General features: G+C 37.9%; 3 protein-coding genes and 1 pseudogene across 4 annotated transcripts; all 4 read left to right on the top strand.

The window, feature by feature from the left end:
- Nucleotides 1-29,929: 29,929 nt before the first annotated feature.
- On the top strand, nucleotides 29,930-30,493 carry LOC308642271 (interferon beta-like; the record flags this gene model as incomplete). The annotated part of the gene is made up of 1 exon (XM_081281116.1): nucleotides 29,930-30,493. The coding sequence occupies one exon, from the start codon at nucleotides 29,930-29,932 to the stop codon at nucleotides 30,491-30,493; it is 564 nt and encodes a 187-aa protein (XP_081137242.1).
- Nucleotides 30,494-36,000: 5,507 nt separating this feature from the next.
- LOC308642270 (interferon alpha-2-like) lies at nucleotides 36,001-36,573 on the top strand (annotated as a pseudogene). Its single transcript has one exon. The product of its transcript is annotated as an interferon alpha-2-like (transcript).
- Nucleotides 36,574-41,582: 5,009 nt separating this feature from the next.
- LOC308641511 (uncharacterized protein) lies at nucleotides 41,583-53,466 on the top strand (the record flags this gene model as incomplete). The annotated part of the gene is made up of 3 exons (XM_081280198.1): nucleotides 41,583-42,144; nucleotides 47,786-47,850; nucleotides 52,807-53,466. The coding sequence occupies 3 exons, from the start codon at nucleotides 41,583-41,585 to the stop codon at nucleotides 53,464-53,466; spliced, it is 1,287 nt and encodes a 428-aa protein (XP_081136324.1).
- A 6,078-nt stretch (nucleotides 53,467-59,544) lies between these two features.
- Nucleotides 59,545-60,105, top strand: LOC308642914 (interferon alpha-5-like; the record flags this gene model as incomplete). The annotated part of the gene is made up of 1 exon (XM_081282298.1): nucleotides 59,545-60,105. The coding sequence occupies one exon, from the start codon at nucleotides 59,545-59,547 to the stop codon at nucleotides 60,103-60,105; it is 561 nt and encodes a 186-aa protein (XP_081138424.1).
- Between the last annotated feature and the right edge of the window lie 11,984 nt (nucleotides 60,106-72,089).

Genomic DNA, 72,089 nt, shown 5'->3' with positions numbered 1-72,089 from the left:
TGCACAGCAAAACCTCAGCGGAAGCTTTGGTGAACTGGCACAATGGGCTTTGGGGTACAGATCTTTTATAGGGAAAAAGGAGTTGTTTCCCACCTAGCACAATAACAGGTGTCTCATTGGTCCCTTTGAATTCAGCGTACAAGTCACTTAAAGGGTAAACTTGTTTTTCACTATGATAAACTTGTTTTTCACTATGATAAACTTGTTTTTCACTATGATAAACTTGTTTTTCACTATAGGTTCCCGAAAAACTCATAAATCTCACAGGTTTACATTTTGTTTCCTCCCTGTTCCCGCTTATGATCCCAGTTTGCTCAAGCATGTCCTGTGATGTGGGCAGGGTGCACTTTCTAACAGGTTATGTGGTGAGCTCACCCTGTTTACTGCATACTTTCTACTTTTCATAATCGGGCCTTAGGTTATGGGGCTGGGGTCCTTCAATATGATATAAATATATGTATTAAATGAGTGTTATATATATATATGAATAACATATACTATACATATTTTATATACAATACTATATGTTCTTATAACATAAAAATATAATATACATGTTATTTCATATATGTAATATACGACATACATTCAATTGTATAAATTTATGTTATTTAAGCTCATACTGTATATTATAGGGCTATATTAATATATTTTATTTTTATTTTTTTAAACAAATTACAACTTCTTTTATTCCCCGTTTCTCTTTGCATTTTGCAAACATTTCCAGTACATCTCACGCAATAGGATTAAGACACTAACATTTGTCAAAGAAAAGAGACACATTTTGTGGAAGGTTTGAAACATATCTCAAGTGCCAATTTTCCAAAGTAGCTGCAGACATAACATTATGCTATACAAACAGTCATGATTAAGTGAGAGAACAACATAACTATTACCCTTCTTTGCTATCTTCTTGCTCACTCCTAGAAAACTTCAGTAAATAAAAATAAAACAGATTAATTACTATAATGTGGTCTAATTCAGAGTTCCAGCATTAAAAAAGCCTAAGAAATTCAAAATAAAATACTCTTACCCCCCTTCCCACTCCACAACAAAAGGTTTGCAGGAAATTGGCCCAGCAGGTGAGATGATTCTAAACACTTAACTCTGTTAACACAAAACAGCTTTAACTTATGTATAAAAATTAGAAAGTGAAACCAACCAGGCTAGTTTTATTATCCAAGTTTAGTCAATGGAAGAACAAACACATGGAAACAGAAAATAGGAAGAAAAAAAAGTGTAAAAAGTTTTCTATTGTTTTGAACTGTTGCAAAGGTTTTTAAAATGTTAGTAAAAATAAAGAGATGGTGTTCATGATTTTTTCTATTCCCACTCCCCCATTATCATTAAACCTAAATTTGATCTAATGATTAAACTACTATTCCATGGCTAATATAAACTGGTACCCCAGAATAAAGTAACACACCAAGTGTTCTAAATGACATCATCTTTTATCAAAATGGCTGCTTCTAGCAAACAGCTCAAAAATGCCAACTGCAGTTAAATTTCTCCCATGTATTTTTTTAGTTGAGTACAAGAGGACCTCTGAATTCAGTCACTGTTGGTTTAGCAGGGAATAAAAACAAATGAAAAAGCATTTAGTTTTGCTCTTCCAAAACATAGGTGCAATCTAAAAAACAAAACAAAAAAAATGTTACAAGTGATTCAGTTTGATTTTTACTGAAACTTCTTTATCTCCCTGACTTTTGCTCTTCAGATCTGCTACATGAGACAATCAGCTCCTTAAATTGGAAAGAGCTTCTGGAAAACTCACTTGCTGGGTGAAATGGAAGAGTAAAGCTAGCAGGGAGTAGCACCACAGGGGGAGAACTCAGATTTAACAGCGTTCTTTCCACTTTATTCAGCACTGTGATGGAATCTTAAAAGTGAGTCTGGCTTGCATACCTCACAAGTTCCTATTGTTCCTTTCCCATAGTATCTTAAGGCTTCCACTTTTAGAGCTCACTGCAATAGGAACATTCCTTCCAAGCAGAGCAGGGGCAAATTAGCTCTCCCTTAGCTTTATCACTAAACTAACTGCTTTGGAAAGGCAGCTTGACTGCTTCTAGTCAGCAGAGGGGTGGAGTTTGAGGCGCCTGGCTTTCTTAAAGGGACCATGTTATGATAAGCTTAAGAATGTATTGGTCTTCAATGGGATTTGGAGGAAATCTGCACTTTGACATGGTACTTGTAGGCAATAATCGTGTTTGGAAGACTTTAGGAAAAAAGTCATCTTCTAAAGCTTCCCTGCTGATATAGATGGGAATAAACTGGAGAATATTTTTTTCTTTTTTTTTTTATTGGTTGTTCAAAACATTACATAGTTCTTGATATATCATATTTCACACTTTGATTCAAGTGGGTTATGAACTCCCATTTTTACCCCGCATACAGATTGCAGAGTCACATCAGTTACACTTCCACTGATTTACATATTGACATACTCATGTCTGTTGTATTCTGCTGCCTTTCCTATCCTCTACTATCCCCCCTCCCCTCCCCTCCCCTCCCCTCTTCTCTCTCTACCCCCTCTACTGTAATTCATTTCTCCCCCTTGTATTATTTTTCCCTTTCCCCTCACTTCCTCTTGTATGTAATTTTGTATAACCCTGAGGGTCTCCTTCCATTTCCAAGCAATTTCCCTTCTCTCTCCCTGTCCCTCCCACCTCTCATCCCTGTTTAATGTTAGTCATCTTCTCATGCTCTTCTTCCCTACTCTGTTCTTAGTTACTCTCCATATATTAATATATTTTAATAATAAACAAAATATAATATCAAATGTATGATATACCCTTCTATCATATATTAAACTTCATTATCTCAATGGAAAAAATGATCATCTTGAAATATCATTGACTTTGCCTCTTATAACTTTAGGAAAGTAAAATTATATGAAATTCTTATATAGTATAAATAAAAATCTTTTAACTCAAAATAATGTTGTGAGTTATAACATGCCTCACTTTTCCAACTTCTTCAGTGCCATCATATTGAAAACTTAACTGCCGGAAAATACTAAAAACATCCATAGAGGGGCACTGAACACTCCCTGCTCTGGCTCCAAAGAAGACCATGTCTCCAACTCTCCTAAAAGGGTCTCAACTCTGGTCACTTCCGGTACCCCTTGACTGTCTACACTTTTCTGCTTTTCCCCGTAGTGCCCACACGGTACCCTAAACACACAATCTGTGTGATTACAACCTATACCATCTCGAGTCCTCCACTCGTTGAATAAATGAATTCTTCACCAAAAAAAGTAGTTTAGATTGTGTAGTGGCTAACCAAGAAAAGCTCAGGCAGTTTCTACCTCACCAAGGATAAGGAGGTTCACTGTTGTTCAAAGTTGACATAACCAGCTAGGATGTTTGTCTCCAACTGCAGAGCTCAACTGCGGGGTTCTTGGCTTAAATTCTTTTTGTCAAAGACTTTCTACTTAAATGATTATGCAAAAGGTCAAAGTTTTGGTCTTTGCTTTTTTAAACTTTAGTGATTTCTTTCATCTTCTGAAGAGCCTGAGGCCACCTCTTGAGCAGACTCACAGTGTGGCAGTGTCCGCTGGCCCCTCAGATGCAGACTGAATCACTGAATCTCAGAGTGGTCCAGATCTTTCAGCTAATAGCAGAAGTGATGATGCGCTGCCTCCACACTGCCTGCTCTCTTGGCTGGGGCATGTCTTTGAACCGTGACCTGGAAAACAAGGAAATCTTTCTGATTAAGACGGATGAAAAGCACTCCCTCTCATAAATGCCTGACCAACAGAGCTGACTTTCATTTTCCTTGGAAAACAGGGAAGATTACCCAAATCCAGAAGACAGAAGCCACCTGTCTCTACCATATGATGCTCTAGCAGATGTTCCTTCTCTTCAGCAGGATGGTCAACCGTGCTGCCGTGCTGCCAGAGATAAGGTCCTTCTGGATCAGCTACTCTCTAGGCTTCATCTCAGTCTGGATTAACTGAAGGTGGCACACATAGAAAAAGCTTTGTGTCTCCATTAGGGATTTGCAGTCTGAAAGTATTTCCAGAGAATCACTTGCTATTCAAAGGGAAAGAAATACAACTCCTGTGCCTAGGAGGTTGTCTGAGGGGAAACTGAATTGTCCTTTACCCTCATTAGCAAATATCAAAGTCAAATCAACAAATAAAAAGAAAATTTATACTTACTGCTCCCTCTAAACAATTACACAAGTGTTTTATGAGCCCCTAAACACTATCTCACCTCAATTTTGCAACAGATGAAAAATATATAATGCCAAAATAATGAGATTATTTTAAAAATCTGTTGTGCGTGAGGCATTTAAAATTGACCAATAACTGTTAGAAAGAAACATATGGTTTATTTTCTTAAATAAATAATGTTATGATTTTAAATTTGTGTTTTTCTGTTGAAATTCTTGAGGACCATTTGCAGTTTCCAAAGTTTGAAGTTTGTTTTTTTTTTTTTTTTCCAAAGGAAAGATTCCTCGAGATGGTATTTTTGAACTACATTCCTCAGTTAAGCTGATTCTAGTTTCTTAACAGATAAGCAAGAACTGTCAGTAACTAGATCATAATACAAAGTTACCTTGCTTTCATAAAAGAGCTGGGTGTAGGAATTCCAGTCAGGTGACAATGTGATTGGACCATTTCTAACAGTGATTCAAGGACTTGAGTGTCATCCCATTGGTGGCTTTGCCCAAGATCAACATGTAACTCCAAAATGTTACTGGGGTGCTGGAATATATTCCACTGCACTAGAAAGGGGGAAAGTGTGGTGAATCACATGAGGATGATTTTACAGACCAAATACAAGCAGAAAAAGATCATTTCCATCCATATGTACTTGGTGTGAGTTTATGCATATGTGATACCTACTTGCAAAGATGGTGGATAGCTGGATAACTTGTGGAAAAAGAAGACAAGTTCTTTGAAAGTCTGGTCTTCATTTCTACACTGTGTGTACTAAACTAATTTAAGTAGGAAAAAAAACATTTCCTTGAAGTATGCACTTTAGAAAAATAATTCTGTTCCAAAGTGTCATTCCACAAAATTGAACATCATGAGAAAAGATGACATTCCTTAAGGTTCCTACTATCAATGACTCTGTGAAAGAAGTTGCTTCTCAAAGTCAGGTTAATTTTCAAAACTGGCCAAGTTTTCATCAAACATGAATTTGATACATATGATATAAGTAAGTTAGTTTCATTAAAGTCACTAAGTAAATTTATTTGGACAGTTAAGTTCAATGCCAATAGCTTTTCAGCCTAATTTTTAACTGAGTTTGTTTTAGACATTTTAAACTCTGTATTGAATACAATGTTTAAATTTAACACTTTTACTTACAAAGTAGACATATCCATTGTGTATATAAATACATACACAGTATGCCTGTTATTAAAATTTAATAGGCTGAGCATGAATGTGCACACCTTTAATCCCAGTGATTTCCCCAGGCAGAGACAAGAAGATCTCAAGTTTGAGGACAGCCTCAGAAACTAAAGGAAGCCATAGCAACTTAAAAGGTCCTGTCTCAAAATAAAAATAAAAAGGGCTGGGGATGTGACTCAGTGTAAAAGTGCCTCAGGGTTCAATCCCCAGTAACCCCTACCCCCAATAAAAAAATAGAGTTTCATCTGAGAAAATAATTCTAAAAATGGGTCTGGGAACAGGGAAGAGGAATCAATAATGAAAAAATGATCGGGAAACTTTGCTCTAAGCATAGGTAGTGAATGCATAAAGGAAAGCAAAAACAGAAGTAGAAAGTACTGGTGACATTCAGAAAACTGAAAGCATATTAGTTACTATTTAAGACACAGGAACAAGTCAAGGGCTTCAGAGAACCTAGAGGCAAAGGTGCAATATCACTCATCTCAAGCAGCCCAGCAGCATCTGCAAGATCCCCAGTGGCCTTGCCCTTGGCTTTCCTGATGGCCCTGGTGGTGCTCAGCTGCAAGAACACCTGCTCTCTGGGCTGTGACCTGACTCAGATACACAACCTGGGTCTTGAAACTCCTGAGAAAAATGAGACACTCCTACAAAAAAATGAGGAGAATTCCCACTTTCTCCTACATGAACTACAGAAAGGACTTTGCCTTCCCCCAGAAGCTGTTGGAGGGTGAGCAGGTGCCTAGGGCTCAAGCTGTTGCTGTTCTCCACCAGATGATGCAGCAGATCTTCAACCTCCTCAGCACCCAGGAGGCCTTTGCTGCTTGGGACAAGACCCTCCTGGATACCTTTCTCATTGGTCTCTATCAGCATCTGGATGACCTGAAAGCCTGTGGGTCCAAGCAGGCACAAGTAGAAGAGGCTCCCCTGAGGGATAAGAGGAAATACTTCCACAGGATCACCGTCTACCTGAAGGAGAAGAAATACCTGCCTTGTGCCTGGGAGGTGGTCAGAGCAGAAATCATGAAATCCTTCTCTTCATCAGCCAACTTGTATGCAAGACTAAGGAGCATGGAATGAGACCTGTTCCAGCAGGGAAATGCTTCTCACTGATGAACACACCTTACCACACTACCACAAGTTCTGCCACTTCAAAGACTCTCATTCTTGCTGTAACTGTGACAAGAATTCAAGCAATCTGTCAGATGTTTTCAGCAGTTTAGGCAATATTGCTTTCAAATCTACAGGCACTAGTCCCTTACATCACTGCAGATGTTATCTATTTATTTATTTAAATATTTATTTATTTAACTATTTATAAAATTTAATTTATTTTGTTTATGTATTATTATGTATACCTTGAAAGTATGATTAATAAAACATTTTCTGTATATTTAATCAATTTAATTTGCATTCTTCATTTGTAACTTCTTCAATTTTTAAATTAAATTCTTGCAGGTGGATGAGGGGTTGGGTAAATGTTTCTTTTTTTTCTTTTTCTTTCTTTTTTTTTTTGGTACTGGGTGTTTAAATCAGGGGCACTCAGTCACTGAGCAACATCCTCAGCCTTATTTGTTTAGAGACAGAGTCTCACTGAGTTGCTTAGTACCTTGCTTTTGCTGAGGATGGCTTTGAACTTGTGATCCTCCTGCTTCAGCCTCCTGAGTGCCTGAGATTACAGGCATGCATCAGTGTGCCTGGTAGTTGTGTAAATATTTATTTTCACTTTCTTCCCTTTAATTGTAAATAGCAATGAAAATTTTAGTTCTAAATGCTGTTTTCTATGTTGATTTCCTTTCATTCACATCATTATCTTTGCATTTTCCCATCAGCTTAGCCATGATATTTTTAGGCAAGTTGAGGTTAACAGAAAATCAACAAAATGTGGATATTATTAAAGAGAAGCATGAAAATCATACCCCAGTTGAGGGAAAAAGTAACAGGATTTCTCTTACTCATCTCTCCACCTACTCCAATGGGGTTCCTGTTTAGATATTCTTCATCTCTCACTAATTATGCCAGTCCCACCTATTTTCCCCTGTAGTGATGCTTTTAATACAACAGGTAGTACATAAAAATACAAAAGTTGTGCATTTTAGTGGGATACCATATTATGTCTGGTGCAATGTTTTAATCAGGTTAAACACACTCATCTTCTTGAATATTTGTCATGTCTCTGTTGTGAACATCTCAAGATCCCTCCCTCCAGCTTTTTCAAATGCCCAGGAAGGTTCATGCTCTGTACAGTCACCATGGCCTGCATTTGCCCACCAGCTCCTTGCCCCTTTCCACTTGTATTGTGGCAAGTGTTGATCAGCCTTTTTCATCTTCCCCCACCTTCCACTCTCTCAGGCCTCAGGTAAGCACCATTCCACTCTCAGCTCCTATGACATCAGCTTCTCTCTATTTCACATGTGAGTAATATCCTGTGGCACTTGTCTTCCTGTCCTGAGGCATTGCACTTTACATGATGATCTCCAGTTCCATCCATGCTGCAGATCACAGCATTTCATTCATGTGTGTGTGTGTGTGTGTGTGTGTGTTTATGAATAATAAACAGTACATAGTATACAATTATTTTAAAATATCATCATAACATACATATATGTACATGTGTTTATAAACATTTCATTTGTGGATTGTGAGTACTGTGACACACTCCCTTTCTCCTTACTTCCATGGATCCTATCCAGTCACTGTCATATCATAATTGTTTCTTCCCTCTCTGATTCAGAAATCTCCAGTGTGGCCTGGTGTGGTGGTGCATGCCTGTAATCCCGGAGGCTCTCCAGCCTGAGGCAGGAGGATGGCAAATTCAAAGCCATCCTCAGCAACCTAGCGAGGCCCTAAGCAACTTAGTGATACACTGCCTCAAAATCAAAAAGTAAAAGAGCTGGGATGTGGCTCAGTGGTTAAGTGTCCCTGGGTTGAATTCCTAGTATAAAACAAAAAGGAAGCAAAACCACAAAAACAAAACAAAGACAAAAACCTACTGTGATATCTTCCTTCATTTTTCATTAAGCTGCCCCAGTATATATACATCAGCTTCCTGTTCTATTATGGTTTCTGACTATAAATTTTCTCTACAATTGTATGCAGCCATCAACTGAAAGCAATGATTGTATGAAAGCTTTAGGTTTGCCAGAAACTTCCAAGAGAAGTTTTAGCTCCTCCTGGGTAATACTTTTAGAATTAAAGGAGAGTAGTCATTATAATGATGTAACAGTAACTGTGACAAAAAAGAAAGAGACAGTTTGATTCATTTCACTTTGGAAGCTATTAAAATAATGACAGAAGAAGACAGCACCTACTTGGCCAAGATGGATGGAGAGAGTTCAAGTCTGGCAATCAAACTTCTGTTCTATGCACAATTCTGTGTCCTGGCAAGAAGATTTTCTCCCAGGGCTAAAATAGGCTGTTCTCCTGCGAGGAAGTGACCCCAATACTGGAAGAGTCCATTTCCTTAATTTTCCATCTCAGAGAGTGAAAAGACTCCTGTCCCCATGCAGATAGTGTCTTTTTGGCAAATAAGAAGTGTGTGGGAGAAAGGGTCAGAGTGCTACCCTTCCCTCTAGCCTTCTCAGCCTTCCAGAGTCTCCTGGCCCTTCAGTCCCATTGGTGTGTGATGTTAGGAGGCAGGAGAGCATACCTATTGGATACGGAACTATAGGAAAAACAAGAAAAATCTAAGTGGCTAGTTTTGCAATTTATTCATAGTAGATCATCTAGCATGACTTTATAGTGAAGAGAACATTCTGTTTTTGGAAGGAGGGATTGAACCCAGGGTGCTTTACCATGGAGCCCCAACTCGAGTCCTTTTAATTTTTTTATTTTGAGACAACTTATAACTTACCAAGTTCCTTAGGGCCTCACTAAGTTGCTGAGACTGGTCTTGAACTTGTCATCTCCTCCTTCCTTACCCTCCTGAGTCACTGGGATTGAAGTTATGCACCACCAAGCCTAGACAAGACAAAATTCTTACTGTCTCTTTGAATAATGACTTGGAAGATTGACTCTGCCTTGATTTAGGAGTAAGACACAACAAGACAAATGTAAAGAGATTTCAAAAAATGCAGAAATGGCCAACTGACAGCCTGCGGAAGAATCCATTGGGGAAGACTTTGGGAAGTTTAAAGAAGTTTGAATAATGTGGTTACCTAAGAGGATGATCAGGAATTGCCTGTGAATTGCTCTTCTTGCAGAAAGGGGCTTGGAGTGAGGGAGGGATCACTCAAACCATATCTCAGATGACAGACCCAAAATTTAGATTCTTCTCCAGATGAGGGGGGGGGGCCTGGGAAACTCAAAATTATATTTTAAAATGATTTTTGTCTTTGTCTTCTTTCTTTCTGTACCACTTGTTGTAGACTCAGTTTAGGAGAGGCAAAAAAGATTTGCAATTTCTTTATTCACCTGTCGGCTTCCTTTCTCCTCATTTCTCTGTTTCTCTCTCTCTCTCTCTCTCTCTCTCTCTCTCTCTCTCTCTCTCTCTCATAGCACTCTGACTTGAAAAATCTTTTAACATTATTTCCCTGTTCATTCTTTAATTATTTTTTAATGTTGTTCACCTATTTAATGTTACTTTACTTTTAATTCTTTCCCATGTCATGCTCCTTGTACAAAAATTGCAATATTTGGCTCTGTATTTTCAACTTAAACTGAAACATCTCTGGAACCATCTTCTGATCATATCCAGATGTTAATTTATTATACAGTGGAAAGTCTTGGAAACCGGGTAAGGAAGTGGTGAAGCTGGCAGCCGGGGGGCTCTATCTCAGTATGGAAACAGGAATAGAGGAGGATAAAGGGAGATCCCTGGTACTACCCTGAGTGACTTGGAAAACACCAGCTGGAGAAAGCTTGGCTCAGTGTTATAAGAAGCAAGAGGTGAAGGTAGCTGCAACTCAACCCTCCCTGCCTTCCAAGCCTCACACTGCACAGGCCAAGGTTGGCCTACTGAACACAGAAGGATAGTCCATAGACAAACACTTGCTCCTGATAACCTGGTAAAGATTCCAATAGCTCCTCTGTGCTGTCATTAGAAGCCTCCAGGTAGGACCTGCACAGAGGTAGGGTTTCATTTGCTTAGAAAACCAATGTACACATCAAGACATGAAAAGTTGAAAGGGTCAACAGTAGCTGGAGAGTGCAGAGAGAGAACACAGATGCTTAAATAATTGACGGAGGCAGCAGCAGGTCCCCAGGAGATGCCGCAGTATGAATGGGCAGCATTAAGGAGTGGCTCAAATAATTCCAGTTCAAAGGGAGAGAATACTGAAGTACATGTTGCAGAGCTCTCCCATGGAGATGTGGGCAACATCAGTGCTCTCAGCACAGGTGACATGGAGACCACTGCCACATGCAGGGTATGAGAGGGGACAAGAGTGATACCCATGGAGATCAGCAAATGAACACAGCATGGGGAAAATCATTCATGGAACCATGAAATCTCTTACATTTTGGTCACCATGTAGACTCCTTTAAAAACAAAACAAAATGAAGTAGTACTTGGGCAGAAAGGATGTACGCAGATAAGTGAGCAGCACATTTAGCAAAACATGGAGTAGGGCCTTCCCACGAGGATAAGCATTGGCAATACACTTATGGGAAGGTCACAGTTTCCAATGGCAGCAAAGATATTTATGAGGGTTCCTTTACTTAATGGGATTGATTGAAAAGAAGAAACTGGTGGATCAGTTCTTTTGTTTTCTTTCCAATGGGTGCATCTGCATTAAGTAGGTACAAACATAATGTTAAGAGTTCAGACCCCTTCCTGAGGATTAGAGTTCACTTCCCCAGCCAAAAAAGGTAAAATAATGTCCTTCATGAGTAAGCTTTTAGCATTTTCTCATTTAATATTAGTTTTAATGGATGATCAAATCTGGATTAAATGGGAGAACAGTCAGGCAGTCCATTGACTGGTCTTTGAGCCTCTGAAAGAAGCAGGCATTTCCCTGCCTTGGGCACCTGAGCATTGGCCCTCAGTCTTCCCCTCTGCCATGACCCTGGGGCTCAATTTGGCTGCATTGCATGTGGCTAACTTACACTCTGCCAATAGTCAAGGGAGAGTAACTTCCTCCTTTCACTTTCATGAAATTATGACATCTGTTTCTTTTCCCTGTTACTCACAAACTGTCTAGTTTTGCTTTTTAGGAAAGTTGAAATGAGAAATGAAATCTGATACAGAAAAGCAGTGCAGCCTTTCACCTTTCTTCTACTTTCCATTATTTGTCTGACTTCATTATAAAAGCCTAATGCATTTCCTGGTAAACCACCATTAAAAAGAATATACAAAAAAATTAAAGTGACAAAAATCACAAAGAGAAGGAGAGGAAAGAAGTCTTTTCCTCCCTGGCATGATAGCCTGGGTCTCACCACCCTGCACTGTCAGAATGAGACAGGGACCAAGGAGCAATGATCCCCAATGGAACCACACTGACTATGACCAGCTGAAGGCCATGTGTTTCTGTACGTTTAGCTTCACACGAGGGACAGAATCTTCCATGAGTGCCTTGTGCCCAGCTAAGAAAATCTGAGGAAGACAAAAATTCTAAAAAGTGGAAGAATTTAACAATAAAATTGTAATTAGAAAATACATCTTATTTGGCTATTGAAGGCAAATGATTCTTATTAGACAAGTCCTCTAGCTCCCTAATCATAACAAACCTTTAATCTCAGAATTAGAAGACTGTTGAAACTTTTTTTTTATCCCATTTGTCTATTTATGCGTTCATTGCTGGTGCCTTTGGGATATTACCAAAAAATGATCATTTTATATACTAACTAAACATTGGTACATATAAAGTATGTACTTTATTACATTTATATAACATAATTTGATCATGTTCACTCCTTACCCTCCTCTTCTCCTTACAGTTGTATCCTATTGGTCTTACTTCTGCTTTCATGATGTCTTTTTTTCCCCAAATTTGCTTCCACATATGAGAGAAAGCATGGCATTTGTCTTTCTGAGTCTGACTTATTACATTTAACAGATACCATCCATTTTCTTGCAAAGGACAATTTAGTTCTTTATATGGTTAAATAAAACTCTAGTGTGTGTGTGTGTGTGTGTGTGTATAACTTTCTCTATGAAGATACAGATGTCCCAGCATCATTTCTTAAAGATTCTTTTTCCCTACTATCTTTTTTGTACCTTTGTTTAAAAAAAAGTGTACATCACATTTTCTTTATACACTAATCTGTTGGTGAACACCTAGGCTGATTCTATAACTTGACTATTGTGATTTGTTGTAATAAACTTGGGTATGAATACATCTCTAAAGTAGGCTGACTTTAATTCTTTTGGATAAGTACCAAGGAGTGGTATAGATGGATCATATGGTAGCTCTACTTTTAGTTTTTTAAGAACTTCCATACTGATTTCCATAGTGGTTGTATTAATTTACATTTTCAACCACATATAAGAGCTCTTTCTACCCACATCCTCAACACCATTTATTGCTATTTGTATTCTTGACCATTGTCATTCTGACTGGAGTGAAGTGGAGTTCAGGTTATCTTTGGGTTTATTTCATTGATGGTTAAAGATATAGAGCTTTTTTATATATCTATACTTGTTGACAATTTGTATCTCTTCTCTTGAGTGGTGTTTGTTTAGTTCATTCACCCAATTATTAATGGATTTTTTTGTTTTGACTTTTTTGACTTCTTTAGGTATTCTGGATATTAATCCTTTGTCAGAAGAGTAGCTGGCAAAGCTTTCCTCCCATTCTTTAGGCGATCTCTTTGCTGTTAATCATTTCCTTGGGTTCAAAGGGTTTTTTTTTTTGTTTGTTTGTTTTTGAAGTTGATTCTATCTCATTTATTGATTCCCATTATTATTTTACTGAGCTAGATGGGTCCTATTCAAGAAGTCATTGCCTGTGCCTATATGTTTATGTGTTTCTCTTGTGGTTCCTTTTAACAGTTGCAAATTTTCTGGTCTCATGACTAGATACTTAAACCATTTTAAGTTTCATTTTAAGTTTCATTTTGTACAGGGAAGATATAGGGATCTAGTTTCATCATTTTATATATGTAGATATGTCCCAGCACCATTTGTTAAGGAGTCTGTCTTTTTTCCAATGCATCTTCTTTGTTCCTTTGTAAAAAAAAAAAAAATCAGATGACTGTAACAATGTTGGTTTGTCTCTGGGCCTTTTGTTACTATGGATCTGTGGTATAACTTGAAATCAGGTTTTGTGATGCCTTCAGCATTGCTCTTTTTGCTCAAGATCGTTTGGCTATTCTGGGTCTTTTGTAGTACATATACCTCTCTATAATAACACTAAAAGTGGCATGAATTTTTACTTTCTTTTCCATTGTGATTAACTACTGCTACTACTACTACTACTACTACTACTACTTCTTCTTCTTCTTCTTCTTCTTCTTCTTCTTCTTTTTCTTCTTCTTCTTCGTCTTCTTTTTGCTTAAATTCTGCTTTTATTTGATGATAATAGTTACTCCTTGTTTTAGTCAGGTTTTAAATTTACTTCTTAATTTCTACTTTTTTGCATTCAAAAAATCTTTTGCTTTGGGTAACCCTTTTTTCAGCTCCTTGAGATTTAGGCTCAGCCTTCATGCTGTGAAAGAGATCCAAGCAAAGTTCTCCCCAGCTTCTATGGATTCTGGCATTGTTTGTGCCCTGGCCTGAGTCACAATCCTTTGAGGCCCAGCAGGATGATTTCTTTATTAGAAAAAACATGATGACATTATACATTGTCACCAGCAACCAGTGGATAACAGGCAGAGGTTCTGACAAGGAAGAGTCAACATGGACCAAGCTGGATGAGAACCACAGGCTTTCCATTGGTCCCAGAATCCATCTCCACCAGTACTGGGCTCCAGACATTATCCAAGAATGGCTATAGCAGCATCTCAGCTCTCATTGGTGTCCAAAAGGCAGATAATTCTAAAAGCTAAACTTGGACTTTGGAATGAGGCCCAGTGAAGTTTGCATTCCAATTCTGGCTCTTATGAAGTTAGCTTTGAGCTCTCTTCTTTTTTGGGGGGCTGAGGAGATGGGTTCTCTGATTTAATGTCCAGATGTAATCATATCTTCCCTGGAGGTTAATTCCATTCCTTTTGAGTTTCAGAGGTCTTGGTCTAGAAAAGATTGGCTCAATTCCTTGGGGCTCAAGATGAGGCAGAACATCATGGACAAGTGCTTGGCAGAGGAGAGCGTACATGGTGATCCTAAAGCCGAGAGAGGACTGTTGAAACTTTTGATACCTGGGTACATATATCAGGAGAGGAGAAGTCACTACTGAAAGCTAGGATCCTTATGCCAAGAACTATAGAGTCAATGGCAAGAATCATGGAGAGTTTATTATTTTGTCAATAAAGAAATGAGTCTCAGTAACAAAGTTCTCACATCATGAAGAGGTGGTGCACCTGCTCTCTAGATGAGTCTGGTGAGTGTGGACTGAGGACACTTTGTCATCTGACAGCAGAACGTGTACTAGTTGTGACAATCACATTGAGCGCTTGATGGTCTTGGGGAAATATTATTATATTGAAATTATAATCTCCATACTTATAAACAGTTGAGAACGACCTGGATTCCTCCTACGATTATTGGTAGACTGAGGGACATTGTAGACCTCAGTAAGAAAATGGTAGACAGAAAAGACAATGTCTACATTAACTGTGATTTTTTGGCTCAGTAAAACACAACCACACAGAACTGCAGGAGTATGTCCTAAAAGGAGAGGAACAGAGAGAAACTCATTCGCCAGTAATCAGTAGCTTCTGCTGTGAATAAATCAAAGTGCAGTCCCATTCTGGAACTTTACTGCCAAAGATGATCTTGGAAAACATGGAACAACTTCAGGGATTCATAGGTCTGAGGGAGCAGACTTTCTGTGCCAAAGAAGGAGGGAAAAATGAACATTAGCATCAGGACTAAAAATTTATTTCTGGTAGAGAGAAGAGTGTCTTTGTGTGTCTTTGTGTCCGTGTGAGTGTGTGTTTGTGTGAGATAGGGCGATTGGAATTATAGTCCTGTATGATACTGGATGTCACTAATTTTTGTAAAATTGGGTTCTAATGGAGGACAATGTCATCAATGAATCCCCTGTGCCCAGCTCAGAAATTTAAAAGATATAATTCAGAGGTTTAAGCAGATGAAGTGGGTAATAAGATTGTACTTAGAAAACTTAAATTATTTGTGTACTGAAGTTAAAATGACTGTTCTAGTCACTCTAGCTATACAAAGAGAAAAACTTTGCTATCAGCATCTGGTTCTACACACACTTTTGCTTTAGGTCAAAGACACTTCCCACTGGACTGATAAGTATCCATTTGGATGGGCACATCTGAAACTTACTTGTACAACTACCTTCTGGTGTAAAATCAATAAATTAGGTTGATGTCATCTTGTTTGATCACCATCAGATGGTCTTAGAAATGCCTGAAAGACAGAGCCAACTTTCACATTTTTTGGAAAAGAGGGAAGATCACCCAAATCCAGAAGATGGAAGCTACCTATCTCTACCATCTGATCATCCAGCCAGATGTTCAATTTCAACAGAACAGTGGATAACTGTGCTGTTGGAGATCAGTTCCTCCTTGATCAACTACTCTCTCGGCTTTGTCTCAGTCTGGATCAACTGAAGCTAATACAGGTAGAAAAATCATGTCTCCATTAGGGATTTGTTCCCCATAAGTGTTTCCAAAGAATCATCTGCTATCTGACGGAAAAGGAAAACAGCTCCTGTGCTTGGGAAGTTGTCAGAAGGAAAATTGAATTTTCCTTTTTCATCATTAGCAATCATCAAAGAAAAGTCAGCAAATAAAGAAGAAACTCAGGCTGATGACAACCTCTACCGATTACATGATTTTTTTTCCTGAATCCCCAAACACAATCTCATCTATGAGTTTTGCACCTGCAAAAAAAATCTCAAATTTAAATCTTGAGAGTATTTTAAATAGGTGTCATACATCCTGCATTTTAAATTGACCAAAAATATTTAGAGAGAATAGCATGGTTTATTTTGAAGAAATAATGTCATTATTTATACGTTTAATTTTTTCAATAAAATTCTTGAAGGCAATTTGCAGTTTCAGGAAGTTTGAAATTTAATCTTCTCATGGAAAAGAGTTTATCAAGAGTGCTGTTTTCACTGACAATTTTCAGTTAGTTTAATGCTAGGTTCTGAATAGACAACAAAAATATATATTAAGTTACTGGATCTTAATACAAATTTATCTTTCTTTCAACAATAGTTCTGTGTAGGAATTCCTGTTGGAAGATCCCTCGGTTGGCTCTCTCACAACAGTGATTCAAGGACTGAACTATAATGTTCAAGCCATATTGAATCCAGAGAAGCTTCTGCTAAAGCAAATCACTGTGAATTTTCCTGGGGATTCTTTTCTTTTCTGAAGAGGTTTCTTTTTCTAAGTAATAGAAATTTCTCAGCTCTGTTATAATTTTATGGGACAAACTTCATATTATGTGATTCATTTTTAACCAAAATGTCATTGTGTGACACATTATTGTGTTCTTTATTAACTGATCTTGACAGAAGTTCTTTCAGCTAATGAACTGATCTTGACAGAAATTCTTTCAGTCATTATTTTTCCCAAGATTTGGGAAGTTGTCACACATTTTTTACTTGAACAAGCTTTCTGATCCTCTCTGTTCTCACCTCTCACATTTCTTTAAGTCACATATTCATGTTTTATGGTAATATGTACCATAGTTTCCTTTTGCTTTTTTCCTTTGTTTTAATTCTCTCTTTGTGTCTCTAATTGACTTATTTCAAACAGCCTGTCTTTGTGTTTATTAACTCTGTCTTCTACATGATTCAGCCTACTGTTGAAAGTCTCTATTAAGCTTTTCAGTTTTTTCAGTACACTTTTCAGCTCCAGAATCTATTTGATTCTTTTACGTGGGTTCTGTTCCATTATCTAACTTATGTTTGGTTCATAAATTGTTCTCTTGATTTCATTTAGCTCTCTGTCTTCTCCTTCACCTCATTAAGCTTCTTTAACGTATTTAATTTTAAATATTTTTTCTGAAATTCTTATATCTCTATTTCCTTGGGATATGTTATTGGTGGTCATTTATTATTCCTTTGTTGGTGATGTGTTTGACTCATACCTCATGGTCCATGTACCTTGCATTGGTATCTGTGCATTTGCAGGGGCAAGCAGCTCTAACATTCTTATAGCCTTACTTCATTAGGTAAAGATTTTCTCCATTGCTTCCCCAGGATGATGGGATTCCTTCTGGCATCAATGTGAGGTGGAAAGGGAGTCAGATCATATGGCAGCTGTTGAGTCTGTAGTATGGAAGGGAGTTTAGAGGCCTGATTCTAGGGGCTAGGAGGTTGGCATGGATCCTGCCTGGTCTGGATGGATAAGACCAGGATTTTGGTCAGTAGGGCTGGCACTGGGACAAAACTTTCTTTAGTATCCACAGTTGAATCTGAAAAGATGGGCTTCTTATCAGTTAAATAGATGGATATGCTTCCCAATGGGTCTTTTGAATATCTTCCTAAGTCCCTAGGCAGGTTCTTGCATGGGCAGTACTGGCTCCAGATTATAGAGAGCAGTGTGCTTCAGGATCTGCACTTGGACTGAGGTTGGTGGGCTTACCTTCAGAGGCATGGAAGAGCATGTCTCTCTCCAGTTCTCTGGGTAGGTAGGAATGCTCCCATACTTCAGTTGGGAGAAGGGAGATCCAAGTCATAGGACTATTTCAGGATGCACAATCACACTACAATTGATAATGTTGCCTCCAGGGGCATTGATGTATGTGAAATTGTGGTGGTGGAGTAAGAGGGCCTGGCATCTCTACCAACATGTCAACCAATCATTGCATGCTATCAGCCCCAGGAAATACCTGAACATATTTAAGACATTTGAGGTAGAAAGATAGATAGATAGATAGTTAGGCAGATAGATAGATAAAGGGGGGTTTATTAAAGAAATTGGCTCACATGATTATGGTGGCTAAGAAATCACATAACAGGCTATCTGCAACTGGAATCTCTGAGATGACAGTAGTATGACTCTGCCCAATTCTGGCGGCCCCAGAATCAGGGAAGTTGGTGATATATTTCTCTCTAAGGCCAAGACCTGAAAATACAGGGAGACTGCTAGTGTAAATACTGGATTCTATAGAGCCAGGGAGCATGGAGTTCTGATGTACAAAAGAAAACTAGTGTATTAGTTTTAGTAGAGGGAGAGGGGAGGAAATGTCCCTTTCTTTTCCTTCTGTTCTGTTTGGGCCTCTAGCTGTTTGATGGCACCTGACAACATTGATCTTCCCACTCAGTTCACTGAATCACGCATTGATTTCCTCTAGTCACACTTTCACATAGACCCATAAATAACGCTTTACCATTCTCTAAGTAGTATGTCATCTAGTCAAGGTGAGGGCTAAATTTAACCATCATAGCCCTAAGGGGGACTATGAGAATTAAATATGGTGCAGAGAACTGCCTAGAATGTCAAAGGAAATGTAGATTCATGCTCAGGGCGAACAACATCTCTGAGAAGGCTCCTCAAGAGTTTATAGAAGCAGGATCCTGAGGGCACATGTTAGAGGTGCTGGGTGGGCAGCCCTTGTCTGCCCCAGGTCCACTGACCACTGATGGGAGCCTTCCAATGTGGCAGGATGTACACACTGGAGGGCCTTCTGGTAATTTTTGTATATAGAAAGGGGGTGGGGCTGGGGCTGCAGCTTAGCGGCAAAGTGCTTGCCTAGCATATGTGAGGCACTGGGTTTGACCCTCAGCACCACATAAAAATAAAATAAAAGGTATTGTGTCCACCTACAACTAAAATATAAATGTTTTTTAAAAAGATTACTTTGTATATAGGAAGGGGGAAGAAAAGGAAGTCTTTTCCTCAGCAATTGTGGATTCAAGGCTAACATTTTTTAATAAAAGAGAGACCAACAAGAGAAATGCAAGACAAATTTATTTAGCCAAAGTTTACAAGATATGGAAGGAATCAGAAATGAGGATGGAAACTGCCTTTCATGCTTAAGATAGATGAAGATGGCACAGCCCTGTAGCAGGATGGCTGCCCAAATGTGGGTCTGACCCAGTGGTAACAAACTGGGAGACTCTGCAAGGTCTATTTACTCAGATTCTTCTGGGAGTCTCTGGGTTTCATGCCTGTTCTCTGGGCATAGGGCAGGATGCCCACTGCATGTCTTATGACCCACTTTAGGGGAGGAATTTCAGAGCATACGTTATGGCCAGAGCAGACACACAAAAGAGAATGACTTTCTTACTTCTGTGGTTTTCTCAGTTTCTAAGGGGTCACTTTTGGGGTAGTTTATTCCAAATCCTAACTTTGGCAAGAGTTGGGCACAGTCCCCAGCACAGTGGCCTATTGACATCTGGATCTGGTGGTGAGTAGGACTGAAACTGAAGAAGCAGTCTGGCTAAAGGCCTGTGACAAGACATGCAGAATGTGGGAAAGGACAGAGGAACAGGAAATATCTGACCCAGTGGCACTCCCCCTCCTCTCACAGCTCAGATGGAGAATTCTCTGCCCCTCTTACTGTTGCTGTGGTTACCGAAAACCCACAACCTGGGCAGGAGCAGCTTGGTGACCCAGTGAGTGTGGTGAGTGAGGCAGCAGGTGGGAGAGGAAAACAGGGTCTTTCCCCTTTCCCTGTACATAAGATTTTCATGTGGTTTCCAAGTTTCACAGAAACTATGGCTGAGCAAGCTTCTCCAGTGAGAGTCTTGGTGAGGTTCTCACTCTCTGTGTTCAGGTGGATGATGTTGTTTTCCAACCAGGCTCTTCCTATATTTTGTATCCTCCTCCCTCCCATCCCCAACTGTTTTCGTGGGCTGGGCTCCAAGTGGAATCTGGAACTGCCCCATGGTTACTGCTTCTGCTCAGGAAAATGCCACATTTGTCTTTCTTTGATTTGAATACAGCAATGAATAAAGAAAGAGATTAATATTATAAACCATAATACTCTTTCTCAATCAACCATACAAATAGGCACTTGTAAATATTATCAACATCACACTGCTCAAATGTTTTGATTTTTAGACCCACTGATGCATCTTGAAAATTATGGAGACCTCCAAAGAGATTGTGTTTTTCTATTTCTATATATTTACATTCACCATATGAGAATTTAAAATAAGAAAGTTTTAAATATTTACTCATTAAATGTAAAGCACACATGTGAATGAAATGAAGTCAATCCCTTTCAAGATAAGAAAATATAATAAAAATTAATTCTATTCATAATTAGAACAATAATGAGGTATAAAATATGTTTCCAAAATCACATTGGAAACTAAAAAAATACATTGGAAGAAACCTTAAAAAGAATGCACATGATCTATAAGTAAGCCAACACTAAAACTTCATTAAAAGTATTTTTAGAATAGCTCGATTAAATTGCAAGAATCACCACTTAATTTTCAATGAAGTAGAATCAGAGTCACCATTTATATTTACATTTAATATATATTATGAAATATTGAGTAAACATATTTTTATATGAAGTTGTTTAATAAATATTCATTAATATGTTAATGAACAACAAGTATTTATTCAATATATCATTTGTATTTCTATAGTGGAAGAAGCCAGAGCCTTGCCCTGCCTGGAAGCCTGCTCTGCAGAATCTGATTTCCCTCCTTACTAGGATTCCCACCCACCATATTCTAAAATATGCATCACTCAGTTAAGAAGATAACAAGAGGACCAATTTGCTTAAGCCTCGTTGGTATCCAAACTGAAAAAAATCAATCTCAATGCAAGGAGAAAGGCCATATACCTGCTTTATATTGTATAAGTACTTTGTACTGGTGTTTGGCAATCTTAATTAAATTAAAAATTCATTTAAGTCTGTTCTGTATGCAAGGAGCTTGGAAATGTCTATCCTGTCTTGACAACCAGTAAAATGCTGATGGGACTGAAAGATTAGCACTGTTGGGATGCATGAGAGGTGAAGACATGGGGCTATATGCTCTCTAATCTGTTAATCTCTGCAAGGTTGTAGAGACAGGAATACAGGAAGTTCACCTTGCTGGAGCAGGGACTCAGGTGGGAAAGTGTAGCAGGACCTGGTGCCCAAGTAGGAAAACTTGACCAGTAATTGACGCATCACTGATGACTTAGGGTGGACAATCAGGAGTGAAAACTTCATAGGATCTAGTCATGGGAGGGCCCTCACATTACTAGAGATTTTTTGGGTTCTCATAAAAAATATCACGAGAAGTCACCTAGTGCTTCCAGCTGGGGGAGAGGGAAATAAACCATTTGGTCCTACATGATTCTCCTGAACAGTTCTGCCCTTAGGACAAACTAGTTATATGGATCTAACCCACTGGATATTTTTAGAGACAACTGAGAGTTGGAAGGGAAATACTCAATCTGAGCCATTTCAAGCATTCCATATGGAAGAAGGGAAATACCAACTCCAGCTCATTCCAGTTTTCCATGTAGGAGAAGGAAAATACTCATCTCCAGTCCACTGTGATAATCTTGTCCCACCTAACAGGGTTGGGGGTAGGGTATGTACTAAAAATCAGCTTGTAAAGTTCATAATCCTGAGCATAGACTCAGTAAAGGCCTAATCATTAGAATTCTTACCCTATGAAATCATTCTTCAAATAGAAAGGGAAAAGAGTGACTTTCTCAGTTAAACATTGAAAGAATTGGATACCAGGAGACCTCCTTTGCAAAAAAAAGTAAAATTTCTCTAAAGAGAAGGAAAATTGTATGTGAGCAACTCATACCTATATATATTTTTTTAATATGGAAGAGCATCAAAGAAGGAATAAATGAAGGCAAAATATTTTGATAGTTCTCAACCTTAATTGGCCTAAAATATTACATTTTGTTCAAAATAATATTAGCAACAGGACTTTGATCAATTATGCATGTTTATGTATACATTATACAGGATGTTTAGACTATGATAACTTTGCAGTACAATTTGAATCTGATGTTTGATCCTCTTGGTCAATATTGCTTGGGCAATTTTATTCTTTTTTCTTGTTTGCTGGTTTTTCATTGAAATTTTAGGACTGTTTTTTAATTCTGTGAAATATATGCCTTTGGAATTTCAATAGGAATTGCATAGAATTTATAGATGACTTTGGATAGTTTGAATATTTTAACATTATTAATTCTTTCAACCCACTAATGTAAGATCTCTTTCCATTAATTTATTTCCTCTTCAATTTCTTTCATCAGTATTTTGTACTTTTCAATGTACAGATCCTTTGCTTCAACATTTAAATTTTTTCTTTTGATCTCACTGCTAGCACATAGAAAGGCTGCAGGTTTTTATATACAGCTTTTATATCCTGCAACTTTACTGTATAAATCTATTTGTTCAAGCACTGCTTTGGTGGGAAATTTATAGTTTTCTATACTCTATAGGATCATGTCATTTACAAATCAGTTCACTTCCTTTCTTATTTGGACAGCTTTTCATTTTTCTTGCTCTGGTTAGGAATTCCACTCTAATATTGAATAGGAAGTGGCCAAAGCAAGCATCCTTGTTTTCTTCCTGATCTACAGGAAAAGGTTTTACTTTGCACTATCATATATGATAGCCATGCCATCTATGGCCTTTGTTATGTTGAAGTACATTCCTGCTATGTGTAATGTGTTGAAATTTTTTTTTGTTGTAGTTGTTTTGCTATTTTTTTCATGCTTGTTTGTTTGGTTTTTTTGCAATGCTGGGGATCAAACCAAGTGCCTTAAACATGCAAGGTGAATGCTCTACCTTTGAATTGTGTCTCTAGTCATTGTTGGTAGTTTTTGTGATGAATAAATGTTGAATTTTTGTCATTTTTTTTCTGCATTTATTGGAATGATATAATTTTAATCCTTTTTTCCCTTAATGTAGTATTTTACACACACACACACACACACAAAATAATCCCTGCATGCTATGGATGAATTTCACTTGATTGTGGTTATGATCATGTTAATACACTATTGAGTCTTGTTTGTGAGGATTTCATTGAGGATTTTCTAAATATGCTCATTGGGCATATTGACCAATAAGCTTCTATTTTATACTATCTTGTAGGGTTTGCATCTCAGGGTAATAGTGGTCTCATAAAACAAATTGGAAGTGTTCCCTCCTCTTCACTATTTGGGAAAATTTGAGTAGGAAAATGCTGTATTAGAGAGAATTCTCTAGAGGAACAGAACCAACAGGAGGTAGGATTATAAAAAGGGAATTTATTAGATTGGCTTACACAACTAGAAGCTGGATAGACCATAATGGCTGTCTGCAGGCTGGAAAGCTGGAGGAACCAGTAGCTGAGCAGTCCAAGATACTGAAGCCTCAGAACTAGAGAGTTCAGAGATGCTACCCCAGTTTGAGATGGGAGGCTTCTGGAAACTCCCTGGAGAACACTGGTAAAGTCTTCTTTGGAAAAGTGAAGGAGCAATAGTCTGCTGTCCTTAGACAATCTCAGCAGCAATCAAGAACCTGTTCAAGAAATATTGAGCTTTCATCTACATCTGCTTCCTTTTCCTTCCAACTTTAATTCCAATCAAGCCTCCAATCTATTGGATGGTGCTGCCCACACTTAGGTAGGGTCTTTAATTCAGTTTGTTATCCCACATGCCAATCATTCCTAGTCACCATCACCGACACAGTCAAAAATCCCTTAATCTTCAGCATCTTTTAGTCCAATCAAGTTGACAATTCAAATTAACTATTGCAGTTGGTATTCATTCTTCTTTTTAAAATTTTTTTATTTGTTCTTTTTAGTTACACATGACAGTGAAATGTATTTTCACATATCATACATACATGGAGTATAACTTCCAATTTTTGTGTTTGTACATGAGGCGGAGTTTTATTGGTTGTATATTCAAATAAGAATATAGGAAAGTTATGTTGAAATCATTCTACTCTCTTTCCTATTCCCATTCCAGTCCATTTTCTTCATTCCCCTTTGTCCAATTTAATGAACTTCTGCCCCTCCACCCTCCTCCACTTATTATTGTGAGTTAGCATCCACATATCAGACAGAACATTTGGCCAATGGTTTTGGGGATTGGCTTATTTCACTTAACATGATAGTCTCCAGTTGTATCTATTTACCAGAAAATGCGATCATTTCATTCTCTTTTAAGGCTGACTAGTATTCCATTATGTATATATACCACATTTTCTTTATCCATTCATCTGCTGAAGGTCATCTAGGTTGGTTCCATAGCTTAGCTATTGTTAATTGAGCTGCTATAAACATTGATGTGGATGAGTCACTGAAGTATGCTGATTTTATGTCCTTTAGGTATATATCAAAGAGTGGGATAATTGGGTCAAATGGTGGTTCCATTCATAGTTTTCTGAGAAATCTCCATACTGCTTTGCAGAGTGTTTTTACCAAAATGCAGTCCCACCAGAAATGTACGTGTGGACCTTTTTTTTCTCACATCCTCGCCAACATTTATTGTTAGTTTTATTCTTGTTAACTGCTATTGTGACTGGAGTGAGATGGAATCTCAGTGTAGCTTTAATTTCCATTTCCCTACTTGCTAGAGTTGCTGAACATTTTTTTCATAGATTTATTAACAGCTTGTATTTCTTCTTCTGTTATTCTTGTTCATTGTTGGTAGCACTTACAAGTGAATCCCTCAAGTCCTGGACTTTTTGTTCTGTGATTTTTGATTATCGAGAAGAATCCCACTTTTTATTATTTGTCTGTTCATGATTTATTGTTCATTGTTTATTTCTATTGTTCGTGATTTATTGTTCATAGTTTATGTACTAATAGTCATGTATCCATTTCTTTTTGAGTATCAATTTATTATGCTATTGTTCCTAGTAGTCTCTAATGCTCCTTTGCATTTCTGTGGTATCAGTTGTAGCCTATCCTCATTTATTCCGGATTTTATTTATTTTGAGTCTTCTTAGTTATTGTAAACAAAGGTTTGTCCACTTTGTGCTGATCTTTCCTATTGTTTTTGTAGTTTCTTTTTAATTTATTTCTCCTCTTATCTTCATTGTCTCTCTTCCTCTACTCACTGTGGGGGCTTCCTTTGCCTTTCTGTTAGTAGTTTCTTGAGGTTAAAAGGTGGTTTGATCATTTGAGATCTTTCTTTTTTCCCTTATGTAGGTGTTGATACCATCAGCATCACTCTTAGAACTGGTTTTGCTGCATTCCATGTTTTGGTATGTTCATTTCCCAATTTTGTTTGCTTTCAGGTACTTTCTAATTTCTCCTTTGATTTATTTTTGACTCACTGCTTATTCAGGAGGGGGTCGTTTAATTTCCAATTTTTTTCTGGTTGTATATCATTGATTTTGGAAATAATACTGATATGATATGATTGTAATCTTAAATTTATTCAGACTTGTTTTGTAGCCTACTATATCTATTCTAGAGTAAGTTGTATATTCAGTTGGGAAGAATGGGTTTCTGCTGTAGGATGGAAAGTTCTGTTAATGTATGTTAGTTAAGATCATTTAGTCTGAAGTGTAGCTCCACTCCAATATTGCCTCATTTTCTATCTGGATGATTTATCTGTTGTCCAAAGTGGTACAGAAATTTCTATTACATTCATACTTTCTTTGTATATTTTGGTGTTCTGATGTTGGATGTATATGTTTTTGCGATTGTTAAATACTCTTAATGAATTTACCCCTTTAACATTGTGTAAGGACCTTCCTTGTGTTATGATACTGTTTCTGATGTAAGTACAACTACCTATGTTCTCTTTTGGTCAGTGTCAGTGTGCAATATCTTTTCCATCCCTTTGCCTTCATTCCTTATGTGTCCTTAAAGCTGAAGTCTCTTGCAGACAGCATACTGTTGGGCATTTTAGAAGAATCTCTTCAGACACTCTATATTTTTGATTGGAATGTTTAGTCCATTGGCATTTACACTAATGATTGGTAGGTAGGGGCTCACTATTGCCATTGTGTTAATTTCTTTCTGATTGTTTGTTAGTTTCTTCATTCCTTTCTTCCTGTATTATTATGTCCTTTAGTGATTTGATGATTTTGAAGTGGTGTGCTTTCATTCCTTTCTCTTGATATTTTGTATACAGAAAACAATGGTTTGCTTTGTAGTAATCATAAAACTTACATAGAATATCTTATAATTGCAGAAGTCTGTTAAAAACTGACAACTTGATTCAATTTTGTATAGAAGCAGTATGTTTAATCCTCCTGTTACAGTGTATGTTTTCGATGTTATACTTTTTATAATGGGTATCCATAAACAAATATTTGTAGCTGTAGTTACTTAAAGTTATTAAAACTTTAAAAATTTCCCCTTTATAACAGAGTTACAAGTGACTTACACACACAATAACATTATTAGGTTAATTACACTGCTGATCTTTAGAGTGAGTTGGTCAAATCAATGGAGCCGCCCAATCTTGAACTTTAAACCTCTAGAACTGCCAGCTAAATAGATCTCTTTTCTTTAAAAAGTAGCCTACTTCAAGAATTTTGTTGACAGTAATAAAAATGGACTAATGTATCACGCAAATGTTTATTATGAGGATTATTCAGAGAACAGTGTATAGTAAGAATTCAAGAATTAGTAACAATACTACAACTACTACTACAACTACAGCTTCCACTTCTGTGGCTTTTCTCTTACTGTAGGATGAACTGTGAAGGCCATTTCAGCATGGGAGGATCAGAGACCACTAGATGTGGCCCAAGGAGGAGGCTCACTGTTGCACCAGGAGAGGTCAACTCTAAATGAGCTCACAAGTCGTCCTGAACGGGCAAGTCCTAATCACCAGACTCCCTGGGTTGTTCTCCCTCTGAGTAGAAAGGATTGATCTCTGAAACACCTTGCATTGGTCTTTGTGTTGTGAGCCATGGATGATTCCAGACTTATCTTAAGATGCTTTTCAAAATGGAGTTTCTCCAAGAAATTACTCAGTCACTGACATCAAAAGACATTCATAAGTGAAACAGCTGCAAGATCATTTTCTTTTTAAAAAAACTCATTATTTTAGAATCTACTTTTTCCTAGAACTTAGGAAAAAGCTAAATGCCTTTTATGAGCTCACCTGAAAATGCCATAATGTAAGAATAAAACCCACAGAAGAGGCAGAATGGCCTTGACACTTGGTGGTTGATTGTTCCTCTTTTGTGTAGATTGGTCGATTACAAGAGAACACATGTTTGGCAGTGGAAAATTGGAAAACCACACAAAGAAAAAAGGGGGAAATCAGCCTTTAGTGTCAAAATCAAACAAGATAAATGAGTATTATGATGTTGCTATACTTTTTTTTTTTAATAAATTTTCTCTCTTCATCATTATATACCTGTTTCTCATAGGACCTTATATACGTTATAATACAAACAAATTTGGGCTTTGAATTGACATAGGCATTATAATTGTAAGCATTTATATTGTACAGTGGGATAATCATTATACATATTTATAATGTGTAATGATTTAAACAGAGTAACTAATACTTTCACCATTATTAGTCAGTTTTTGGATACCATAACAAACACCCTTGATAATTAACTTTTAACGTTCTGGTGGTTGCAGTCCATGATTAATTGGTCCATTGCTTTGGGTACCTGACAGTGCAAGGTGTCACCACAGGAAAGCTTCATAGGCCAAACCCGACCACCTCATATCCAGGGAATAAAAGGGAGTGAGGAGGGGCCAGGGTCCCAAAATGCCCTTCAAGGACCCACCAGCTGTGATCTTCAAACCTCCCACTAGAGGACACCTCCAAAAGCCTCCACCACCTTCCTTTGGCAGCTCCCTAGGGATCAAGCTTTAACACATGGCCTGGACGGGGCATTTAACAGTCAGACTATGCCACCATCTCCTTAAACAGTGTCATGTTTTTGAGTTGGGAATCGTCAAACTCTTCTCTTCCAGTTCTTTTAAAATATCTAATAAGTTGTTATGAGCCAGAGTCACCTCCTGTAAGTGCTGTAGACACTAGGACTTACTGTCCTCTATAACTGTGTTTCCTAATGACACCAATCATGTGTGTTTGTTATAGAAAAAATTAAATGTGAATAAAATAAGAGATATATTAAACAGAGGGAGGGTTTTTAACTTTATTAAACAAAATGTACTGAGTGATTAAGATGCCTCATGTCTCTTTTATCCTGGAGAAAACCCTATGTGATTGGGATCAGGGGAGGCAGGAGGGAAGGAAAAAGGAGGTCCTGAGGTGAGAGATGCATCCAGTTATGTTGTGTGCATGTATAAATATGGCATAATGAATCCCACTATTATGCATGAATACAATGCACATAAAAATTTGTCTACTAAAAATTACGAAATTTCTAAAGTTACAAGTAAAAAGGGAAAGGTTTTTCTTTCAAGCCACATTCTCACCCCTGTCAGCATTGTCACTGCAAGTGACTACTATTAATATTTGAGTGAATGTAGATGTTGAAAAAGATGACATGCATGTGTCAGCATATGTATTCATGTAAATTTGTGTTTGTGTGTGTCTTTCAGTTAATTTATAAAACAAATAATATTATCGTTTCAGTTATTTTATAGATAATATATTATATATAATATATAATAATTATGACAACAAATTATACTATATGATATATATTACATTGTACAGATATTATATGATTTATTTATATATTTCATATATTTGTTTTATGTTATATATTAATGAATATTATATTATATATTTCATAAATCATACTCATTTCATTAAACATATTTGTGACATAAGTTTATATCAGCTGTTTCCATTTTAATGGTTCAATAATATTCCTTTCTGTCTGTACTATGGTATTGCTTAACCACTTCTTTCCTGATAGATATTTGTATTTATTATTATGACATTGCTGCAATGGGCATTTATAGATATTGTGTGTGTTATACACTCACACACACGTCTGCAGGGACAGCCATAGGTAAATTTCTAGTCATAATACTGCAAATTAAAGGGATTTCATTGCTTAAACATTTAAATTATCTTGCCAAGTTCCACCTGGCCTCCCCTGAGCTAGTTTGTGCTTTCCTACAGTACAGTAGTCTCAGGGCAGTCAGACTCCTCACATGGTGGCTAACAACTTCAAGAGCAAGGATGTAAGCCAACAAAATGGAAGACATGTCACTATTTCAGACACAGTTGGTTTGAAACTTTCTCTTCCCTGCAATATTCCAAGGTCTCTCAGAACTCCCCCAGACCCTTGCACATGAACCTACCATTGCAATAGGCAAAACCCCCAATCCAGCTGCTGTTCTATGAGTGTTTTTTCAGTTAATGACTCTTAGCTATTTGGGGCTTCTTTGTTTCCTCTCAAGTCCCTACTCCCCCTTTTCTTGAGAAATTACTGAAACTATACAATAGTAGAAATTCTCACAGTTTGTATTTATTTTCCCTAATATACCTTATATAGAGAAATCAGGAGTTTAAATAAAAAGGGTTTTAGAAACTCTTAAGAATGCAATAAGAAGAAAATGACATAGTAAAAATGAAAGGGAGAACTGAAAGTGGGAAATTCCTCTGAAACAGAGAGGACCATCCCATATAAATAGCCCATCCCCATGGAGCCAGGACATTCACATTGCAGACCTTTGCAGTCTGTGCAACCTTGCATAGATTGTAGGCAGCGCTGTTCTGGTTGTCATCATGAACAACAGGTGCCTCCTCCAACTGGCTCTCCTGTTGTGCTTCTCCACCACAGCTCTTTCCCTAAGTTACAACCTGCTTCGACTCCAACAGTTCAACAGCAGTGTGGAATGTCAGAAGCTCCTAGAGCAGTTGAATGGAAGGCCTGCAGACTGCCTCAGTGACAGGATGGACTTCAAGATCCCCAAGGAGATCAAACATCCACAGCAGTTCCAGAAGGAGCACGCTGCCTTTGTCATCTATGAGATGCTCAAGGACATCTTTCATGTATTAGAAAGAGGCTACACTAACCCTGGCTGGAATGAGACGGTTGTCAAAGACCTCCTTGCTAAACTCAATCATCAGATGGACCTCCTGAACACAACAGTGGTAGGGAAACTGGGGGAGGAAAACAAAACCTGGGCATATTCCAGCCCCATCCTGCGCCTGAAGAGTTACTATGTGAGGATCCGGACGTACCTGGAGGCCAAGGAGTACAGCAGCTGTGCCTGGAGAGTCGTCAGAGATGAACTCTACTGGAACTTCTCCTTCATTAACAGACTTACAGATAAATTCCAAAACTGAATGGCCCAGTAGGCACCACGTCTGGACCAGACAATGAGATCAGGCATTCTTCAACCAGCAGAGGCTCATTCAGTGACAGACAGCAAATGGGGTGCCTTTGAAAAGACAATAGATGTTTTTTAACTTTTTAAATTAATTTATGAATTAGTTATATTTATTCTTTATTTAAATATTTATGTTGGAAAATAAAATATTTATGATGCAAAAATCCATGTGGCAGTTTCAATTTCAACTTGATTTATAAAACCCCTATGTTCACATATTCAGAACCCCTCTTAGATACTCTTTGTAAAATGTGCCTGTAAAGTAGTAGAGTTTCTAGCTTATGCCAGAATTTAAAATCCTGAGTTTTAAATTCCCCTGAGAAATTTATATTCCAAAGAAGCACATGTAATACACAAGGTACTATATAATAAGGGGATCTGAATCTTCTAGGGCAATAAATGTGCAGTTGAAGCATTTGGATTGGAGGGGAGTGGGTATGCAAATGATTTGGAAGTGGAACCTGGGGTGCCCACTGCTTCTGCTCTGTTTTCCAGGGTCTATGGTCATGAAGTAGAATTTAGCACTTGGGTGAACCAAAGGAATATACTAGCTCTTGTCAACCTAAGCCCTTCCTTGTCTGGGGGATGCTCTGCCCCTGTGTGCCCTCAAGATTGAGGGTGAGTTACTTCCAGGACACTTATGAAGTTCCTTGATTTTGGTCCTCATACTAGTCAAAAATTATGGAATCTGAGGGTTTCTGTCAGTTTCCAAGGAAAGGGAATAGAGAGAGGGGGACATTCTTTCTACTCTAGCCATCTGTCTAGTTTTGTTTCCATGTTTCTCAAAAACTAAGTCTGCTCCTGGCCTCCCAGCTTGGTCATACAGAATTCTGGGAATATCTTAGGTAGTTTTCCTGGTTCTCTGTATCTCTGAAGCCACACACTCCCCAAAGCAGCAATCCAAGACAGGTGCACAAGATTTAATCCAATTTTTAAGCCAAGCTAAAAGGCAGGACTAATAGGTGAAAAGAAATTCAAAGGAACTGAAGGCACCAGTTTTCCAGTGCTTGCACTGGGATAATGAAACTTTCCAAGGAATTCTGGGTTACCTGACCAGCATATGCCCAATGGCTAGATTTTGGTTTTTATACTGATTTCTTTGAACTTGAGCTATTTTGGCTATTACTGTCATTTGCAGCTGTCATTTACTTAGAGATTCTAATGAAACAGGCACTGGGCTGAGCACCTATGTACATATTTCAATTTGATCCTCTTCACATACACTCTTATATAAGCAGTTTGCCTACATAGTAGATAACTATTCTATATTTTCCCATTTTACAGGAGAGGAAACTAAATATCAGAGAGCCTTAGTAATCAACAAATTTCACAAAACTTTTGAGTGGGTGTTTATAAAAGTTTTATTTGAAACTATGCATTTGTTCTGAGAGCAGCATGAAAATCAGATTCTTGAAAAGAGTAAGACTTCAGGAGAAGAAATCTGAGAGAAGGTCCAGGGTAGTTATTATTAAGGTGACGAGGAGCTCAGGGATCCCACTTCCTACTCAAGGTGGTAACACATCAGCTGTACAAAAAATGTGCCAATCTGGTGGGCCTGCAGCCATTAACTCAAACTAGTCTGGTCCTCTGTGAAAAAGTCAACCTTCCCCCTTCTTCCACCTTCCAACATCAGCTTTTCCAAAAGCTGTGGTGAAGCAGGATTATCTTCTGCTATGGTACAGATATAAGAGCACCATGTAGAAATACAAAGTCTCTGCTGTGTCTAGAGCAGTCAGGAGGAAGCTGAGGAAATCGCTGCAGAGGGACTCGGCAGCCCACTACCTTCTCTGGCCATGTAGGTACCTTGGACCAGAAACTGGTTGGTTTATGAAAAGCCTGCTCTTCCTGTGTGCATTGACCAAAAGGACAAGGGAGGCTTCTGCAAAATTTAAGTACTGTGTCAAATTTGAGGCGCCAGATCACCCACCTAGATCACTGGCATAGGATAAAGGATGCCTTAATTTAATTCCAGCAAGAATGGGGAAGAGGATCCCTAAGGTAACATTTACATATGCTATAAGGTAAGTATGGATGGGGGCTAACCCTCCTCCTTTCTGCTTTCCTCCCTGGGTGAAAGTACGATCTCATCCTGACCAGAATCTGAGACAGTGCACCTGTCTGATCTGCCACTTTACAGCTTCCAGAAGTATGAGCCAATGTAAGATCCTTTTCTGTATTAATTGTTATACATAGTTGTAGCTAGAGAAAATAGAACAAGAGAGCATGGTTTTGAGTATTGGCTTGTTCTGAGGAGTCAGAGAGAGAGAAAGTCCCTGGATGATCTGGAACTACAATACTCCTCAGATTAAGGCAGTGGTAACTCCCTGGTGGGAATGAAGAAGGGCTTTTCAGAACAGGTTGTCTCTTGAACAACTTGAAATTGTGTGCACTAATGTGATGAAATTTCTTCCATCTTCTCAAAACCTTCAATGAAGAAAAGTTTTTTTGTTTTTTTGTACTAGGGATTGAACCCAGGATTGCTTTGCCACTGGGTAACAGCCCATTTTCAATTTTTATTTTGAGACAGTGTTTTACTTAAGGTCTCACTGAGTTGCAGAACATGTGATTCCCCTGCCTCAGTGGCTGGGATTACAGGTGTGCACCACACTCCTGACAGTTAAGTCCTCAGGTGTGTAGCATTTTTGTGCAGGAATCAGAGCAAGTGTCCTGGCCCATGATTTAAAGAGTATGTGGAATCAACTGCATGGTGGCAGGACCTTTATGATGAGCCAAATTTTCAGGACCAGACAGCAGAGCAATGACAACAGAGCTGCCTTCCCCCTTCTTACTTTGTACCTCAGGACTCCAAGGAAATAATGCAGAGAATGCTGGACTTCTATGGAGAAAGATTAGTGGTGGAGCCACCTTATCCAGCCTTTAAGTGATAAGAAGACCCAACCAAACAAATGGGTCACATGCAAATATATACGTGTTGCCTAAATATATGGAGATCTACTTTATCTTCTAGAAGAAGTGCAATAACCGCATGCATGTGTATCATCATTTTTGCAGTTAATAATGCTAATGTGGAGGCACTTTAAGGAACATTAGACACTTTCACTCTGAAGGAAATGAACAGTATGCCACAGATTAGGAGAAAACATTTGCAAGTCACATATCTGGTAAAGTACTTGTACCTATTGATATATGTTTTAAATGCTTTGAAAACACAATTATAAAAAACAAAACCAAGAAAAATAGGTAAAATATTTAGATGGATATGTTATCAAACTAGAAACATGACCATTATATTATTATATATGTGGAGATGGTAGAACCTTCCTCAGAAATCATGGTGGTTTAGGACAGATAATGAATATAAAATGGCATGTTATTACAGAGGAGCCCATGACAGTGTGGGGACCTTGTGCATCCACTACCCTTTCTGAGGAAAGCCCACCAGCATGGTGGCTGAGTCTATGATGAAGCATGGGAGGTGGCCCAGCAGAGATGACAGGACCCTCATCCATCTGGATTTCTGTCTTGGCTGTTGTGGTTGTGAGACATGCAGAGAGCATGGTGACAGGTTAGAAGATTCCTGGCATCCAGATCCCAAATCTCAACCACTGTAAGCATTTTCTCTAAATCTGTCATAATGATGTTTGTTGAGCTTAAAATTAAGAATAATTTTGTTCTCAATATTAATTGTTGATTTTAAACATTAGTTTGCCTCTAATCTCCTTGAGTATTTTGTTTAGAACAAACTCCAACATTGTACTGAAAGTGCCAGTAGAACATTCTTCTAATTTAGTAGGATCAAGTTAATGACATAACTTATTCATTGACTTGATGGTGAGTACTCCAGAAACTTGGTCATATCAAACATTTATTACCAAATCAGAAACTTTGCTTCAATTGAAATTTGGTCTGAAAATCCTGTTTATCTTTATAACTCTGTATTGCAGGCTCTTAAAAAACCAAAAATGCATCATATAAATGATATCCTTCAACAACTAACTTAGGAAGTTTTAGAAAATGAAGCCCATATTTACAAGTCAAAGAGCTGATAAAGAATATATATATATATATATATATATATATATATATATATATATATATGAATTCTTAAAACTCAGAAGAAAGCAAGTAACCCCAAAGACTGAGAAAATATATTTTAAAAAATGTTTCACCCAAAGAGAGAGACAGATAGCAAGTAGGACAGGACAAAATATGATCATTATGATGCATCAGGGCAGTGCAAATAAACCACAAATTGACACAACATATTTATTGGACTGGCTATAGGTAAAAGTCCTTGTCATGGAACTTTGGCAAGATTGTGAAGCAATCAGAAGGTTTATAACCTGCTGCTGAAATTAAGAAATCATTCAACTAGTTTGGAAAACCATTTTATACTTGATTAGGAAGGCAAAACCTATACCCACCATATGACTCTGCAAGTCCATTCCCAAGAGAAAAGGAAGCACGTATCTATGCACAGACTTGCATATGAATGTTCTAGGAGCTTTATTTGGAAGAGTCTGAAATTGGAAACAATTCAATGTCCATCAGGAATGAATGACTGAAGAAATCATAGTATATCCACATGACAGAACACTAATCAGTGACTGAAAGCTATGAATCGTGATACACAAGCATAGGGATAATGATACTGAGGATAAGAAGACAGACCAAAAAGGAGTGAATTCTCTAATATCCAATTTTGAACAAATTCCTGGTATATAAAAAGGAAAACTAATCTATAATGAAAGAATGAATACTAGTATTTATGGGGAAACAGAGCATCTGGTATTTAGAAATGAGATGGTCAGAGTTTACAAAGGGACACAGCAAGATTTTTAAGGTGACATGGTCATATTTAGTATCTTTTTGGTGGTGATAGTAAAGTCAAGGTCAGGGCATTCAGAAATGCCTTTATTAAGGTATATACTTAGTGTGTTCCCTAATAAAGATATATATAGAGAGCAAGATCTTCAGAGAAGTTGGAGACAAAAGTAAATGTTCCTTCGCCCTATACGGACAGCAGCTTCTCCAAGAGATGGTGCAACCTGCAATCACAGTGACTCCAGAGGAGGCCAGCCTCAGCAACTAAGCAAGGTCTGAAGCAATGTAGTGAGAATTGTCCCAAAATAAATATAAAAAGTTCTGTGGATGTGGATTAGTGCTAAAGCACCTCTGGATTCAATCCCAGGAATATCATCAAGAACAAAAATTTAACAGAAGTTTAATTTGGAAAGATAATTCTAAAAGGGGGTCTGGGGGCAGGGCAGAGGAAATAATAATGAAAAAAATGGTTGGAAAACACTTTTCTTAACACATGTAGTGAATGTGTAAAGGAAAGTAAAAAGAGAAGTAGAAAATCCTGGGGTGACGTTCAGAAAATTGAAAGCATATTGGTTCCTATTTAAGGCATAGTAACAAGTCAAGGGCTTCAGAGAACCTATAGGTAAAGGTGCAAGACCACCCATCTAAAGTAGCCCAGCAGCATCTTCAAGATCCCCAATGGCCTTGCCCTTGCCTTTCCTGCTGGCCCTGGTGGTGCTCAGCTGCAAGAACACCTGCTCTCTGGGCTGTGACCTGCCTCAGATAGAAAACCTGGGTCTTGAACCTCCTTAGAAAAATGAAGAGCGGTCCCTGACACTCCTGCAAAAAATGAGGAGAATTCCCACTTTCTCCTGCCTGAATTACAGAAAAGAATTTGCTTTCTCCCAGGAGCAGCTGGAGGGTGAGCAGGTGCAGAAGGCTCAAGCTGTTGCTGTCCTCCATGAGATGACCCAGCAGGTCTTCAACCTCTTCAGCACCCAGGAGGCCTTTGCTGCTTGGGACAAGACCCTCCTGGACACCTTCCTCAGTGGCCTCTATCAGCATCTGGATGACCTGAAAGACTGTGGGACCCAGCAGGTGGGGGTGGAAGAGGCTCCCCTGAGGGCTATGAGGAAATACTTCCACAGGATCAGTGTCTACCTGAAGGAGAAGAAATACCTGCCTTTTGCCTGGGAGGTGGTCAGAGCAGAAATCATGAAATCCTTCTCTTCATCAGCCAACTTGTATGGAAAACTAAGGAGCATGGAATGAGACCTGGTCCAGCAGGGAAATACTTGTCACTGATGAACACACCTTACCACACTCCCACAAGTTCTGCCTTTTCAAAGACTCTCATTCCTGCTGGATTTGTGAAATGAATTCCATCATTTTATCAGATGATTTCAGGAATATTAGGCAATATCATTTTTCTACACATGACCATGATGATGTATCTGTTTATTTAAATATTTATTTTTATACCATTTATTAGATATATTTTTGTTCATATAACACCAGATGTACCTTTACATTGTAGCTAATAAAACAAAATATACTTTACATACATATATTTCTTATTTTGCTATGTGTATTAAATTTGAAGTAGTGATAACTTTTCTGTTCTTATTCTTGAAAAGACAAGTAAATCCTGATTTTGCAATTTTATTAAAAAATGAATGGTAGAATTGACTCACCACCAATATTATATTTACACTGTCCATAATAATTCACTTTATCTAAGCCAGGTTTTGTTTTTTCCTCAGGATATTGAGGTGAACATGACAAACACCAAACAGTTATTGGTCTCTTCTGTCCCATGTTTAGAGACAAGAAAACCTAAACTGAATGATCCTACTTAATATCAATTTTGTTAAAAGGTATAAGGATGAGTGTGAGAAAACCAATTAAATTCTCTAAACAGAAGGTAATTGCAGCATGTTAGGAGAGAAAGGTGAAAGCAGGCACGTCTTCTATAATTGACTGCTAGACAACTAAGTTCAAACGCCCATTGGATATATGAGTTTGAAATTTACAAGAAATAAACGTCTGATGGGTCATAACTGTCAACTGGAAGTCCAGCAATGGAGGTGGTTTGTTGAGAGAGAGTGTAGAGGAAGAAAAGGATTAAAGCTTAACCCTGAGGACCTTCAACATTTAAAAGGACGAGAGAGAAAAGCAAGGAAGGAGACAGAGTTGAAAATTCTGACATTAGAAGGAAAAGAGGAGATAATGGCAGTAAAACAGTGTCTTTAGGAAATAAACTTGCTTAGAAGAAGAGCAATTATTAGATTTATGGAAGATATGGATTGAAACACATTGGGAAAGTGGAGGGCAGGGAAATCTTAGTGATCGAGAAGAATGGATCAGTAGAAACCATGTTAGCCAAGGTAGTAACGAATAAGAGAAGAGGATTTAGGGCGCATATCTTTTAAAAAACAAATTTAAAAAAGAATGAGAGGTTGTAATCTGAGGCAGAGGAGAAAAGTGGGTTATGATCTGAAAAATAGTGTAGGGTTTTCTTTTTCTATACAGTTTTCACCTCTGAAATATATTTATATTCAAATGGATTTCATATATTGGCAAGTCATATTAGTAACCTTTCTATTGTATTAATGTTAAATCATGACATCTTTAATTACAATGGTCATTTTTCCTGTATTAGTAAGTACTATGTTAAATGTCAGTAAGCTGCTCTGTGGGTTGAAAGCGTCATCACAGTGGGAAGTTAGACAGAACTAATGACCTTGTGAGAGATGGATCTTAGAATTAGTGAGTGGAGATGACACTGGAGAAGGTGGCAGGCCAGTAAGAGTAGAGAAGTACTCCCCTGCAGCAAGTCAATCTGAGGAGCCAGTCATTTGAATTTCCCTCCAATTCAGACTTACTTCTGTCTTCCTTTGGCTTCTGGTGCAATCTAGCTTTCTAGGAATATCACCACAGAAGTAAAAATGGTGTGTTGAAAATTTTTGGAAATACTGGCTCAATGTTGTTGCATTTTTATTTTTCTGTTTGACTTCTAACCTCAAGATGAAAATGAAAGTAATTGAAAAACATCAGGACAACTCTATGCTCAGGAAAACATTGAATGAATAAGAATGTGTAGGTACAACTAGGCGGCGACCCCCATCAGCACAGAAAGAGGCAGTGAGGAAACAGCTGACTGCAGAGCTGACCCAGTTAATGTTGTAAGACTGAATATTTGACAGTCTGAGACCTGGAGGGACTTCAGTCCGATTACCAAAGCAGAGTTCCTTAACCTGAAGCCAGACCAGGGTGGTGTGAGCAGCCAGGGGAATAGAGAGAGAAAGAGGGAGAGGAAGATCATGTAAGCTCACTCCTTTACCCGCAGCTGGGAAAAAAGAAGACCAAATTAAAATGCAAGAGGAACAACAAAGTCAGTGAAGGAGATCAAGCAGTTTAACCCAAATTGTGGGCTCAAAGTCCTGCTGAGAGTCGCCTTCATTTTGTGGAGTCCACAGCTGGCCTGTTGCCCTAGAATAAATTAAATCAACATGGCATCTCCTCACCTCCAGGTAGCAATAGATAAAACCAGAGAGACTGTTCCTGCAGAGGGATGACACTATAATCTGTGCAGAAGGACCTTGTACATGAGTCCCTCCTAGCCAAAAGTTGCTGAAACCCCCTACCCCTCAGCAGCCACCAGATATGTAGGGGAGCAGACTGCCCTGGAAGTGCTAGCCTAACTCCACATGGCCTTTGTGGCAGGCTAGATAGAGAGGCACAGAAGCCCCCAGTGGCAGGAAATGAAAGTGCAGAACCAGGCAGGAAAGCAGTCTGTGTCCCAGCAGTAGATGGGGATAGTCTCTGGAAGTCAGAGCTGCAGCAGGTTGGAGATTGGACATGGGTGGGATGGCTGTCTCACTCCCAGGCAGCAGAGGGGGACAGCCCCCATGATTCCTGGCTGCAGTCAGCAAGAGCTTGGACCATGTCTGTGTCTGTCCCAGTCAGAGGAGGGGAGCAGCTCTAGTGGTTTGTGACTATGGGCAGTGGGATCTCGAAGCCAGGCAAACTTGCTAAGCCTCTTTCTCAGTACCTGAAAAAGTGTCCCAGTCATCTGAGTAGGTCAGGGAGCACACTTTTGCACCACAAACCACCCATGGAGAACCCACAATGACAGATCCAATGGTTGCAGAGAGACACCAGGCTCTGTGTCACTTTGAAAAGGACCCTAGGAAGGTGAGTGGGAGGGGTGGTGACCCAGGACACTCAGAGTGACTGTTCAGATCTAGGCATCCTGAGTTCCTGCACACAAGATAAACAGCCAACAGACAGAGTGCCACACCCTTGGAGCATCCAGCTTTAGGCGATTGGGCTGATAAATGAGAACATGCTGGTGAGGGGGTCCTCAGCAACTCAAGCATTGGCGCCTGGGCCCCAGCACCTCTTGGGGTGATCCAAAGCTGAAAGAGGTGGATATTTTCAATAGGTTCCAAATCCTGACAAAATCCAAAAAGCATTCAACAAGAATTTTCTTCATCTTGGCATGTTTAATTATAAATAGTTCTGATTATATATGTATTACTCTTCACTTTTATTTTTTATTTGTGACCATAGTATTTGATCTTGTGCCTCAAGCAGTTTTCACTGTATTTCTTCTAATGTTTTAAAGCACTTATTAAAACTATTCTCTTTTTTTAAGCTCAGATTTATATTTTCTTTCCTTGCTCCCTCTTTTCCCTCTTAGATTACCTGCTGTCAATTGCCCTCATACATTTTTTCTTCTCCTTGCCTTGATGTGCATTTAATTTTCTATGTTATCTTCTTTCATTATTATTTTCTCTCTCCTTTTATCCAAATTTTCTTTCTTCTCCTTTTCTGTATCTATATAATTGTGTAGCAATATTGGTATATTTAATTGATAACAATGATAATAATATTTTTCAATCTATTCCAGAACTGTACTACAAGTTTATACTTGGATTAGAAAAGTTGTGGAGAAAACTTTCAATATGTTTTTCGTTTTTACTAAGGTTGAATAGTATTTGGCTTTGCTCTAAAGTGATTGTACTAAATAGGGATCAATAGCTTCTCTCAAAATGATAATAGTATTCATATTAAAGTGATAATGAACTGCATAAGACATACATTCAGTGAAGGTATCAACAGATATGTATTTACCCAGCCTGGGGCTCTAAGAAAGAAGCTCTCTAAATAGTCCCTTAAATAAATAAAACAATAATCATCCTAATAGGTGATTGGATATATTAGCAGTATAAAAAAGGAGAGGAACAAACCACACCATAGAAACCAGAACAATTGATTTCATATCTACCATATTGGAAGAAGTGACATAAAAAGAATTTAGAAAGTTCATAGTGAAAATTTTCAACAAGCTAAAAGAAGATAAGTAATGAACTTAGAAAACAGAAGAAGTAAAAGATAATTTCAGTAAAGATGCAGAGACTCTGAAAAATACAAAACAGAAATACTAGAAATAAAACTCAATAAAACAAATTAAGATTTCAGCAGAAAGCTTCACTAATAGATAAGATCACTTTGAAGAGAGATTTTGAGGAATATGATACATTATGATTTATACAAGTTAGAGTCATTGAGCAAATTTATTATAAAGTTATGTTTATATTAATAGCTTTTCAGATTTACTTTTGACTGAATTTTTTAAATTTAGACATTTTAATTCTGTATTGAATACAAAGATTAAATTTAACAATTTTACTTGTTTATATATTTACATATAATATTTTACATATAGGCATATTCATTGGGTATATAAATACATACACATGTGTATTAAAACTTAATAGGTTGGACATGGTTGCGTGCACCTTTAATTCCAGTGATTCCAGAGGCTGAGACAGAAGGATCAGACATTTGAGGTCAGCCTGAGGAACTAAGGGAGGAAATGGTAACTTAGCAAGGCCCTGTCTCAAAATAAAAATTAGAAGGGCTCCAGACGTGGCTCAGTCATAAAACACTTCTGGGTTCAATACCTAGTAAGCTCCCCTACCACCATACAAAATTAATAGGGGTTTCAGTTGGGTCAATAATTCTAAAAGAGGGTCTGGGGGCACGGAAGGGGAAATACATAATAAGAACATGGTTTGGAAACACTACTCTAAACTCATGTAGTGAAAGCATAAAGGAAAGCAAAAACAGAAAGTACTGGTGACATTCAGAAAATTGAGAGCAATTGGTTCCTACTTAAGACATAGGAACAAGTCAAGGGCTTCAGAGAACCTAGAGGCAAAGGTGCAAGACCACCCATCTCAAGCAGCCCAGCAGCATCTGCAAGATCCCCAATGGCCTTGCCCTTGGCTTTTCTGCTGGCCCTGGTGGTGCTCAGCTGTAATTCCACCTGCTCTCTGGGCTGTGACCTGCCTCAATTTCACAATCTGGATCTTGCAACTCCTGACACGAATGAGGAGGGGACCTGGATGCTCCTGGAAAAAATGAGGAGAATTCCCACTTTCTCCTGCCTGAAGTACAGAAAGGACTTTGCCTTCCCCCAGGAGCAGTTGGAGGGTGAACAGGTGCAGAAGGCTCAAGCTGTTGCTGTCCTCTATGAGATGACCCAGCAGGTCTTCAACCTCTTCAGCACCCAGGAGGCCTTTGCTGCTTGGAACAAGACCCTCCTGGACACCTTCCTCAGTGGCCTCTATCAGCATCTGGATGACCTGAAAGCCTGTGGGACCCAGAAGGTGGGGTTAGAAGAGGCTCCGCTGAGGGCTGTGACGAAATACTTCCACAGGATCACTGTCTACCTGAAGGAGAAGAAATACCTGCCTTGTGCCTGGGAGGTGGTCAGAGCAGAAATCATGAAATCCTTCTCTTCATCAGCCAACTTGTATGCAAGACTAAGGAGCATGGAATGAGACCTGGTCCAGCAGGGAAATGCTTCTCACTGATGAACACACCTTACCACACTCCCACAAGTTCTGCCATTTCAAAGACTCTCATTCCTACTTGAATTTTGACCTGAATTCAATTTTTCAGATGTATTCAAGCCTTTGCCCAACATTGCTTTCAAATCTATAGGCACTAGACCCTTACATCCCTGCAGATGTGTCTATTTATTTATTTAACTATTTATATAATTTTATTTATTTTATCTCATGATATTATGTATACTTTGCAATATGATTAATAAAACTGAACATTTTCTTTATATTTAAGCAGTTGATATTTTTGTTCTTTATTATTTTTTAAGTTTTTTTTTTTTAACTCTTTTCATTCTTGTTGGAGAATGAGGAATTGGATTAATTTTTCTTTTCATTCTTTTCCATTTTATTTAAATAGCAACCAAAATTTTAGTTCCAAATGCTGATTTCTATGTTTAATTTATTTCATGGAATCTGTTACATCATTTTTTCCCTATAGACAATTGAGATTAACAGAAAATCAGTAAACTATGGATGTGATTAAAGAAAATCATAAAATCCCCCCCCTCCCCCACCACCACCAGAGGAAGAAAAAGATAACAGGATTTCTCTGACTCATCTTTCAGCTTACTCCTTTGGGCTTTGTGCTTAGATAGTCTTCATGTCTCACTAACTATCTCAATTTCATCTATTTTCCCTCTGTAGTGATGGTTTCAATGCACACAATTGCTTTCTGATATTCTCACTTAAGTTTTAATTTTTTTAACATACGTAAAAACACAAAAGTGGTGAACATTAGTGCGATGTCATGTTGGATGTAATGTTTAAATCTGGTCAACACATTAATCTCTTTGAACATTTATCATGTCTCTGTTGTAAACCTCTCAAGATCCCTCCCTCCAGCTTTTTCAAATGCACAGGGGATTAGTGCCCTGTGAAGTCACCATATCCTGCAATTGCCTAGGAACTCCTTGTTCCTTCCCAGCTGTATTGGGGAACCATTGATCAGCCTTTCCCATCTTTGCTCACCTTCTGCTCTCTGTGGTCTCTGACAAGCACCATTCCACTCTCTGCTCCTAGGAGATGAACTTCTCTCTAGTTCCCATGTGAGTGAGATGCGGTGGCACTTGTCTTCTTGTGCTGGTTCATTTCACTTTACACGTGATCTTCGTTTCCATCCATGCTGCAGATCACAGCTTTTCATTCATTCTCTTCTGTGGCTGAATAATACTGCATTGGGCAGAGCTCCTGCCGCCCAGGATCTGCCCCTGATGCCCCATTTGTGCTAGTTCTCTGATTTGAACTGGCAGTTTCACATGTTTAAGTCTACTCGAAGACCAACTGAAATCTCTGAAATCATCTAATCTCTCATCAATTCTTTATTCTGTCAGGATCTCTTTTTCATCTGTCATATGAAAAAAAACTTTTATTGATTTTTATGCAGATCCAATGGCAATCACTATGTTAATAATTATGCACACCATTTAACAACACATAAATCTATAATCCTAAAGCTATTTATCCTTACACTATAACAATTTTAGGAAATACATGTTTTAACAATCCAGTTAACTCTTTTTTCTTCTTTAACATATTGCTTTTATGATTTTAAAATCTTGCTCATTTTCCAATAGAGATACCTGTATCAGGAATTCTTTATTATTTACTTTTCTATTCATTCAATTAAGATTTATTCTCCATATAGGACAATGATTTCATGAATCTTATACTTTTAGGGAAAAACAACAAATCCATTTGCAATTAATGTAATAGTCATGGGCATTTCCTTCAAATATAGAAAAGTGAAACTGGATCAAAAAATCCTCATCATCAATGTCTAAACTGTAAAGTAAATTTGAGAGAAAACCAATCTTACAACAAAGATAACTTAATTGAATCTATCACTAAAAGTGAGCAACAGTTTGAGTATTTGGGGATTAAAAACATCAGAATATTAAATATGAAATTTAACTATTCCATATGATATAGGATTCTGCACTCAGTCTAGGTCCTAGCTGAAGACATGTTTGATACTGGACAATTCATTATACCTCTCTTGGACTCAGTCTTCATGAACAGGAAGTAGGATGCAAATATTTCTATAGTTGCAGGTATGAAAAACACTAAAACATTCAGAAACACTTAGCAGAGTACCTTCTACCGAATTAGAGCTTAGCAGTGAGAACAAATTTCTCATTTATTCACGGAGCTTTATGTAAGAAAAACAAACTCTCCTAAATTGCTGTTTCTGGTGACAAAAATGGCATCATTTAAAAACTTGAAATGAGAATTATCCCTGAAAAAACTGGATATAGATACACCTTGACATTGAGTGTAACTGTGATCAATATTTAAACTGAGTTGGTGGCTTGTAAGTATCTTGTATGGGATTAGCATCTAAAACTGATGTTGGAAGTGTGTGTGTGTGTGTGTGTGTGTGTGTGTGTGTGTGTGAAGAATATTATCATATAGTATATAATATACAATTGTTGGTGGCCTGTTTTTCACTACATGTATATATATCTGTATACACAAACACACATGCACACTCAGATATATTGTGATACTTGTGACACTCCCCTTTGCTCCCTACTTTTCTGAATCCTATCATGTCACTCCCATATCACAATAGTTTCCTCTCTCTCTGCTGCAGAAAATCCCAGTTTGCCTGGCATGGTGGTACATACCTATAAATCTAGTGGCTAGGGAGGCTGAGAAAGGAGGATAAGGAGTTCAAGCCAACCTGAGAAACTTAGTGAGGCCTTAGGTCACTTAGTTACACCCTGTCTCAAAATTAAAAAAAAAAAAAAAACAAACTAAAAGGGCTGGGATGTGGCTCGAGAGTTCAATGTGCCACTGGATTCAATTCCTGGTATGGGGTGGGGGAAGTACACAATCAAAGAGTAAAAATGTAGCTTTCAGAATGAAAGAGTACAGATTTATAGCATTTATCATGTAATATCAGACATATGCTTCAATATGGTCAAACCTTAAGGACTTTAAGCTAAGGGACATAATTTTGTAAAAATCATTTTTGTACAGAACATCAGGGTATTGGCACCAAAACAGACAGAAAGACTAGTGGAACAGAAGACAAATCCACACAAACACAGTTATTTTTTACTAGAAATAAGCACCATAAACATACATTGCAGAAAATGTAGCCTCCTCAATAAGTGGTACTGGGAGAACTGGAATCCATCTGTAGCAGAATGAAATTGAACCTCTATTTCTCACCCTGCACAACACTCAAATCAAAGTGGATCATGGACCTAGGCATTAGATGAAAGACCATGTGCCTACCTGAATAAAATTTAGGCCCAACTCTCCATCATTTTAGCTTAGAAACTGACTTCCTTAACAAGACACCTAAAGGTCAAGAAGTAAATTCAAGAGTCAACAAACGAGTTGGAATCAATCTAAAAACCTTCTTTACAGCAAAGGAAACCATGAAGAACCTGAAGAGAAAGCCCAAAGAACAGGAGAAAATCTTTACCAACTACACCTCACCTAGGGCATTTATCTCCAGCATATATAAAGAATTCAAATAACTTAAAACCAAAAAACAAAACAAAAACAAAAGCAACACCAAAATAAACCAAATAATAAAGGGGCAAAGGAACTGAACAGGCACTTCACAAAAGAAATATGATTGGTCAACAAATACATGAAAAATTGTTCAACATCTTTAGCAACTGGAGAAATGTAAATTAAATCCACAGTGTGATTCCATCTCACTCCAGTCAGAATAGCACTTATCAGGAATAAATGTAAATAAATGTAAACAGTAAATGTTGGTAAGGATGTGGGGGAAAAGGTTCACTCATACATCATTGGTGGGACTGCAAATTTGTGGAATCACTCTGGAAAGCAGGATGGAGATTCCTGGAATGAAACCACCATTTTACTCAGTATTCCCACTCTTCAGCAAATACTCAAAGGACATAAAATCAGCATATTAAGTGACATAGCCACATTAATGTTTATAGCAGCTCAACTCACAATAGCTAAACTATGAAATCAACCTAGATGCCCTTCAGCAGATGAATGGATAAAGAAAATGTAGTACATATACACAATGGAATGTTATTCATCCATAAAGAAGAACGAAATTATGGTATTTGCTGGTAAATGGGTGGACTGGAAACTATCATCCTATGTGAAATAATCCACTTCCAAAAACCAAAGGCCAAATGTTCTGTCTGATATTCAAATGCTAACACACAATAAAAGGAGGGGGAAGAATAGAAGATTTTATCAGAATAGTGAACCCTCTCTCCCCTCTCTCTGTAGCTTCCTGAAAAAAAGTATAATTGTTTTTTTTTTTTTTAATAAAAAAATTCTGGGAAGAGTCCTAGAGAAAACTGAAGAACAGTCACCTTTACGTGATCCTCTAAACTTTAGACTCAGTCAGGAAATGAAAGTTTATAAAAATTTGTGGATGCAAAGTTCATCTCCTAAATAATGGTGAAATATGTGTGGTACCCCCCCCCCCCCCCCGCCCGCTGATTCTGATGCCTGGCACTTCCTCCTTATTCTTCTAGACCGCATTCTTTCATTATGAAATCACAATAATCATCTTCCCTTCCTCTAGAATTCCCCAATGTGCTGCCTTCATTCACTGTTTTATAACCTGCCCTGCATATTCATACAGCTGTTTTCCCCCCCTATTGTTTGTGGTCATAGAGTTCCCTCAAAAGTATTAACCCACCAAGTGAAAGCAAAAGTTGAGTGAGTTTTTGGTTTGTCAGAAACTCCTGTATTAGTGTATCTTTTTTTTCTATTCTTATGAATATTTTTGGAAACGAGGGGATTTCCCTTGAAAACGTCAACATAGCTCTAATGAAAAGAAAAAGCAAAGCAAGATCCCATTCACCATGGGACTGTTTCAAGATTTCCAGGGGACCATTGCCACCTCTTGACCACTGCAGATGAAAACATTGTTCACTTTCTTCATATTTAATTAACTTATATTGAGTCTTCATTTATGACTTCTTCAATTTAAACCCTGTACATTCTTGCAGGAAGATGAGGTTTGGGGTAAATATTTCTCTTCATTTTCTTCTATTTTATTTTAAATAGCAATTAAAATTTTAGTTCTAATTGCTGATTTCTATGTTGAGTTCCTTTCATGTACATTAGTAGTTTTGCATTTCCCTGTCAACTTAGCCGTGATACTTTTAGACAAGTTGAGATTAACAACAAAATCAACAAACTCTTGATATTATAAAAGAGAAGTATGGAAATCACACCCCAGATGAGGGAAAAGATAACGGGATTTCTCTCACTCATCTCTCCACCTACTATGATGGGGTTCCTGTTTAGATAGTCATCTCTCACTAATTATGCCAGTTCCAGCTGTTTTCCCCTGTAGTGATGTTTTCATACTCATAACAGGTAGTACATAAAAACACAAAAGTCGTGCATATTAGTGGGATATCATATTATGTTTGGTGCAAAGTTTAAATCAGGTTAAACACGTTCATCTTCTTGAACATTTATCATGTCTCTGTTGTGAACATCTCAACATACCTCCCTCCAGCTTTTTCAAATGCACAGGATGTTAGTGCCCTGTATAGTCACCACATCCTGCAGTTGCCCACCAGCTTCTTGCCCCCTTCCAGCTGTATGGCGAACCATTGACCAGCCTTTCCCATCTTTGCCCACCTTCCACTCTCTCAGGCCTCTGGTAAGCACGATTCCACTCTCAGCTCCTATGACACCAGCTTCTCTCTATTTCACATGTGAGTAACATCCTAAGTCAATTGTCTTCCTGTCCTGAGTCATTTCACTTTATATGGTAATTTCCAGTTCCATCCACGCTGCAGATAACAGCTTTTCATTCTTATGTGTGTGTGTCTGTGTCTATAAATAATGTATCATATAGTATATAATATACGATTTTTAAGAAGTATTATCATAATATACATGTTTATGTACATGTGTATACATTTTCATTTGTCAATTGGGATATCTGTGACACTCTTCCTTGCTCCCTACTTCCATGTATCCTATCATGTTACTCCTGTATCACAGTAGTTTCCTCCCATTCTGATTCTAAAATCTCCAGTGTGCCTGGTGTGGTGGTGCATGCCTGTCATCCCAGAGGCTCTTCAGGCTGAGGCAGGAGGATGGCAATTTCAAAGCCAGCCTCAGCAACCTAGTGAGGCCATAAGCAACTTAGGGAGACACTGCCTCAAAATCAAAAAGTAAAAAGATACTGGATGTGGCTCAGTGTTTAAGTGCCCCTGGGCTTGGTCCCTGGTACCAAAGAAAGAAAGAAAAAAAAAAAAAACAGAGGAAAAAAAAAAAAACTCCACAAAACCCAAGAGTGATCACCTCCATTATTTCTCATTAACCTGACCTGTGCTTGTGTACATCTGCTTCCTGTTCTATTATGCTTTCCGCTGTAAATTTTCTCTGGATTTGTATGCAGTCCCCAACTGAACACAATATTTGAATGAAAGTTCTAGGTTTGCCAGAAACCTCCAAGAGAAGTTTTAGTTCCTCCTGGTTAATAGTTTTAGGAAAAAAAATACAATCATGATAGTGATATAAGAGTAGCTGTGACCATAAAAGAAAGAGAAAGCATGATTCATTTCACTCTGGACACTATTAACATATTGACAGAAGAAAATGCAGCCTACTGACTGAATGGAAGGGAGGAGGATGGGAATAGGAAAGATAATAAAATAAATTGGATATAACTTTCCTGTGTTCATATATGAATACATGACTAGTGTAATTCCACATCATGTACAACCACAAGAATGGGAAGTTATACCCCATGTATGTATAATATGTCAAAAGATACTCTACTGTCATGTATATGTAAAGATAAAGAATTTTTAAAAATTTTAAATAATATCAGCAAAATTTACAGCCAGATGATTATAGACCAACCACTTTTCTAAGATTTTTGAAAGTGTTAACTCATATTTCTCAATAGCACTATTTGGGTTAGCTCATTTATGCAGTTCTTTGGATACAAAAATAAATCTAGAGGAATAAATTATTCCAAACGCATCAATGACCTAAGGTCAGATAATGAATTGCCTGAAAGTTCTTTTTAAAGGACATTTAGAATAGACATGGACATGGGATTTATGAACCAAGAAGAAGCCTGCATGAAATCAGTAGAGCAAAGAGAATGAGATGACAGAGGATTCTGTATTACTCCTCAAATGCCGAGATATTGCTGTGGGTTGTTTTGTAGAAGAGGTATACTGTGGGTGAATGCAACTGACTGTCTATAAGTTCTAAAGTCAAAATAGATAGCACATCTTTCAAATACTTCTAGAGGAATAGGTTTTTCTGCCCATTGAAAAAGAGTCTAAAATTAATGAGTGATTTCTTCTTTGAACACATCAAAGTAACGAGAGTACCCCATCAACTGCAGATTCTCAGAACCCTATTTATTTACGACTCTTGAATTTTGTTGAGTTTAAGAATAATCAAAAAAAAAAGCATGAAGGAGGTATAGTTGTGTGGGAGAACATGTGCCTAATGTATTCCAGGCTCTGAGTTCAATCCATCAAACAAAACAAAACAACTTAAAATTTTTCACTTTAACAATAACCCAGCCATATGGACACTGACTGACCACCTTTCTGTTCTCAGTGATTTCCATATTGTCTCTGGGAGTATGCAAAGTAAAATCTCCACACTTCCTTTCTCTTTCTTTCTTCTTTCCTTTTTAATTGATTTTTTAAAAATAAATGGAGGCGGAATGCATTACAATTCTTATTACACATATACAGCACAACTTTTTATACCTCTGGTTGTATATAAAGTCTGTTGACACCAATTTGTGTCTTCATACGTGTACTTTTGATAATGATGTCTATCACATTCCACCACCATTCTTGCTAATCCCCTGCCCCCTCCTTTGCTCAGCCTTTGTTTTATAAAAAACAGAAAAAGCATCAAAGAGTTCCTATTCATATATATGATAGTTTGCTAAATGTTTTAAGTTTACTGTTAATATTTGCTGCTCAGAAAAGATTTCATTCTAAATATTACTACTCATTGACAAACCTGGGCCCCTAAGTTTTCTGATGGAGATGTACAACAGATTATTATTGTTCTCAGGCCTAGTAATATTAAGTCCATGCTTTATCTGATACATCAAGGAGTAATTTTTTTTAAAAGACAGATGAAAAGCACCCCCTCTCAGAAAAGGGTACACTGGGTTCCAACATGGGCTCCACCTATTCATGAACCACCTGTGCTTTCATTTTTCTTTTGTAAATGGTAACAACAGTAGAAGCTCTCACTGTTTTGGTCACTGGTGTCTCTAGTAATTCCATGGGCTGAGTATATGGTACATGTTTGACATGTATGAAAAGCAAAATTATTGCTATTAATAAGGATCAATTTTGCAAATTCTTAGTGTCTGACTCACAACAAACACTTTACACAACTTAGATATTTCTTTTCATTAACATAATCTACAGTATTTAATTCCATTATTTTGGGGGAAATAAATTTTGAAAGCATCAATTTTTGCTTCTTGTCAAAAAAAAATGACAGGAAGAATATTATCTTTGAATTTTTTCTTCCCTAGGGGAGAACATGGTGCATCTAACACTTATCCATTATCCAGAGGAAAACAGATTTCACAAGTTTATTGCATATGAACTTGTGATTTAGTTGTTTTGTGCTTCCTGACTCTTTGAAGCCTGGATTCATCAAAGCTTAAAACAAGCCCTGGATCAGGGATTAGTGACTCTTCTTTTGGCCCACCCCTGCTTGATACTTTATAGCCTTTATCTCTCTCACCTCTCGTCTATCCCATCCCATAATTTCCATCTCTGATAAGATGAATGTAGTGGTTATTTTTGGTACTTTTCGCCCCAGTGGGGTATAGCATTCCTTATATTTTTATCACATTCAGACACACATTTGTATTCATTTTCTGTTCCCAATCAATGGGATACAAAACATGAGAATTTGGTTTTCTGTTAAAAGAAAATGAGAAAGAAAAATACCTTGTGCCTTGCATGAAAGAAAAATACCTTGTGCCTTGTGTCCTGTATAGAACAATTACCCAGGCCATTGACCTGTATATCTTTAGATTCCTTTATTGGCATTTAGGAAAAATTGATTTCCTTCAGTTTTATAAGACTCTATTAGGATTGGACCTCTGCAAATTCTTGAAAAATTTGTTAATTAAATGAAAAAATAAATAAAACTGATGACATTTTCTCAAACTTGTTTTCTCATTGTAATGATATTGGTCCCCAAAGTGTTAAAATTACTCATTTAAGGTATGAATATATCTTAGTTATTATAAAGGTTTATGGTGAACAAAGCTCTACCCTATTTGACAAAGCTTATATATCTTAGTACATTTCTCATTGGGTTTTCTAGACTGGAGATGTCGCTACCTGGTAGAGTACTTCCCTAGCCTCAGTAGGGCTCTGGATTTGTTCCCCAGCACTGGGAAAAGAAGTCACTAGGCTTTCCTTTATATGATATGGAAAGCATGCATGCTGAGTCATGGAGATAAGAAAAGTGTGTGCAAGATTAGTGCTCCAGTCCTGTGGCAAATAGATGACTGGGGTTGGAGGACATTCCTGGGTGGCTTGATCTCCAAGTTACATCCTAAGAGGTGGCCTCCCTGTAGGGATGGGCTGTCATTGTCTTCCATATATATGCTTTTTATGTTTGAAACTCAATTCTTACCAATGTGTTGTGGGCTTTGAGAATTAAATACAAAGTTTTATAACTTATTATTTAATTCAATTAATGTTAATCAACAAATAAATAATTATGTAGTGAACTGAAGAGTAGGCAATAAAAATTGTCTAAATTATATCTAGCAAAGAGCGAATTCAATAATTTTCTCATTGAAGGTAAAACAAAGTACATCAGAAATGTATGTTAAGAAAACAATTTTTACAGCTTGTAGCACTTAACTGATTTTTAAGTATTTCATTATGTTGCTATTATTATATTTTTATAAAATGTTTATTTGCACATGAACTTGATACACATAATTTTTGTAAGTTAGTTTTATTAAAGTCACTGAGTAAATTTATCTGGAAAATTAAGTTCAATGCCAATAGCTTTTCAGCTTAACTTTTAGCTGAATTTTTAAAAGGCATTTGAAACTCTGTATTGAATATAAAGTTTAAATTCAACATATAAACTCAACTTAAAACTAGTTATATCTAGTGGGTATATAGATACACAAGTAGTATATCTGTTATTAAAATTTAATGAGCTGAGTGTGGTTGTGCACACCTTTAATTCCAGTGACTCTGGATGCTGAGATAGGAGGGTCACAAGTGCCAGGTCAGAATCAGGAAATAAGTAAGGCTCTAAGTAAGCTAATGAGACCTTCTATCAAAATTAAATAAAAGAGCTAGGGGTGTGGATAAGTGGTAAAGCTCCTCTGGGTTATATCCCCAGTAATTCCCCACCCCCAAATTAAGAAATTAATAGAAATTTCAGTTCAGAATATAATATTAAAATGTGGTCTTAGAGCAGTCGAAGGGTAACCAATAATGAAAAAAAGGATTGGAAACACTCCTCTAAACACATGTTGCAAAAGCATAAAGGAAAGCAAAAACAGAAGTAGAAAGTTCTGGGGATGACATTCAGAAAACGGAAATCATATTGGTTCCTATTTAAGACATAGGAACAAGTCAAGGACTTCAGAGAACCTAGAGGCAAAGGTGCAAGACCACTCATCTCAAGCAGCCCAGCAGCATCTGCAAGATCCCCAATGGCCTTGCCCTTGGCTTTCCTGCTGACCCTGGTGGTGCTCAGCTGCAAAAACACCTGTTCTCTGGGCTGTGACCTGCCTCAGATACACAGCCTGGATCTTGAAACTTCTGAGGAAAATGAGGGGGGAGCCTTGACACTCCTGAAAAATATGAGGAGAATTCCCACTTTCTCCTGCCTGAACTACAGGAAAGACTTTTCCTTTCCCCAGGAGCAGTTGGAGGGTGAGCAGGTGCAGAAGGCTCAAGCTGTTGCTGTCCTCCATGAGATGACCCAGCAGGTCTTCAACCTCTTCAGCACCCAGGAGGCCTTTGCTGCTTGGAACAAAACCCTCCTGGACACCTTCCTCAGTGGCCTCTATCAGCATCTGGATGACCTGAAAGACTGTGGGACCCAGCAGGTGGGGGTGGAAGAGGCTCCCCTGAGGGCTGTGAGGAAATACTTCCACAGGATCAGTGTCTACCTGAAGGAGAAGAAATACCTGCCTTGTGCCTGGGAGGTGGTCAGAGCAGAAATCATGAAATCCTTCTCTTCATCAGCCAACTTGTATGAAAGTTTAAGGAGCATGGAATGAGACCTGGTCCAGCAGGGAAATGCTTCTCACTGATGAACACACCTTACCACACCCCCACAAGTTCTGCCATTTCAAAGACTGTTATTTGTTGCAGTAATTCAGAGAAGATTTCAACCAATTTGTCAAATCTATAGGCACTAGACCCTTACATCCTTGCAGATGTTATCTATTTACATATTTAAATATTATTTATTTAACTATTTATGAAATTTTATTTATTTAATTATTATAATACTATGTATACCTTTACAATGTGATTAATAAAACCAATCATTTCTTTATATTTAATCAATTGATTTTTTGTTCTTCATTAATTCCTTCTTCAATTTTTTAAATTCTTTTAATCTTGCAGCACATATCAGCACTGCAAGAAAGGAGGACACATAAACAACATGAAAAAAGGGGGGAGGGGAGGAAAGTGCCCCAAACAAACCAACAAAGTATAATAATAGAATCCATGGACAGCACAGTTGATAAAATGTCAGAGAAGGAGTTCAGAATGTACGCAATTAAAATGATCTCTGAATTAAAGGATGACCTAAGTGAGCAAATACAGGCAAAAAATGAATACTCCAACAAAGAAATAAGAAGAAATATAGGCAACCATCAATCACAGCAACAAAGAGATAAGGGAGCAAACACAAGAAGCAAAAGATTACTTCAGGAGACAAAAAATTGAAGGAAAAAAATGAGAAATCCTTCAAATGAAGGAAATAATAAATGAAATAAAAAACTCAATAGAAAGCATCTCCAACAGACTAGATCACTTGGAAGACAGAACATCAAATAATGAAGCAAATAAACTTTCTTCTCAGCAGCATTGGATCCTTCTCCAAAATAGACCATATGTTATGCCACAGAGCAAGTCTTAGCAAATTCAAAAAATAGAGATACTACCCTTAATTCTATCTGACCATAATGGATTGAAATTAGAAATCAATGATAAGATACATAATAGATGTTACTCCACATATGGAGACTAAAAAATATGTAATCGAATGACACATGGATAACAGAAGACATCAGGGAGAAGATAAAAAAAAATTCTTAGAGGTAAATGAGAACTCTGATATAACTTATCAATATGTATGGAACACTATGAAGGCAGTGCTAAGAGGAAAGTTCATTGTATTAAGTTTATTCATTAAAAGAAGAAAAAGCCAACAAAAAACCCACCTGACATCTCAAAGTCCTAGAAAAAGAAGAACAAACCAACACCAGAAGTAGTAGAAGACAGGAAATAATTAAAATCAGGGCAGAGATCAATAAAATTGAGACAAAGGATTCAAAAAATTGATGAAACAAAATCGAGTTCTTTCAAAAAATAAATACAATTGACAAACCCTTAGCCACCTGAATGAAAATAAGGAGAGAGAAAACTCAAATTACTAAAATTAATGATGAAAAAGGAAATATCATGATAGACACTATTGAAACACAGAAGAAAATTAGAAATTATTTTGAAAATTTATACTCCAGTACAATAGAAAACCTCAAAGACACCGACAAATTTCTGGAGGTCTATGATTAACCCAAACTGAGTCAAAAAGAGATACACAATTTAAACTGATCAATTCCAAGCAAGAGAATAGAAGACCCCATCAAGAGCCTACCAACCAAGAAAAGCCTGGGACCAGATGGATTCACAGCTGAGTTCTACAAGACCTACAAGGAAGAAATAATACCAATACTCCTCACATTATTCCATGAAATAGGAAAGGAGGGAACCCTTCCAAACTCATTCTATGAAGCTAGTATCATCCTGATATTAAAACTATGCAGAGACACAACAAGGAAATAGAATTTTAAACCAATGTCCCTGATGAAAATCGATGCAAAAATTCTTGATAAAATTCTGGCTAATCACATATAAAAACATTAAAAAATAGTTCACCATAGTCAGGTGGGGTTCCAGGGATGCAAGTTTGGTTCAACATATGGAAATTAATAAATATAATTCATCATATCAACTGACTTTCAGATAAGAATCATATGATTATATCAATTGATGCAAAGAAAGCATTTGACAAGATTTATCATGTTCAAAACAATATAAAAACTAGGGATAGTAAGAACATACCTCAAGATTGTAAAAGCTATCTATGCTAAAACCAAGGTCAACATTATTCTAAATGGAGACAAATTGGAAGAGCATTCCCTCTAAAAACTGGATCATATGATTCTTATGTTGAACAAAACTTGTATCTCTAGAACCCCACCTGATCATGGTGCACTATTTTTAATTTGAGGAGTATTAGTATTAATTATTTTCTTAATACTGTTGTATATTCGATGTATCCACATCCATATATATCAGCCAGCTTCTTTGGTAAATGTTGTGTTATTATGATTGTTCCACTGATCTCCAATTCCCCCATTTCTATCCCTTTGTTTGCACTTCTCCTATTCCCTGAGAACAAACAAATTTGAAATTAGACGAATGAATAAGCCTACAATGAACTTTAGGAGTTCAAGTTAAAGGAGGAGTTGTAGCTCTCTTACTTTAAATCAAAAGGTAGACTTGAGAGTTAATTTAACTTGTGAGCAAGTTCTATCAAAAACGGAAATAGGAAAAAAGTTAGACTGCTTTAACAAATAGTCAACCTGTGTAAATGCAAAGGGAAAGTTTCCCAAAGAAATTCAAAGGGCTATTCCAGTTAATGCTTGGAGGATAAGTATGGAAAATAGCTTTATTGCTAATATGGGGCAAGTTTTACTGGTCTCCATAGAAGAACAAACTAGTTATAATGTTGCCTTCAACCAAAGTCTTTTCCAGAGAAAGCACCTAACTCTCTTCAGTTCTGTGAAGGATGAGAGATGAGGAAGATGCAGAGGAAAGGTACGAAGTCAGCAGAGGTTGGTTCCTGAGTTTTTAGGAAAGCAGCTATGTCCATGACATAAAAGTGCCAGGTGATGGAGCAGGGACTGAGGTAGAAGCCTCAGCAAGTTATCCAGAAATCCCAACACACTTGATGGAGGTGGCTATGCCAAACAACAGATTTTCAATATGGACCAAACAATCTTAAATTGGAGGAAGATGCCACCTAGGACTCAAGAGAAGTTAATGGCTGGCTTCAAAGCTGCAAATGACAGACTGACTTTCTCTGTATTAATGAATAACAGTTAGTGATTTAAGATGAAGCCATTCTCATTTGCCATTCTGAAAATCCTAGGGTCCTTAAAAATGAGTAATTCCTAATTTATCAGCCTTTGTTTTATAAAACAAACAGAAAAACCATCAAAGAGATCCTATTCATATATATGATAGTTTGCTAAATGTTTTAAGTTTACTGTTAATATTTGCTGCTCAGAAAAGATTTCATTCTAAATATTACTACTCATTGACAAATCTGGGCCCCTAAGTGTTCTGATGGAGATATACAACAGATTTTTATTGTTCTCAGGCCTAGTAATACTAAGTCCATGCTTTATCTGATACATCAAGGAGTATTTTTTTTTAAAGACAGATGAAAAGCACCCCCTCTCAGAAAAGGGTAAACTGGGTTCCAACATGGGCTCCACCTATTCATGAACCACCTGTGCTTTCATTTTTCTTTTGTAAATGGTAACAACAGTAGAAGCTCTCACTGTTTTGGTCACTGGTGTCTCTAGTAATTCCATGGGCTGAGCATATGATACATGTTTGACATGTATGAAAAGCAAAAATGTATTGCTATTAATAAGATAAGGATCAATTTTGCAAATTCGTAGTGTCTGACTCACAACAAACACTTTACACAACTTAGATATTTCTTTTCATTAACATAATCTATATTATTTAACTGCATTATCTTGGGGGAAATACATTTTGAAAGCATCAATTTTTGCTTCTTGTCAAAAAAATGACTTGAAGAATATTATCTTTGAGTCTTTTCTTCCCTAGGGGAGAACATGGTGCATCTAACACTTATCCATTATCCAGAGGAAAACAGATTTCACAAGTTTATTGCATATGAACTTGTGATTTAGTTGTTTTGTGCTTCCTGACTCTTTGAAGCCTGGATTCATCAAGCCCTGGATCAGGGATTAGTGACTCTTCTTTTGGCCCACACCTGCTTGATACTTTACAGTCTTTTATCTATCTCACCTCTCCTCTATCCCATCCCATAATTTCCATCTCTGATAAGATGAATGTAGTGGTTATTTTTGGTACTTTTCACCCCAGTGGGGTATAGCATTCCTTATATTTTTATCACATTCAGACACACATTTATATTCATTTTCTGTTCCCAATCAATGGGATACAAAAAGTGAGAACTTTGGTTTTCTGTTAAAAAAAATGAGAAAGAAAAATACCTTGTGCCTTGCATGACAGAAAAATACCTCGTACCTTGTGTGCTATATAGAACAATTACAAAGGCCATTGACCAGTATATCTTTAGATTCCAGTATTGGCATTTAGAAAAAATTGATTTCCTTCAGTTTTATGAGAGTCTATTACGATTGGACCTCTGCAAATTCTTGAAAAATTTGTTAATTAAATGAAAAAATAAATAAAATTGATGACTTTTTCTCAAATTTGTTTTCTCATTGTCATGATATTGGTCGAAAAGTGTTAAAATTACTCCTTTAAGGTATGAATAAATCTTAGTTATTATTATATTTGTGGTGCACAAAGCTCTGCCCTATTTGACAAAGCTTATATCTTAGTATCTTTCTCTTTGGGTTTTCTAGACTGGAGATGTCGCTACCTGGTAGAGTACTTCCCTAGCCTCAGTAGGGCTCTGGATTTGATCCCCAGCACTGGGAAAAGAAGTCACTAGGCTTTCCTTTATATGATATGAAAAGCATGCATGGTGAGATCATGGAGATAAGAAAAGTGTGTGCAAGATTAGTGCTCCAGTCCTGTGGCAAATAGATGACTGGGGTTGGAGGACATTCCTGGGTGGCTTGATCTCCAAGTTACATCCTAAGAGGTGGCCTCCCTGTAGGGATGGGCTGTCATTGTCTTCCATATATATGCTTTTTATGTTTGAAACTCAATTCTTACCAATGTGTTGTGGGCTTTGAGAATTAAATACAAAGTTTCATAACTTATTATTTAATTCAATTAATGTTAATCAACAAATAAATAATTATGTAGTGAACTGAAGAGTAGGCAATAAAAATTGTCTAAATTATATCTAGCAAAGTGGAAATTCAATAATTTTCTCATTGAAGGTAATGCAAAGTACATCAGAAATAAATGTTTAGAAAACAATTTTATAGCTTGTAGCACTTAACTGATTTTTAAGTATTTTATTATGTCGCTATTATTCTATTTTTATAAAATGTTTGTTTGCATATGAACTTGATACATACAATTTCTGTAAGTAAGTTAGTTTTATTAAAGTCACTGAGTAAATTTATTTGGAAAATTAAGTTCAATGTCAATAGCTTTTCAGCTTAACTTTTAGCTGAATTTTTAAAAGGCATTTGAAACTCTGTATTGAATATAAAGTTTAAATTCAACATTTAAACTTCACTTAAAAACTAGTTATATCCAGTGGGTATATAAATATGTAAGTAGTATATCTGTTATTAAAATTAAAATTTATTTGAATTCCCATTTTCTCCTGCCTGAACTATAGGAAAGGCTGAGTGTGGATGTGCACACCTTTAATTCCAGTGACTCTGGATGCTGAGATAGAAGGATCACAAGTTCCAGGTCAGACTCAGGAAATAAGTGAGGCTCTAAGTAACCTAATGAGACCTTCTATCAAAATTAAATAAAAGAGCTAGGGGTGTGGCTAACTCGTAAAGCTCCTTTGGGTTATATCCCCAGTAACTCCCCACCCCCAAATTAAGAAATTAATAGAAATTTCAGTTCAGAATAAAATACTAAAATGTGGTCTGAGAGCAGTGCACGGGTAACCAATAATGAAAAAATGATTGGAAACACTCCTCTAAACACGTGTTGCAAAAGCATAAAGGAAAGCAAAAACAGAAGTAGAAAGTTCTGGGGATGACATTCAGAAAACGGAAATCATATTGGTTCCTATTTAAGACATAGGAACAAGTCAAGGGCTTCAGAGAACCTAGAGGCAATTTGCAAGACCACCCATCTCAAGCAGCTCAGCGGCATCTTCAAGATCCCCAATGGCCTTGCCCTTGGCTTTCCTGCTGGCCCTGGTGGTGCTCAGCTTCAAGAACACTTGTTCTCTGGGCTGTGACCTGCCTCAGATACACAGCCTGGATCTTGAAACTTCTGAGGAAAATGAGGAAGGAGCCCTGACACTCCTGAAAAATATGAGGAGAATTCCCATTTTCTCCTGCCTGAACTACAGGAAAGACTTTTCCTTCCCCCAAGAGCAGTTGGAGGGTGAGCAGGTACAGAAGGCTCAAGCTGTTGCTGTCCTCCATGAGATGACCCAGCAGGTCTTCAACCTCTTCAGCACCCAGAAGGCCTTTGCTGCTTGGGACAAGACCCTCCTGGACACCTTCCTCAGTGGCCTCTATCAGCTGCTGGATGACCTGAAAGACTGTGGGTCCAAGCAGGTGGGGGTGGAAGAGGCTGTGAGGAAATACTTCCACAGGATCAGTGTCTACCTGAAGGAGAAGAAATACCTGCCTTGTGCCTGGGAGGTGGTCAGAACAGAAATCATGAAATCCTTCTCTTCATCAGCGAATTTGTATGAAAGACTAAGGAGCATGGAATGAGACGTGGACCAGCAAAGAAATGCTTCTCACTGATGAACACACCTTACCACACTCTCACAAGTTCTGCCATTTCAAAGACTGTTATTTGTTGCAGTAATTCAGAGAAGAATTCAACCAATTTGTCAAATCTAGAGGCACTAGACCCTTACATCCTTGCAGATGTTATCTATTTATATATTTAAATATTATTTATTTAACTATTTATGAAATTTTATTTATTTAATTATTATAATACTATGTATACCTTTACAATGTGATTAATAAAACCAATCATTTCTTTATATTTAATCAATTGATTTTTTTTGTTCTTCATTAATTCCTTCTTCAATTTTTTAAATTCTTTCAATCTTGCAGGAGAATGGGAGGTTAGGTAAATATTTCTTTTCATTCTCTCCCATTTTTGTGTTCAGCAGCAAAATAGAAATTTTAGTTCTAAATGCTGATTTCTATGTTGTGCTCATTTCATGCACATCATTATATTTGCATTTTCCCATCAACTTAGTTGTGATACTTTCCGACTAGTTGAGATTTTAAAAAATCAACAAAATCTGGATATTATAAAATCTTACCCCATATGAAGGGAAAGATAATGGGATTTCTCTTACTCATCTCTCCTTCAACTCCCATGGGGTTCCCACTTAAATATTCTTCATCCCTCACTAATTATGCCAATTCCATCTATTTTCCTCTGCAGTGATGCTTTCAATACACAAAACAGCTGACATATATGGGGCTGAGAGGTGGTGCATATTAGTGGGGTACCGTATTATGTTTGGTGCAAAATTTAAATCAAGTTAAACACGCTCATCTCCTTGAATATTTATCATGTCTCTTTTGTGAACATCTCAAGATCCCTCCCTCCAGCTTTTTCAAATGCACAGGAGGTTTGTGCTCTGAACAGTCACCACAGCCTGCAATTGCCACCAGCTTCTTGCCTGTTTCCACCTGTACTGGGGAATCATTGATCAGCCTTTCCCATCTTTCCACCTTCTGTTCTCTGTGGCCTCTGGTAAGCACCATTCCACTCTCAGCTCCTATAAGATAAGCTTCTCCCTATTTTACACATGAGGGATATTCTGTGGCACTTGTCTTCCTGTCCAGCTCATTTCACTTTACATGATGATCTCCAGTTCCATGCATGCTGCAGATCACAGGTTTTCATTCTTGTGTGTGCGTGTGCACGCACATGCACATATGTGTCTATGAATAATATATTATATACTATGTAATATATAATTAAAAATATTAGCATAATATACATGTATATATACATGTGTTTGAAACATTTCATTTGTGATTGCTGTGGCAATCCTCCTTGCTCCATACTTCCATGGATCCTGTCATGTGACTCCCAAACCACAATAGTTTCCTCCCTCTCTGGTTCAGAAATCTCCTTTGTGCCTGGAGTGGTGGTGTGTGCCTGTAGTCCCAGAGGCTCTCCAGGTAGACAGGAGGTTGGCAAGTTAAAAGCTGGCGTCAGCGACCTAGCTAGGCCTTAACCAACGTAGGGAAACATTGCCTCAAAATCAAAAAGTAAAAAGATCCTGGATGTGATTCAGTGTTTAAGTAGCCCTGGGTTCAATCTCGGGTACCAAAACAAAAAAACAAACAAACAAACCAGATTGAAACATACAAACAAACAACAACAACAAAAAAAAACGATTGTGATGTCCTGCTTCATTTCTCATTAACCTGCCTGTGTAGACATCTTTCTATTAGGGTTTCTAGCTATAAACTTTCTCTGAAATTGTATGCAGCCACCAACTGAAAGCAATGGTTGAATGAAAGTTCTAGATTTTCCAGAAACCTCCAAGAGAAGTTTTAGTTCCTCCTAGTTAATATTTTTGGAAATAAAAGCCTGTAGTTATTACAGTGATGTAAGAGTAGTTGTGACACAAATAAAGAGAAAGCATGATTTGTTTTACTCTGGAAGCTATTAAAATATTGACAGAAGAAGACAGAAGCCTACAGGCCAAGATGGGCAGAGAAAGATCCAAGTCTGGCAACTAAGCTTCTGTTCTATGCATAATTCTGGAAACTGGCAAGAGCCTTTTTACATAGAGCTAAAATAGGCTGTTCTCCTGGGAGGAAGTGACCCAATATTGGAAGAGTCCATTTCCTTAACTTTTCATCTCAGAGAAGGAAAAGACTCCTAGCCCCAGGCAGGTAGTGTCCTCTTTGGGCAAAGGACAGGTGTGTGGGAGAAAGGGTCAGAATGTTTCACTTCTCTCCAGCCTGATCAGCCTTCCAGAGTCTCCTGGCCCTTCAGTTTCTCTGTATCCTATGTGATGCTAGGAGCCAGGAGAGCATGCCTATTGTATATAGGAGGCAGGACAGCACACCTGAAGGGAAATCAGGAAAAATCTAAGTGGCTAGTTTTACAATTTTATTCCTAGTATATTACCCAACATGACTTTACAGTACAGAGAATTTTTTTTTTTTTTTTGGAAGGAGGGATTGAAATCAGGACACTTTACCACTGAGCCACAAACCCATCCCTTTTTATTTTGAAACAATGTAAAACTTGCCAAGTTGCTTAGGGCTTCATTAAGTTGCAGAAGCTGGCCTTGAACTTGCCATTTCCTCCTTCCTTAATTTCCTGAACCAGTGGGATTTCAGTGTGCACTTAATGCCAGATAAAATTCTGTCTCTTTGAATAATGACTTGGAAGTCTTACTCCACCTTGATTCAGGACTAAGACATAGCGAGGGCAAATTAAAGAGTTTTTAGGGAATGCAGAAGTAGCCAGGTGACAGCCTGTGGAAGAATCCATTGGGAAAGACTCTGTGAAGTTTGAAGAAGTCTGAATAATGTTGTTGCTTAAGAGGATGATCAGAAATTGCCTGTAAATTGCTGAGCTAGCAGAAAAGGGCTTGGAGGGAGGGAGGGATCATTCCAACCTTAGCTCAGATCACAGACCCAAACTTTCGAGTTCTTCTCTCCAGATGAGAGGAGGGAGGCTGGGATACTCAAAGTTATATTCATCTTGTGGGCTTCCTTTCCCCCTGCCCCGTCCCCTCCGTCCCCAGCACCCCCTTCCCCACCATGGAGAAGACTGCCAGCGTTTCATTGGAGGGTTTTTCTGCCCAGAGGAATCCAAGCCACCCTAAATAGCCACCCTAAGTCTCACCATCTCAAATAATTAAGCCACCCTAAATCTTAATATCTCAAATAATTAACAAAAAATAAAACACAAACACTCAGAAATATATTTACAAAAGTGATGCATCTGATAGATCTCGTCCACATGGGTTCTTGAACTAGACAAAGACAAAATGGCTCCCATAGTTTATTTATGGGGGTACATCAAAGTTAGGGGTAAGGTTTCAAGGGAAGAGTCTTGCTTTGTGATGTCTTGCATCCAGCAGGTTGATTGACATCCTGGCAGATCACACCCTTCTCAGGTGCTGTGTGGGATCTTAGGCGAGTTTGAGGGGGAAGTTCACCTGCAGTCAATCCCTGTGGGGAATGCCCCAGGGAGTTCCCAGTGCCAGACTTAGCCTCAGGAGGCTAATATGCTCAACAGTCCATACACAGCCCACAGAGGGCTTGTGACAAAATCAATCTCTCTCTCTCTCTCTCTCTCTCTCTCTCTCTCTCTCTCTGTCTCTCTCTCTCTCTCCCTCTTCCTCTCTCTCTCTCTCTCTCTCTCTCTCTCTCTCTCTCTCTCTCTCTCTCTTTCTCCCCACTCTTCTCTGTCTCTCATTGCTCAACAACTTTCAACATTACTGCCCTGTCCATCCTTTGATTAATTTTTAATGTTGTTTACTTCTTTATTGTCGTTTTACTTCTAATACTTTCACATGCCATGCTCCCATGCAGAAAATTGCACAATTCGTCTCTGTATTCTCAACTTACACTGAGAAATCTCCAGAACCGTCTTTCTGACATATCCAGATGTCAATTTATTATATAGTGAAAAGTGTTGGAAACCAGATAAGAAAGTGGTGAAGCTGGCAGCCAGGGGCTCTATCTCAGCCTGGGAAACAAGACTACAGAAGGACACAGGGAGACTGCTTGGTCCTGTCCTTGGTGCCTTGAGCAGTGGCAGGTCATGGTAAAGCATGAGCTGCAGAAAGCTTGTGAGTATAAGAAGTAAGAGGAAGAAGATGGCTGTACCTCAACCCTCCCTGCCTGCTAAGCCTCACACTGCACAGGGCAAGGTGGGCCTTCTAAGCCCAGAAAGATAGTCCACAGCAAAAACCAGATGCCAGATCCTTTGGCATCTCAATCTCTCTGCTGTATGGATTTGATGTCACACTTTACTTGGTTCAGAAATCAAGTCCATGTCTGTTCTTTCAGTCCTTAATAGGACCTTCCAGACAAGCCATTACCTCAACTACCCCTGAGATGCTAACCTTGGATCATTGGTGAGTTTAGAATAGTTCATCTCTCCAGATTTATTTGTGTCTCCAAGGAGCTCTCTAGATGACCTAACACAAATAGTGTTAATGGGAAGTAAGAGTCAATACTTTCAGAGATCTTAGTCTATAGTCAGGCTACAATAAATTTTGATGGTAAGACTGAAGACTAGAACTAAAATGTTTGAGACCTTAGAACTTCCTTTTTTCAATTCTAGGTTTCTCAAAGCAGACTTTTCATTGTCTTAGTAGATTATGACCAAGTTGGAATGCACAGCCAAGGTCAACATCCACAGTCCTACCAGATTCGGTGAGTGTGCTAGTACTGGAGCCTGTGGCCAAGATGCTGTTGATTGTGAGACTCCCCTCTCTTCTCCTAAGGGTTCGTCACATCTGGATTAAATGGGAGAACAGTCAGGCAGTCCATTGAGTGGTCTTTGAGCCTCTGTCAGAAGCAGGCATTTCCCTGCCTTGGGCACCTGAGCATTGGCCCTCAGTCTTCCCCCCTGCCATGGCCCTGGTGCTCAATTTGGCTGCATTGCATGTGGCTAATTTACACTCTGCCAATAGTCAAGGTGAAGTCATTTCCTTCTTTCACATTCATGAAATTATGACATTACTCCTCCCCCCATTTTACCCACAAACTGTCTAATTTTGCTTTCTAGGAAAGCTGAAATGAGAAACAAAATCTGATAGAGAAAAGCAGTGCAGCCTTTCACCTTTCTTCTAATTTCCATTATTTGTCTGACTTCATGATAAAAGCCTAATGCATGAGCAGCAACACAAAGATTTCCTGGTAAACTGCTATTAAAAAGAATGTACAAAAATTAAAGTGACAAAATCACAAAGAGTAGGAGATGAGAAAAAGCTTTTCTCCGTGGCATAACTGCCCAGGTCTTACCACCCTGCACTCTCAGAGTAAGACAGAAACTAAGGAGCAATGATCTCCAATAGAATCACACTGACTGTGACTAACTGAAGATCATTGTTTCTGTAAGATTAACTTCACAGGAGGGACAGAGTTATCAGTGAATGCCCTGTGCCCAACTAAGAAAATCTGAGAAAGGCAAGAATTCTAAAAAGGGGAAGAACTGAACAATAAAGTGTAATTAGAAAAATAAATCTTACTTGATTGAAGGTAAAATGATTCTTTTTTTTTTAATTTCTTTTATTGATTATTTATCGCATTACATAGTTCATGATATATCATCTTTCATACATTAGACTCAAATTGTGCTTTGAACTCCCATTTTCACCCCAAATACAGATTGCAGAATCACATCTGTTACATATTCACATTTTTACATAATGCCATATTAGTGACTGTTGTATTCTGCTACCTTTCCTATCCCCTACTATCCCCCCTCCCCTCCCCTCCCCTCCCATCTTCCCTCTCTACCTCCCCTGCTGTTGTTCAATTCTCTCCCTTTTTTTTCCCTCCCCCTTGCCCCTCATAACCTCTTATAATTTTATGTATCCTTGAAGGTCTCCTACCATTTCCATATGCTTTCCCTTCTCTCTCCGTTTCTCTCCCCCCATTCGTCTTTGTTTACTGTAGTCTTTTCCTCATGCTCTTTCTTCCTGTTCTGTTCTTAGTTGCTCTCTTTATATCAAAGCAGACATTTGGCATTTGTTTTTTAGGGCTTGGCTAGCTTCACTTAGCATAATCTGCTCTAATGCCATCCATTTCCCTGCAAATTCTATGATTTTGTCATTTCTTAGTGCTGCATAATACTCCATTGTGTATAGATGCCACATTTTTTTTATCCATTCATCAATTGAAGGGCATCTAGGTTGGTTCCACAGTCTAGCTATTGTGAATTGTGCCGCTATAATCATTGATGCAGCCGTATCCCTATAGTGCGCTCTTTTAAGGTCCTCAGGGAATAGTCCGAGAAGTGCGATAGCTGGGTCAAATGGTGGTTCCATTCCCAGCTTTCCCAGGAATCTCCATACTGCTTTCCAAATTGGCCTCACCATTTTGCAGTCCCACCAGCAGTGTACAAGTGTACCCTTTTCCCCACATCCCCGCCAACACTTGTTGTTGTTTGACTTCATAATGGCTGCCAATCTTACTGGAGTGAGATGGTATCTTAGGGTGGTTTTGATTTGCATTTCTCTGATTGCTAGAGATGGTGAGCATTTTTTCATGTACTTGTTGATTGATTGTATGTCCTTCTCTGAGAAGTGTCTGTTGAGGTCCTTGGCCCATTTGTTAATTGGGTTATTTGTTATCTTATTGTTTAATTTTTTGAGTTCTTTGTACATTCTGGATATTAGGGCTCTATCGGAGGTGTGGGGGGTAAAGATTTGTTCCCAGGATGTAGGCTCTCTATTTACCTCTTTTATTGTTTCTCTTGCTGAGAAAAAACTTTTTAGTTTAAGTAAGTCCCATTTGTTTATTCTTGTTGTTAACTCTTGGGCTATGGGTGTCCTATTAAGGAATTTGGAGCCTGACCCCACAATTTGTAGATCGTAGCCAACTTTTTCTTCTATCAGACGCAGTGTCTCTGATTTGATACCTAGCTCCCTGATCCATTTTGAGTTAATTTTTGTGGATGGCGAGAGAAAGGGATTCAATTTCATTTTGTTGCATATGGATTTCCAATTTTCCCAGCACCATTTGTTGAAGATGCTATCCTTCCTCCATTGCATGCTTTTAGCCCCTTTATCAAATATAAGATAGTTGTAACTTTGTGGATTAGTCTCTGTGTCCTCTATTCTGTACCATTGGTCCACCTGCCTGTTTTGGTACCAGTACTATGCTGTTTTTGTTACTATTGCTTTGTAGTACAGTTTGACCTCTGGTATCGCTATGCCTCCAGATTCACACTTCCTGCTTAGAATTGCTTTTGCTATTCTGGGTCTTTTGTTTTTCCATATGAATTTCATGATTGCTTTGTCTATTTCTACAAGAAATGCCATTGGGATTTTGATTGGCATCACATTAAACCTGTAGAGAAGTTTGGGTAATATCGCCATTTTGACGATGTTAGTTCTGCCTATCCATGAACAGGGTACATTTTTCCATCTTCTGAGATCTTCTTCTATCTCTCTCTTTATGGTTCTGTAGTTTTCATTGTATAAATCTTTCACCTCTTTTGTTAGGTTGATTCCCAAGTATCTTATTTTCTTTGAGGATATTGTGAATGGAGTGGTTTTCCTTATTTCCATTTCAGAGGTTTTGTTGCTGATATACAGGAATGCCTTTGATTTATGCGTGTTGATTTTATACCCTGCCACTTTGCTGAATTCATTTATTAACTCTAGCAGCTTCTTTGTAGACTCTTTTGGGTCTGTTAAGTATATTATCATGTCATCCGCAAATAGCGATAGTTTAATTTCTTCTTTTCCTATTTTTATGCCTTTAATTTCTTTTGTCTGTCTAATTGCTCTGGCTAGTACTTCGAGAACTAAATTGAATAGAAGTGGTGATAGAGGGCATCCCTGTCTTGTTCCAGATTTTAGAGGAAATGCCTTCAGTTTTTCTCCGTTTAGGATGATGCTAGCCTGAGGTTTAGCGTATATAGCTTTTACAATGTTGAGGTAAGTTCCTGTTATCCCTAGTTTTTCTAGTGTTTTGAACATAAAGGGATGCTGTACTTTGTCAAATGCTTTTTCTGCATCCATCGAGATGATCATGTGGTTCTTGTCTTTAAGTCTATTGATGTGGTGAATAGCATTTATTGATTTCCGTATATTGAACCATCCTTGCATCCCAGGAATGAATCCTACTTGATCATGGTGCACAAGTTTTCTGATATGTTTTTGTATTCGATTCGCCAGAATTTTATTGAGAATTTTTGCATCCAAGTTCATTAGAGATATTGGTCTGTAGTTTTCTTTCTTTGAAGTATCTTTGTCTGGTTTTGGGATCAAAGTGATGTTGGCCTCATAGAATGAATTTGGAAGAGCTCCTTCTTTTTCTATTTCTTGAAATAGCTTGAAAAGTATTGGTATTAATTCTTCTTTGAAGGTTTTGTAGAACTCCGCTGTATAGCCATCTGGTCCAGGGCTTTTCTTAGTTGGTAGTCTTTTGATGGCTTCTTCTATTTCTTCTTTTGTTATTGGTCTGTTTAAATTGTGTGTGTCTTCCTGTCTCAATCTGGGCAAATCATATGCCTTAAGAAATTTATCGATATCTTCATTATCTTCTATTTTATTGGAATATAGGGTTTCAAAATACTTTCTAATTATCTTCTGTATTTCTGTAGTGTCTGTTGTGATATTGCCTTTTTCATCCCGTATGTTAGTAATTTGAGTTCTCTCTCTTCTTGTTTTCGTTAGCATGGCTAAGGGCTTGTCTATCTTATTTATTTTTCAAAGAACCAACTTTTAGTTTTATCTATCTTTTCAATGGTTTCTTTTGTTTCAATTTCGTTGATTTCTGCTCTAATTTTAATTATTTCTTGTCTTCTACTACATTTGCTGTTGTTTTGCTCTTCCTTTTCTAGGTTTTTGAGGTGTTGTGTGAGTTCATTTATTTGTTGGTTTTTTCTTTTTTTGAGGTAAGAACTCCAAGAAATGAATTTCCCTCTTAAAACTGCTTTCATTGTGTCCCATAGATTCTGGTATGTTGTGTCTGTGTTGTCATTTGACTCTAAGAATTTTTTCATCTCCTCCTTTATGTCTTCTACAACCCATTGATCATTCAATAACATATTGTTCATTTTCCATGTGATGTAGGATTTTTCCTTCCTTCTTTTATCATTGATTTCCAATTTCATTCCATTATGGTCAGATATGGTGCATGGTATTATCTCCACGCCCTTATAATTACTAAGAGTTGCCTTATGGCATAATATATGGTCTATCTTTGAGTAGGATCCATGTGCTGCTGAGAAGAACGTGTATCCACTTGATGATGGTTGATATATTCTATATATGTCGGTTAAGTCTAGGTTATTGATTGTGCTGTTGAGTTCTATAGTTTCTTTATTCAGCTTTTGTCTAGAGGATCTGTCCAATGGCGAGAGTGGTGTGTTGAAGTCCCCCATAATTATTGTGTTGTGGTCTATTTGACTCTTGAACTTGAGGAGAGTTTGTTTTATGAACGTTGCAGCTCCATTGTTTGGTGCATACAAATTGATGATTGTTATGTCTTGTTGGTGGATGGTTCCTTTTAACAGTATATAGTGACCTTCTTTATCCTTCTTGATTAACTTAGGTTTGAAGTTGATTTTATTCGATATGAGTATGGCCACTCCTGCTTGCTTCCGAGGGCCATATGAGTGGTATGATTTTTCCCAACCTTTTACCTTCAGCCTGTGTATGTCTTTTCCTATCATATGAGTCTCCTGAAGGCAGCATATTGTTGGATTTGTTTTTTTGATCCAGGTTACTAGCCTATGTCTCTTGATTGGTGAATTTAGGCCATTAACATTTAAGGTTACAATTGAGATATGATTTGTATTTCCAGTCATGCTTCTTTATTTATTTATTTTAGTTTGGCTAGTTTTGCTTTTTGGTTGTTTTCCTCCCCCTTTACTGAGATACCTCCTGCTGTTAGTTTTGGGCACTATTTATCAAATCCTCTTCTTGTAGTGTTTTGTTCAAAATGCTTTGCAGAGCTGGTTTTCTTGCTGCAAATTCTTTTAGCTTTTGTTTATCATGAAAGATTTTAATTTCATTGTCAAATTTGAAGCTCAATTTTGCTGGATATAGTATTCTTGGTTGGAATCCATTATTTTTCAGCGTTTGAAATACATTATTCCAGGATCTTCTCGCTTTCAAAGTTTGTGATGAGAAATCGGTTGTTAACCTAATTGGTTTACCCCTGAAAGTAATCTGCCTCTTTTCTCTCGTAGCTTTTAATATTCTCTCCTTGTTCTGTACGTTGGCTATCTTCATAATTATATGTCTTGGGGTTGGTCTATTATGGTTTTGAATGTTTGGGGTCCTGTAGGCTTCCAGGATTTGGCAATCCATTCCATCTTTCATCTCTGGGAAGTTTTCTAGAATTATTTCATTTAATATGCTGTCCATTCCTTTGGTTTGAAACTCTGTGCCTTCTTCTATCCCTATGACTCTCAGATTTGGTTTTTTTATGACATCCCATAACTCTTGAATAGATTGTTCGTGGGATTTAAGCATCTTTTCTGTGTTGACTATATTATTTTCAAGTTGATAAACCTTGTCTTCATTATCTGATGTTCTGACTATATTCTTTTCAAGTTGATAAACCTTGTCTTCATTATCTGATGTTCTGACTTCTACTTGATCAAGTCTATTTGTAATATTCTCGTTTGAGTTTTTAATTTGGTTTATAGTTTCCTGCAATTCTAGGATTATTGTTTGATTTTTTTTTAAGATCTCTATCTCCTGGTAGATCTCGTTCTTTGCCATTTGAATTTGTTTAATTCATTTTCAAAATATACTTTTATTTCTTGGACTTGCTGTCTCATGTCTTCTCTAATATTCCTTTCCATTCGAGTTAGGTATCCCTTGAGTTCTTTCCATATCCCTGTTTCTGAAGTTTCTATGTCCTCCTGTAGAATTGAGTTGTCTTGCATTGTTTGAAATCCTTTTTTCCCTTGTTTTCTCATGTTGTCCACGTTACTTTCCAGCTCTTTTTGATTGTCGTGTTTCTGCTCTCTTCTATAGATTTGTTTTGTTTCTGTATTACTCTGATGTCTCTCCTTTGTGTTGTTGAACTATGCCTGCTAACGTGGATTCTGCTGGGAAGGAATTCCGACGTCTGAGCTCCAGTGACGACACTACTCTGCTATGCCGTGCCCCAGTCTCCTTGCCGGGGTGCCCTAATGGGGGGGTGTGACTGGACTGTCTCTGTTTGGTTTCAGCACCCGGTCGTGGCAGGCGGGCAGACTCCCGCCGCCCAGTATCTCAGGCCGTGGGCAGGTGATCCATCGCCAGCGGGAGGGCGCTCTCCTACCGCCCAGTTACGCTGGCAGTGGATGAACTGTCGCCGGCGGGCCTGCAGTTTACAGCTGCCCAGTCACGAGAGCCTTGCCTCTAGTCTCCTGTTCTCTCCTGCCAGGCTTGGGTTCTCCTGCTAGACCAGATTTCCCCTCAGTGATGGTTCTCGGCAGTTCAAACTGTACTCTGGGCCTGTTTTGTTGCAATCTGTTTTGTTGCTGCAATCTGTCGGAGAGTGGCAGTGGATACTTCAGCTCTCTACGATGGTGGCCGCTGTTTGCCTTAGCGGAGTGTCCCTTGTGGGGGGCGGGGCCTTACCGGCTTCCTTCCCCGACTGCAATCCCGAACTCAGCCCGGGGGTCAGTGCGGGCTTGGGCTTGGCTGGTGGGATACCACCGTGTCGCAGCCACTTAATTCCCTGCTGACTCAAATGATTCTTATTAGATAAGTCCTCTAACTACCTACCCAGTACAAACCTTTAATCTCAGGATCAGAAGACTACTGATACTTTTTTTTAAAGAGAGAGAGATAATTTTTTAATATTTACTTTTTAGTTCTCGGCGGACACAACATCTTTGTTGGTATGTGGTGCTGAGGATTGAACCCGGGCCACATGCATGCCAGGCGAGTAGGATACCGCTTGAGCCACATCCATAGCCCTGACTATTGATACTTTTGATACCTAGATACATGTATCAGGAGAGAAGTCATTACTGAGCACTAGCAACTTTGTGACAAGAACTCTAG

Source organism: Spermophilus citellus (genome assembly GCF_964194105.1).
Source record: "Spermophilus citellus genome assembly, chromosome: 2".
Classification (NCBI taxonomy): domain Eukaryota; kingdom Metazoa; phylum Chordata; class Mammalia; order Rodentia; family Sciuridae; genus Spermophilus; species Spermophilus citellus.
The sequence above is the reverse complement of the archived record's forward strand: the minus strand, read 5'-3'. Positions and strand labels throughout refer to the sequence as shown.